Source organism: Salvelinus namaycush, chromosome 42 (genome assembly GCF_016432855.1).
Source record: "Salvelinus namaycush isolate Seneca chromosome 42, SaNama_1.0, whole genome shotgun sequence".
Classification (NCBI taxonomy): domain Eukaryota; kingdom Metazoa; phylum Chordata; class Actinopteri; order Salmoniformes; family Salmonidae; genus Salvelinus; species Salvelinus namaycush.
Genome location: NC_052348.1, coordinates 19,618,550 through 19,688,868, shown reverse-complemented (window position 1 = coordinate 19,688,868; position 70,319 = coordinate 19,618,550). Strand labels below are relative to the sequence as shown.

Here is a 70,319-nt window from a genome sequence, read left to right as displayed (position 1 = left end):
CGGCGGCCTTTCTCAATAGCAAGGCTATGCTCACTGAGTCTGTACATAGTCAAAGCTTTCCTTAAGTTTGGGTCAGTCACAGTGGTCAGGTATTCTGCAACTGTGTACTCTCTGTTTAGGGCCAAATAGCATTCTAGTTTGCTCTGTTTTTTTGTTAATTCTTTCCAATGTGTCAAGTAATTATCTTTTTGTTTTCTCATGATTTGGTTGGGTCTAATTGTGCTGTTGTCCTGGGGCTCTGTGGGGTGTGTTTGTGTTTGTGAACAGAGCCCTAGGACCAGCTTGCTTAGGGGACTCTTCTCCAGGTTCATCTCTCTGTAGGTGATGGCTTTGTTATGGAAGGTTTGGGAATCGCTTCCTTTTAGGTGGTTGTAGAATTTAACGGCTCTTTTCTGGATTTTGATAATTAGTGGGTATCGGCCTAATTCTGCTCTGCATGCATTATTTGGTGTTCTACGTTGTACACGGAGGATATTTTTGCAGAATTCTGCATGCAGAGTCTCAATTTGGTGTTTGCCCCATTTTGTGAAATCTTGGTTGGTGAGCGGACCCCAGACCTCACAACCATAAAGGGCAATGGGCTCTATGACTGATTCAAGTATTTTTAGCCAGATCCTAATTGGTATGTTGAAATTTATGTTCCTTTTGATGGCATTAGAAGGCCCTTCTTGCCTTGTCTCTCAGATCGTTCACAGCTTTGTGGAAGTTACCTGTGGTGCTGATGTTTAGGCCGAGGTATGTATAGTTTTTTGTGTGCTCTAGGGCAACGGTGTCTAGATGGAATTTGTGGTCCTGGCGACTGGACCTTTTTTGGAACACCATTATTTTGGTCTTACTGAGATTTACTGTCAGGGCCCAGGTCTGACAGAATCTGTGCAGAGGATCTAGGTGCTGCTGTAGGCCCTCCTTGGTTGGTGACAGAAGCACCAGATCATCAGCAAACAGTAGACATTTGACTTCGGATTCTAGTAGGGTGAGACCGGGTGCTGCAGACTGTTCTAGTGCCCGCGCCAATTCGTTGATATATATGTTGAAGAGGGTGGGGCTTAAGCTGCATCCCTGTCTCACCCCACGACCCTGTGTGAAGAAATGTGTGTGTTTTTTGCCAATTTTAACCGCACACTTGTTGTTTGTGTACATGGATTTTATAATGTCGTATGTTTTACCCCCAACACCACTTTCCATCAATTTGTATAGCAGACCCTCATGCCAAATTGAGTCGAAGGCTTTTTTGAAATCAACAAAGCATGAGAAGACTTTGCCTTTGTTTTGGTTTGTTTGGTTGTCAATTAGGGTGTGTAGGGTGAATACATGGTCTGTTGTACGGTAATTTGGTAAAAAGCCAATTTGACATTTGCTCAGTACATTGTGTTCATTGAGGAAATGTACGAGTCTGCTGTTAATGATAATGCAGAGTATTTTACCAAGGTTACTGTTGACGCATATTCCACGGTAGTTATTGGGGTCAAATTTGTCTCCACTTTTGTGGATTGGGGTGATCAGTCCTTGGTTCCAAATATTGGGGAAGATGCCAGAGCTAAGGACGATGTTAAAGAGTTTTAGTATAGCCAATTGGAATTTGTTGTCTGTATATTTGATCATTTCATTAAGGATACCATCAACACCACAGGCCTTTTTGGGTTGGAGGGTTTTTATTTTGTCCTGTAACTCATTCAAGGTAATTGGAGAATCCAGTGGGTTCTGGTAGTCTTTAATAGTTGATTCTAGGATTTGTATTTGATCATGTATATGTTTTTGCTCTTTATTCTTTGTTATAGAGCCAAAAAGATTGGAGAAGTGGTTTACCCATACATCTCCATTTTGGATAGATAATTCTTCGTGTTGTTGTTTGTTTAGTGTTTTCCAATTTTCCCAGAATTGGTTAGAGTCTATGGATTCTTCAATTACATTGAGCTGATTTCTGACATGCTGTTCCTTCTTTTTCCGTAGTGTATTTCTGTATTGTTTTAGTGATTCACCATAGTGAAGGCGTAGACTCAGGTTTTCCGGGTCTCTATGTTTTTGGTTGGACAGGTTTCTCAATTTATTTCTTAGATTTTTGCATTCTTCATCAAACCATTTGTCATTGTTGTTCATTTTCTTCGGTTTTCTATTTGAGATTTTTAGATTTGATAGGGAAGCTGAGAGGTCAAATATACTGTTAAGATTTTCTACTGCCAAGTTTACACCTTCACTATTGCAGTGGAACGTTTTACCCAGGAAGTTGTCTAAAAGGGATTGGATTTGCTGTTGCCTAATTGTTTTTTGGTAGGTTTCCAAACTGCATTCCTTCCATCTATAGCATTTCTTAACTTCTTATGGCTGCAGCCCGACGTCGGTACACTTATGACAACAGCCAGCTCAAAGTGCAGGGCGCGAAATTCAAAAGATATTTTTTTTAAATATTTAACTTTCACACATTAACAAGTCCAATACAGCATATGAAAGGTACACATCTTGTGAATCCAGCCAACATGTCCGATTTTTAAAATGTTTTACAGGGAAGACACAATATGTAAATCTATTAGCTAACCACGTTAGCAAAAGACACCACTTTTTTTACTCCATCAGTTTTTTACTCCATCAGTAGCTATCACAAATTCGACCAAATAAAGATATAAATAGCCACTAACCAAGAAACAACTTCATCAGATGACAGTCTGATAACATATTTATTGTATAGCATATGTTTTGTTCGAAAAATGTGCATATTTCAGGTATAAATCATAGTTTACATTGCAGCTACAGTCAGAAATTGCACCGAAAGCAGCCATAATAATTACAGGCACCAACGTCAAATACCTAATTACTCATCATAAAACATTTCTGAAAAATACATAGTGTACAGCAAATGAAAGACAGGCATCTTGTGATTCCAGCCAATATTTCCGATTTATTAAGTGTTTTACAGCGGGAAAAAAATGTAGCGTTATATTAGCTTAGCACAATAGCCAGAAACACTTGGGCGCCAGCGACTACGACAGATATATGAAATAACATCATAAAATGGGTCTTACTTTTGCTGATCTTTCATCAGAATGTTGGACAAGGTGTCCTTTGTCCAGAACAGTCGTTGTTTGGATTCAGAACGGCAACTTTCCCTCTTCATTTAGCAAGCGCGCTAGCCGGGTGGCACGACACTCTCCATGTCAACAAACGGAAGAGAACGGAACACGGCAAAACTCCCGAAAAAATGTCAATAATCTGATGAAACTATATTGAAAAAACATACTTTACGATGATATGGTGACATGTATCAAATAAAATCAAAGCCGGAGATTGTAGTCACCTATTACGGCAGCTAAACAAAAGGCAACCCCACTGCCCAGCTCGCGCTCTTCAGAGTACCGAAAATGGTGGACACGTCATTCCAAGATGATGTGTTCCATCTCAGACCAAGATAATCACCTCATTTCTTCTCTCACAGCCTCTTGACACCCAGAGGAAGGTGTATGACGTGCATGTATACTAATAGGTCTTGTGCCCATTTATAGGCAGGAAGAAGAACAGAGCATCGATTTCAGACATTCCACTTCCTGGTCAGGAAATGTGCTGCAGAATGAGTTCTGTTTCACTCAGAGAAATAATTCAAATGGTTTTAGAAACTAGAGAGTGTTTTCTATCCAATAGTAATAATAATATGCATATTGTACGAGCAAGAATTGAGTATGAGGCCGTTTGAAATGGACACATTTTATCTGGCTACTCAATACTGCCCCTTGCAGCCCAAACAGGTTAATGTTACTCAGTTCCTTTGGCTTTGATGCCTCATGATTGAGTATTGCTCTGTTCAAGTAGACTGTGATTTTGCTGTGGTCTGATAGGGGTGTCAGTGGGCTGACTGTGAACGCTCTGAGAGACTCTGGGTTGAGGTCAGTGATAAAGTAGTCTACAGTGCTACTGCCAAGAGATGAGCTATAGGTGTACCTACCATAGGAGTCCCCTCGAAGCCTACCATTGACTATGTACATACCCAGCGTGCGACAGAGCTGCAGGAGTTGTGACCCGTTTTTGTTGGTTATGTTGTCATAGTTGTGCCTAGGGGGGCATATGGGGGAGGGAATGCTGTCACCTGCAGGCAGGTGTTTGTCCCCCTGTGTGCTGAGGGTGTCAGGTTCGTGTCCAGTTCTGGCATTTAGGTCGCCACAGACTAATACATGTCCCTGGGCCTGGAAATGATTGATTTCCCCCTCCAGGATGGAGAAGCTGTCTTCATTAAAGTATGGGGATTCTAGTGGGGGGATATAGGTAGCACACAGGAGGACATTTTTCTCTGTTAAGATAATTTCCTTTTGAATTTCTAGCCAAATGTAAAATGTTCCTGTTTTGATTAATTTAATGGAGTGAGTTAGGTCTGCTCTATACCAAATTAGCATTCCCCCTGAGTCCCTTCCCTGTTTCACACCTGGTAGTTTGGTGGATGGGACTACCAGCTCTCTGTAACCTAGAGGGCAACCAGTGGGTCTGTCTCCTCTATACCATGTTTCTTGCAGGATGACAATGTCTGCATTACCGATTTCTTTGGTGAAGTCCGGGTTCCTGCTCTTTAGGCCAAAGGCAGATGACCTCAGGCCTTGGATATTCCAGGATGATATAGTGAAGGCTTTTTGTTCCATAAAGTGTCCAATGTTGTTGGTCTTGGTTTGGCCTCAGGCCAGTAAGTGTGAGCAGAGCCTGCTGAGCATCTGGTACATGCCGTTGGCTTGGGCGAGTGTAAGAGTGGGGGTTGGGCCTGTTTGCCCGCTCACTACCTGGGCGTATGTGTGACTTCCATGTTGATGCCCTCTTTGCGGGGGTGGGGTGCATGGGGTGGGCAGGAGTGGCATAGGTCTGATCTGAGGGGGCCTAAATTGGGTGTGGGCATGGTTGATGTGGGGGGGTGTTGATTGGTTGGGGTGGGGGTGTGGATGTGTCTGGGGGTGCTGTGGTCTGGATGTAAGTCCTCTTGGCGTGGGTCCTCTATGTGTAGGTCCAGGGGTGGGTCCTGAAGGTCTTGGAGGGTGTCTCGCTGCTCTGGGTGGGGTGTCTATTGATCTGTTGCTCCTGTGTGAAGTGTTGGGGCTGCGTTTGAGAGCGATGTCCTTTAGAGTCCGGGCAAAGGTGGGCACTGCTGCCTTGTAGAGGTGGACCTGGTCATAGAGGCTGTTCAAGTCCAGGGTGGAGTGGTGGGCCAGAAAGACATTTGGTTTTGAGGCACAGTCACGGGAAATGCTTGCGTTTACCCGCTGTATTGTAGCAGGGTGGAAGTCTTTTCGTGGTAGCAGGGTGGAGATAACCACTTGTGCGTTGGGGAAAGTAGAAGAAGCTTTTTCAATCACTCCCTTCAGTGCTGTGGCCACCCTTTCCTGCTGTGCTCTCAGGTCGTTTGTGCCTGTGTGTATTATTATGTGGCTAGGTGAGCCTAGTTTGTCCTCAGACAGAAGGTCTAGGGCGCGCTGGGTGTTTGGACACCAGAGTTTAGACACACTGTGTTTGGGAAAAAGTTTTTTTTCTTCTATATATTTCCCATTTGAGTCCATAAGGAGAACAATCTGTGTCTTGTGTTTGTCCTCAGTGGGTGTGGGGGGGTTGTCAGGAGGGCTATCAGGGTGGCTGACAGGGGGGGGTGCTCAGAGGGGGTGAGAGCTGCTGGGCTTGGGGTTTTTCTTTTGTCTGTTCTGCTGTGATGTCGACTCTATGGTCAGGGTCTGGTGTGGACTGTTCTGCTGTGGTGTTGAGACTTTTGTCGGGTGCTGAGGTGGGCTGTTCTGCTGGCGTCTCTGTGGGGATGGCCACCTCCCTAGTGGGTTGTTCTCTGTCACATGCCATCCCCCTCCACCTCTCCTCCAGCTGTCTGATCCTCTCCTCCATCCCCCTCTCCCTCTCCTCCAGCAGTCTGATCCTCTCCTCTAGTGCTCTGTTCTGCTCCTGCTCCTGCTTCTGCTCTTTCTCCTGTTGAACTTGTCTCACCACTGTCCAGAGTGCAGATATGTCTCTCTCCACCTCCAGCACTCCGGGTCTGGTTAAAGGGGTGTTGTTGTGCTGGACTGTTGTCTGGGTCTCTGCTGACTGGAGTGTAATATATCTCTCTATCCTATCCTCTATGTACATATCCCAATCCTCCTATCCTCCTATTCTCTATTTATCTATTTATCTATCCTATCCTCCAATTCTCTATGTATATATCCCTCTATCATATTCTCTATGTATATATCCCTCTATCATATTCTCTATGTATATATCCCTCTATCATATTCTCTATGTATATATCCCTCTATCATATTCTCTATGTATGTATCCCTCTATCCTATCTTCTATTCTATATATTAATACATCCCTCTATCCTATCTTCTATGTATGTATCCCTCTATCCTATCATTTATGTATCTATCCCTCTAACCTATCATTTATGTATCTATCCCTCTAACCTATCATTTATGTATCTATCCCTCTATCCTGTCATCCTATCCTGTATGTATATATCCTCTATCCTATCCTCTAATTATCTATCCCTCTATCCTATCCGCTATATATCTAACCCTCTATCATATCCTCCTATCCTCTGTGTATCTATCTCTCTATCCTATCCTCTGTGTGCATATCCCTCTTTCGTATCCTCTATGTATCTTTCCCTCTATCCTATCATCTATGTATCCATCCCTCTATCCTATCCTCTATGTATCTGTGCCTCGATCCTATCCTCCTATCATCTATGTACGTATCACTCTATCCTACCCTCCTATTCTCTATGTATCTAATCCTCTATCCTATCATCTATTTATCTATCCCTCTATCCTATCCTCCTATTCTCTATGTATATACACCTCTATCCTATCCTCTATGTATCTATCCCTCTATCATATCCTCCTATCATCTATGTATCTATCCCTCTATCCTATTCTCTATGTATCTATCCCTCTATCCTATCATCTATGTGTATATCACTCTATCCTATCCTCTATGTATCTATCCCTCTATCCTCTCCTCTATGTATCTATCCCTCTATCCTATTATATATGTATCTATCCCTCTATCATATCCTCCTATCCTCTATTTATCCATCCCTCTATCCTATCCTCCTATCCTCTATGTATTTATCATATCATCCTATCCTTTATCTATGTATGTATCCCTCTATCCTATCATCTATGTATCTATCCCTCTATCCTTTCCTCCTATACTCTATGTATCTATCCTTCTATCCTGTCATCTATCTCTATACTATATGTATCTATCCCTCTGTCCTATCCTCCTCGTTTCTTCTTTTCTCAGACATCCAACCATTTCCAATCCTATGACTTGCTGGTCTAAAACCTCTGGCAAACCTTCACCCAATCAGCATATCAGACACACTGTCCTGTCCTTGAGAATCTCCCTGTGGATCATGTTCCTAGGGTGCTTCTCAAATGGCACAATATCCCCTATATAGTGCACTAATTTTGATCATAGCCCTATGGGTGTAATGCACCATATAGGGGATAGGGTGCCCTTTGGGACGCAGGCCTATATCCTTCTCTATCTGATGGATCCAGTCCACTGGTTATGAGTCCAGATGTTCTGCTTTCTCTGGTTTTAATTGATCATTTAATCTGTCTGTAAAGGAACAGATGTTTCCCGGGCCGGTGCAGACTGTCACTGGGTACACACACATACACTACCGGTCAAAGTATTAGAACACCAACTCATTCAATGGTTTTTCTTTATTCTTACAATTTTATACATTGTAGAATAATAGTGAAGACATCACAACTATGAAATAACACATAAGGAATCATGTAGTAACCAAAAAAGTGTGAAGGCCTGATTCACACAGTCTCCTCTGAACATAACTGATTGGGTCAAAAGCATTAAGAAGGAAAGAAATTCCACAAATTAACTTTTAAGAAGGCACACCTGTTAATTGAAATGCATTCCAGGTGACTACCTCATGAAGCTGGTTGAGAGAATGCAAATAGTGTGCAAAGCTGTCATCAAGGCAAAGGGTGGCTATTTGATGAATCTCAAATATAAAAAATATTTCGATTTGTTTAACACTTTTTTTGGTTACTACATGATTCCATATATGTTATTTCGTCATTTTGATGTCTTCACTATTATTCTACAATGTAGAAAATAGTCCAAATAAAGAAAAACCCTTGAATGAGTAGGTGTTCTAAAACTTTTGACCGGTAGTGAAGGACACACACACACATAGGACACACAAACAAAATGAGTGCATGCACACACACACACACACACACACACACACACACACACACACACACACACACACACACACACACACACACACACACACACACACACACACACACACACACACACACACACACACACACACACACAACAACCCGGCGCACACACAAAAAACCAACACAAATGTTTGCACATGCATCAAAACCAACACACCAACACACAGGGGATGCATGCTGTCATGCAGACAAGGTCAGAGAGCGTGTGACGTATGAGGGGTTATATCGCCTGGGGAAAGGAACAAGAGTCTCCCTGTGGGCTGCATTGGTGCCAACAATAAAATCCCTAAATATAATAGCAGAGAGATCTCACACACAAACACACTAACACATGCACACAAACACACACACACAGGGAGAGGGGCCCAGAAACTAGACTTTGGGCACAGAGAGGGTCTGTTAAGTTAGAGCTAATGTTCCAAACAGAGAACATTGTTACCTAATGACAGAAAAAACAACAACAGATTGTTGCTGTGGATTGGAAATAAATGTCCTCAGTGAAAGAAGAAGGCTAAGAGAGAGAGAGAGAGAGAGAGAGAGAGAGAGAGAGAGAGAGAGAGAGAGAGAGAGAGAGAGAGAGAGAGAGAGAGAGGAGAGAGAGAGAGAGAGAGAGAGAGAGAGAGAGAGAGAGAGAGAGGAGAGAGAGAGAGAGAGAGAGAGAGAGACAGAGAGAGAGAGAGACAGAGAGAGAGACAGAGAAAGAGACAGAGAAAGAGACAGAGACAGAGACAGAGACAGAGACAGAGACAGAGACAGAGACAGAGAGGGAGATGCATGTATTATTTTTTACTTTCCAAACTCTGATGATGTTCTGAGCACACTTATCATGTGAACTTATATGTGTCGACACCCCCCCCCCCCCCCCCCCCCCCTGTCATCACACACAAACAAACAAACACACACATACACACACACACGCATGCATGTAAGCATGCACACACACACACAGCCTCAATGTACCGTTTATTCTGTCTAGCTTTAGGCAAGTCTTTGGCTTCGCAACTATAATGTCCATCCACCTGAATAGTCATATTGCCCCCTAGTGGTAAAATTGGCCACTACATCTCTTCACTGTTCATTCCTTTCATTTACACTGAAAAAAATATCAACGTAACATGTAAAGTGTTGGTCCCATGTTTCATAAACTGAAATAAAATATCCCAGAAATGTTCCATATGCACAAAAAATATTATTTATTTCAAATGTTGTGCACAAATTTGTTTATATCCCTGTTAGTGAGCATTTATCATTTTCCAAGATAATCCATCCACCTGACAGGTGTGGCATATCAAGAAGCTGATTAAAGCATGATCATTACATACGTGCAAGGCCACTCTAAAATGTGCAATTTTGTCACACAACAAAATGTCACAGATGTCTCAAGTTTTGAGGGATTGGCACACTGACAATTGGCACGCTGACTACAGGAATGTTCAACAGACCTGTTGCCAGAGAATTTAATATTAATTCCTCTACCATAAGCCTTCCCAGTTCTGTCTGTAATAAAGCCCTTTTGTGGGCCCTTTCAGGCCTACCCATAGCTACACCCCTGCCCAGTCATGAAATCCATAGATTAGGGCCTAATGAATTTATTTCAATTGACTGATTTCATTCTATGAAATGTAACTCAGTAAAATCTTTGAAATTGTTGCATGTTGTGTTTATGTTTTTGTTCAGTATAATGAAAATGTAATTTTACCACACTTTGACAGGAACTTCAGATAAAATGTAGTTTTAAACAATCTTAAAACTGTTTTCATTCTCTGTAAAGTCTAAAAGTTTTTGTGGTGGGCATTCCTCGTGCTCACATATCAAAGGATGACACAGGGAGATTTGGTCACATGTCCAAAAGCAGTGTTTTGGGGACAACGAGTATTTTCTGAAGGAGAAAGATTCTGAACTGCAGCTCTGACTTTGAAGGCAGTCAGGTTATTTTGGCTGTTTACATTTAGAACATGAGAGCTTTGCTTTCCTTCTCTCTGTACATCAGATGTGGATCTGATTCATCCACACTGCCAGGAACAATAGGAACTGGAGGGAGATTAATGTCTTCAAATGTTTTACTTGTATTGTGACACCTTGGTATATGGAGTTGATTTCTCCATTATTTTATAGAAATGTTCAGTGATATACTTTTTTAGCCCAATTTTAGGAATCGATTAAAACATTACGGCCTGGGCTGCCCCCCCACCCCCATCTACCCATACACACACACTCATAGTCGTGCACACACTCACACGCAAGTACACACCCTGGAAAACATCCCTTCCCGCTTAGACCCTCCCAGAGGAGTATAGCATGGTTTCGTGCTGGTTGATCTCTCTCTCTATCTTTCTCTCTCTGTCTCTTTCTCTCTGTCTCTTTTTCACACACACACACACACACACACACACACACACACACACACACACACACACACACACACACACACACACACACACACACACACACACACACCTCACCCCCAGCCATCTCCATCTAAGCCATCATTTCTCCCAGAGTCCTCCTCTTCCAGCGTGAGCTGGTAATTGAGGTGGCTCCCTTGGGTGCAGTGCATTCTGGGTCGTAAGTGCTGTCTCTTGTTTTCTTCCTCTCTTATGGCTATTTTTCCTATTATTTTATTCTTTATTTATTTCCTACTAACAGAGAGAAAGAGAGAGAGAATGCACCGAGATAACCCATGCTAAGAGGACCTACACCCAGACCACAGCATCACCAGCCACACCCCAACCAGCTAACACCACCCCGAGAAAACCCTGGCCACAATCTATATAGGCTCAGCCATATCAGACCTATGCCCCTCCTGCCCACCACATGCCCCCCGTCCCTGCGGCAAGTACATTAACATGACAGCAGGACATATGCCCAGGACGTGAGCAGAGCAACAGGCCCAAACCCCACTATTACACCTGCCCAAGCCCCATCCTGTGACCTAAGAGGTATGTATCAGTTGCTCAACATGCTCTGCTCACACCTACGGTTATGGTCCGAGCCTAAACCACACGAAAACAACACTAGACACTATGGAACACAAGGCTTTTACTATATCATCCTGGAATATACAAGGTCTGAGGTAATCTACCTTTGGCCTAAAGAGCAGGAACCCGGACTTCATCAAATAAATTGGAAATACAGACATTGTCATCCTACAAGAAACATAGTATAAAGGAGACGGACCCACTGGTTGCCCTCTAGGTTGCAGAGAGCTGGTAGTCCCATCCACCAAGCTACCATGTGTGAAACAGGGAAGAGACTCAGGGGGTATGCTAATTTGGTATAGAGCAGACCTAACCCTACATTTGTCAAAACAGGAACATTTTACATCTGGCTAGAAATTAATGAGGAAATTATCTCAACAGAGAAAAATGTCCTCATGTGTGCTAACTATATCCCCCCAATAGAATCCCCCCAATAGAATCCCCATACTTTATAGATGAAAGCTTCTCCACCCTAGAGGGGAGATCAACAATTTCCACGCTCAGGGACATGAACTAGTCTGTGGCGACCTAAATGCCAGAACTGGTCAAGAACCTGACACTCTCAGCACACAGGGGGACAAAGACCTACCTGGAGGTGACAGCATTCCCTCCCCCATATGCTCCCCTAGACACAACTACGACAACATAACCAACAAAAACGGGTCACAACTCTTGCAGCTCTGTCGGACGCTGGGTATGTGCATAGTCAATGGTAGGCTTCGAGGGGACTCCTATGGTAGGTACACCTATAGCTCATCTCTTGGCAGTAGTTCTGTAGACGACTTTATCAATGACCTCAACCCAGAGTCTCTCAGAGCGTTCACAGTCAGTCCACTGACACCCCTATCAGATCACAGCAAAATCACAGTCTACTTGAACAGAGCAATACTCAATGGTCCGACGCGTCAAAGCCAAAGGAAACTGAAAAATATTAAGAAATGCTATAGATGGAAGGAAAATAGTGTGGAAATCTACCAAAAAACATTTAGGCAAAATTAACTAAAATGAACAACAATAACAAATGGTTTGATGAAGAATGCAAAAACCTAAGAAAGAAATTGAGAAACCAACCCAAACAAAAAACATAGAGACCCAGAATATCTGAGCCTAAACCACTAAAACAATACAGAAATGCACTACGGAAAAAGAAGGAACAGCACGTCAGAAATCAGCTCAATGTAATTGAAGAATCCATAGAATCTAACCACTTCAGAATCTAACCACAAACAACAGGAAGAGTTATCTATCCAAAACGGAGATGTATGTATAAACCACTTCTCCAATCTTTTTGGCTGTTTAACATAGAACAAACAGCAAAAACATATACATGATCAAATACAAATCTTAGAATGAACTATTCAAGACTGCCAGAACCCACTGGATTCTCCAATTACATTGAATGAACAACAAGAAAAAATACAAACCCTCCAACCCAAAAAGGCCTGTGGTGTTGATGGTGTCCTAAATGAAATTATAAAATATACAGACAACAAATTCCAGTTGGCTATACTGAAGCTCTTTAACATCATCCTTAGCGCTGTCATATTCCCCAATATTTGGAACCAAGGACTGATCACCCCAATCCACAAAAGTGGGGACAAATTTTACCCCAATAACTACCGTGGGATATGTGTCAACAGCAACCTTGGGAAAATTATCTGCATTATCATTAACAGCAGACTAACATTTCCTCAGCGAAAACAATGTACTGAGCAAAATGTAATTTGGCTTTTTACCAAATTACCGTAGGACAGACCACGTATTCACCTTGCACACCCTAATTGACAACCAAACAAACCAAAACAAAGGCAAAGTCTTCTAATGCTTTGTTGATTTCAAAAAGCGTTCGACTTAATTTGGCATGAGGGTCTGCTATACAAATTGATGGAAAGTGGTGTTGGGGGAAAACATACTACATTATAAAATCCATGTACACAAAAAAACAAGTGTGCGGTTAAAATTGGCAAAAACCACACACATTTCTTGCTACAGGGCAGGGGGGGGGGACAGGGATGCAGCATAAGCCCCACCCTCTTCAACATATATATCAACGAATTGGGGAGGGCACTAGAACAGTCTACAGCACCCGGCCTCACCTTACTAGAAAACGAAGTCAATTGTCTTCTGTTTGCTATTGATCTGGTGCTTCTGTCACCAACCAAGGAGGGCCTACAGCAGCACCTAGATCTTCTGCACAGATTCTGTCAGACCTGGGCCCTGACAGTAAATCTCAGTAAGACAAAATAATGGTGTTCCAAAAAAGGTCCAGTTACCAGGACCACAAATACAAATTCCATCTAGACACTGTTGCCCTAGAGCACACAAAAAACTATACATACCTCGGTCTAAACATCAGCGCCACAGGTAACTTCCACAGAGCAGTGAAGATCTGAGAGACAAGGCAAGAAGGGCCTTCTATATCCTCAAAAGGAACATAAAATGTGACATACCAATTAGGATCTGGCTAAAAAATACTTGAATCAGTTATAGAACCCATTGCCCTTTATGGTTGTGAGGTCTGGGGTCCGCTCACCAACCAAGAATTCACAAAATGGGACAAACACCAAATTGAGAGTCTGCATGCAGAATTCAGCAAAAATGTCCTCTGTGTACAACGTAAAACACCAAATAATGCATGCAGAGCATAATTAGGATGATACCCGCTCATTATCAAAATCCAGTAAAGAGCCATTAAATTCTACAACCACCCAAAAATAAGCGATTCCCAAACCTTCCTTAACAAAGCCATTACCTATAGAGAAATTAACCTGGAGAAAGTTGGTCCTGGGGCTCTGTTCACAAACACAAACAGACCCCACAGAACCCCAGGACAACAACACAAGTAGACACATCCAAATCATGAGAAAACAAAAAGATAATTACTTGACACATTGGAAATAAGTAACAAAAAAACAGAGCAAACTAGAATGCTATTTGGCCCTAAACAGAGAGTACACAGTGGCAGAATACCTGACCACTGGGACTGACCCAAACTTAAGGAAAGCTTTGACTATGTACAGACTCAGTGAGCATAGCCTTGCTATTGAGAAAGGCTGCCGAAGGAAGACCTGGCTCTCAAGAGAAAACAGGATATATGCACACTGCCCACAAAATGAGGTGGAAACTGGGCTGCACTTCCTAACCTCCTGCCAAATGTATGACCATATTAGAGACACATATTTCCCTGAGATTACACAGACCCACAAAGAATTACAAAATAAATCACATTTTGAAAAACTCCCATTACTTTTGGGTGAAATTCCACAGTGTGCCATCACAGCAGCAAGATTTGTGACCTGTTGCCACAAGATAAGGGCAACCAGTGAAGAATAAACACCATTGTAAATATAACCTATATTTATGTTTATACATTTTCCCTTTTGTACTTTAATTATTTGCACATCATTACAACACTGTATATAGACATAATATGACATTTGAAATGTATTTTTCTTCTGGAACTTTTGTTAGTGTAATGTTTACTGTTAATTTTTTATTGTTTATTTCACAATTGTTTATTGTCTATTTCACTTGCTTTGGCAATGTAAACACGTTTCACATGCCAATAATGCCCTTTAAATTGAAATTGAATTGAACAGAGAACAGAGAACACACAGAGAGAGAGAGGAGGGATGTGGGGTTAAGAGATGGTTCTGCTTTCCCAGTGGGAGGATTTCATGAAACACTGAGATGCCTACTGTTGCATTTTAACTCAGACAAACTTGACAGAGCAGTGCTCCATCACACACACATGTGCACACTCAATCACACGGTCAAGGCTAGGGTTCGAGTTGAACTGAGGTGTGTGTGAGCTAGGGTTAGGGTTGATCTGGGATGTTGACATGAAGCTAGGGTTAGAGTTGATCTGGGATGTGGTCATGAAGCTAGGGTTAGGGTTGATCTGGGATGTGGTCATGAAGCTAGGGTTAGGGTTGATCTGGGATGTTGACATGAAGCTAGGGTTAGGGTTGATCTGGGATGTGGTCATGAAGCTAGAGTTAGAGTTGATCTGGGATGTGGACAAGAAGCTAGAGTTAGGGTTGTGTTTGAGGCCAGGGTTAGGGTATAACCGGAATGTGGTCATGAAGCTAGGGTTATGGTTATGGTTGTGTTTGAGGCCAGGGTTAGGGTTTAACCGGGATGTGGAACGGAGCTAGGGGTAGGGTACGAAACAAAATAAAATATTTTTAGTCGTATACACATATTTAGCAGATGTTATTGTGGGTGTAGCGAAATGCTTGTGTGACAAGAAGCTAGGGTTAGGGTTGTCTTTTATTCTGGGTTAGGGTTGTATTTTATTCTGAAGTCAAATTCAATGAACAAAGAAGTCAAGAGAAAACATTTTCTATAATATAGATTCTATATAGGAATCGATGTCTTAAAACAAATCCCTCTTGGTTGGTAATGTAATTATCTGATTTAGCACCACTTAGCCTTTTGAATGCATGACTAATTCATTTCATAAAACACATTCCAAAAGTGACACTTTTTTTTTTACATATCCTATGTTGGTCTACGCATGTTTTCTTTCTCGTGACGTTACAAGGACGTATCCGTAGTAACCTGTCCTGTCCAATGCGTGCGCCCCCTCAGAGGTGAAGAGTGTTCCAGTTCAGACTGTAAACTGTCTTTGGTTCAAGGTTTGGTTTCGGTGACAGTGCTCCGCTCTATCGGGTTTTGAGAGCCTGGAATACGGGTTACTGAGGCGGAAAGCCGCGTTGTAGAGAGCCAAGATGATGAATATGTGGAAAGTCCGGGAATTGGTTGATAAAGCGTAAGTATTTTCACTCTATCCGAGTTCAACACTCGAGTTTACCTGTTTGAGAGAGACACGTACCCAACACTTTGACGTCACGTAGCAGCAGGAAGCTAGTTAGCTTCAGTAGCAAGTTGTGGCAGTCAAAACACGGGACAAAATCTACTTTTTCGCCATTCGACATTTTAACCATTTTAATCTCATCTGGAACTATCCGACGAGCGATTGATAACGTAACTTTCTAGCCGCGTTATCTGTTTTTAGAAAGCTGAGATGGCTGTTATCCAGCTAGCTAATTATCTAGCGTAACGACGTTAGATTGAAATAGTTTTTTGCGCAGTTTCAGTCAGTTTGTTGTTTGCTTAGCTAGCAAGCAAATTTACTGAGCTAGGTAATTGGCCAGCTCAAAACCAAACGTATGCACTTACGTAAGGGGAAATCTTTCTGTAACATAGGTACTATTAGTTGTGGCAAAGGCCTTGAATGCAAATTGGATGTATTCTGACAAGCCAACTTCCGGGTGTGAAAGTAACAAGCATACCAACCAGAACTTTTTGCTTTTCTCATGTCTCAGGTCTATCAAAACGGCCACATCTCAGTTGACATAACTATAATAAATTACTGTATTTATATATTTTTTTTTTTACAAAGTATAGGATGATCCATGTAAGCCTAGAACACCTGGATATCTCACTCAAACTTCTGCCTAGCTACCTGTATACTTCTTAGTATGCTAGCTATAGGCTAAATTATAAAAACAATTACAATACATTTGACTGGAGTGTATGTTTGTTATGGGCCTCTTGCATTTGCAAAATGGAGGAGCTTTTCATGCAGAAGCAGAAAGGTGGAGCCTAGATCACTATCAGTCACAGTGTCTGTTGATACAGTACAAGAGAGCACTGTAATGTGTAACTCTGTAATAAACAATTACTTGCTGAATGCAACTATAGATTGATTGGACAATCAATAGGCAATGTCACACTTAATACAGTTGCATTGTGAAGACATTGCTGTCGCTACATTATTAGAGTAACTCGCCAGAGTTGGATTAAAAATAAAGTTCTCTGCGAATGTGTCCCAAATGGCACCCTTTTCCCTAAATAGTGCACTGCTTTTGACCAGGGCCCATAGGGAATAGGATGCCATTTGGGACAGAAACTAAGAGTGGGTTGCATAGCACAGTTGCATTGCATGGCATTCATGGGAATAAACAAGATTATCCCAGACCTTGTACAGTCGCTGTCAGCAGAGATTGAAACTAAAGGCTTGAACGAATGGCTGAATGGTTCCACCTCTGAGCAAGAGCCACACCTGGTTTAGCCGGCTTATTGTTTTCTTTTGTCCTCCTCGTATAGTTTACTGTCCCTCACTGCTGAGTAATGACCTGAGATAGACAGTACAGCACACACAGGCCTACCATAGAGCTCTGGGAAGTAGTGGGAGAACGTAATCTCCACATAAAAGCTTTAACAGCTGGTTTGGTGAGCTTTGGCAACAGCAGAAGCGCACAGTTCCTGTCCAAGAATACATTCCTGCAAAAAAGTAGAGGGAGAGAATAATGTTTAATGAGACAACTTTTTAAGTGTTTCCCAAACAAGCACATATATTATTCCTCAATAATGACGGATCAGCTCCTCGAGGGATATTACCACCTATGGCTGCAAAAACACTGTTGAGGTGACTTGTTATGCTTAACCAATACTAATGCACTAAATCACAGATTGGGTACATCATTGCGCACATGTTGTCACACATCATGAAACGCATTAAGTCAAAAATGACAGACCGTAGCCTGTCATTTTTGAGTTATTTAGGTCCATGTAGCCTATGTATATTTTATTGCAGTCATCTGTTTTCATTTGAATCATCATTTTTATCCTTCTCTTGTTTGTAAACATTGCAAATACTTTAGCAACTTTGTATTTCCAGTCAACTTCCTTCTGATCTTGATTCTACCATGCCTTCAGAAAGTAGTCCCACCTCTTGACTTTGTGTACCTTTTTTTCCCTCACAGCCTGATTTTAAAATAGATACAATTTAGAAGTTGTGTCACTGGCCTACACAAAATACCCTGCCCATAATGTCAAAGTGGAACTATTTTTTTATGTTCACAAATTAATTGAACATAAAAAGCTGAAATGTCTTGAGTCAAAAAGTATTCAACCCCTTTTGTTATAGCAAGCCTCAATAAGTTCAGGGGTAGAAATGTACTTAACAAGTCACACAATAAGTTGCATGGACATCTCTGTGTGCAATAATGGAGTTTAACATGGTTTTTGAATGACTACATCATCTCTGTACCCCACACATACAATTATCTGTAAGGTCCCTCAGTCAAGCAGTGAATTTCAAACACCGGTTCAACCACAAAGACCAGTGAGGTTTTCCAATGCCTCCAAAGAAGGTCACCTATTGGAAGATGGAGGGGGACACAAAAAAAGCAGATATTCAATATCCCTTTGAGCATGATGAAGTTATTAATTACACTTTGGATGGTCTATCAATACACCCAGTAACTAAAAAAAATACAGGCGTCGTTGCTAATTTAGTTGTGATAGAGGAAGGAAACTGCTCAGGGATTTCACCATGAGGCTAATGGTGGCTTTAAAACAGTTAGAGTTTGATGGCTATGATAGGAGAACACTGAGGATGGATCAACAACATTGTAGTTACTCCACAATACTAACCTAATTGACAGAGTGAAAAGAAGGAAGAATATTCCAGAACATGCATCCTGTTTGCAACAAGGCACTAAAGTAATACTGCAAAAAAATGTGGCAAAGCAATTATCTTTTTGTCCTGAATACAAAGTGTTATGTTTGGGGCAAATTCAATACCACTCTCCATATTGTCTAGCATAGGGGTGGCTGCATCATGTTATGGGTATGCTTGTAATAGTTAAGGACTTGGGAGTTTTTCAGGATAAAAAATAAACGTAATGGAGCTAAGCACAGGCAAAATCATAGAGGAATACCTGGTTCAGTCTGCTTTCCACCAGACGCCGGGAGATGAATACACCTTTCAGCAGGACAATAACCTAAAACACAAGGCCAAATATACACTGGAGTTTAAATTTTTTAATTTAACCTTTTTTTTAACTAGGCAGATCAGTTAAGAGCAAATTCTTATTTACAATGACGCCTACCCTGGCCAAACCCGGACAACGCTGGGCCAATTGTACGCCACCCTATGGGACTCCCAATCACGGCCGGATGTGATACAGCCTGGAATTGAACCAGGGACTGTAGTGACGCCTCTTGCACTGAGATGTAGTGCCTTAGACCACTGCGCCACTCGGGAGTTGCTTACCAGGAAGACGATGTATGTTCCTCAGTGGCCTAGTTACAATTTGGACTTATACTGAACAAAAATCTAATCGCAACAATTTCAACGATTTTAGTGAGTTCCAGTTCATAGAAGGAAATCAGTCAATTGAAATCAATTAATTAGGCCCAAATCTATGGACTTCACATGATTGGGCAGAGGTGCAGCCATGGGTGGACCTGTGAAGGCATAGGGCCACCCACTGGGGAGCCAGGCCCAGCCAGTCAGAATTAGTTTTTCTCCACAGAAGGGCTTTATTACAGACTGAACTACTCCTCAGTTTCATCAGCTGTCTAGGTGGCTGGTCTCAGACGAACCCGCAGGTGAAGAAGCCGGTTCTGGAGGTCCTGGGTTGGTGTGGTTACACGTGTTCTGCGGTTGTGAGGTCGGTTGGACGTACTGCCAAATGATCTAAAACAACATTGGAGGCGAGGCGGTGTATAGTAGAGAAATGTACATTCAATTCTCTGCCAACAGCTCTGGTGGACATTTCTGCAGTCAGCATGCCAATTGCACGCTCCCTCAAAACTTGAGATATCTGTGGCATTATGTTGTGACAAAACATTTGTGGCCTTTTATTGTCCCCAGCACAAGTTGCACCTTTGTAATGATAAGCTTCTTGATATGCCACATCTGTCAGGTGGCTGGATTATCTTGACAAAGGAGAAATGCTCACTAACAGGATGTAAACACATTTGTGCACATTTTTTGAGAAATAAGCTTTCTGTGCATATGGAACATTTCTGGGATCTTTCATTTCAGCTCATAAAACATAGGACCAACACCTTACATGTTGCATTTATATTTTTGTTCAGTATAAATCTGCTTGAAAATCTATGTAAAGACTTGAAAATTGATTTCTAGCAATGAGCAACATCCAATTTGACAGAATTTTAAGAATTAAAAGAATAATGGGCAAATATTGTACAATTAGGTGTGCAAAGCTCTTAGAGACTTACCCAGAGACGCTCAGCTGTAATTGCTGCCAAAGGGCATTCTAACAAGTATTGACTCAGTGGTTTGAATTCTGGGTAAATCTCTAAGAGCTTTGTACACCTGGATTGTACAATATTTGACATTTCTTCAATATTTCTGTATTTAATTTTCATTACATTTGCGAAACATTTCTAAAGATATTTTCACTGTCATTATGGGGTATTGTGTGTAGATGAGTGATATTTTTGCTGTTGAATTCGGGCTGTGTAACAACAACGTGGAATAAGTCAAGGGGTGTGAATACTTTCTGAAGACTATGTTTATAGCGGAGATCTTCTGTGAATAAAATACCTAACGGTGCACTTTGGCTGCTCTACGAGTGGTCTGGATTTTAAGAGCCACGTTACTAACGGAGGCTCTGGGAAACAACACCTACTGAAGGTTCAAACGATGATCTAAATACTACGGAGGCTCTGGGAAACGAGGGCCTTGAGTTGAGATGTTGTGAGTGGGGAAACACCCATCAGAGTACAGCCATGTTCCACAAAGGCGACTGAATGCTGGCTCACTGTGAAGGATATCTACAGACCTAGACTTGAATCAAGGGACTGGCAATCTTGTGTCGAAGTCTTCCCGGCAGTCACATGGAAAAATTGTTACAATACTAAATAAATAGGTCTAAAGACTTTATTTGGACTAGTCACAGGATGAAGGAAATTAGTGTGTGTATTGCAGATGAAACTGAAGCCTTTGCCATATTGTGTGTCACAGATTACACACAGAGATATAAACACAGATATATACACACACACGATCAGAGGCTTCCTTTTGATCAGGTTGATATGTGGGACAGAGGAAGTCTACTGAGAAGAGACAAGATAACTGGTCTAAATGTAAGGCTATATCACGTTATAAGGTTTTTCACTACGTTTCAAAGCGCCATTTCCTGGTTGCTATAATTCTAATTGTCAGCCTAATTTTTGTTTGTGACAAAACAAGCAAGTGTAGAGAATCATTGTACCATTTAAACCACTGTGAAATATATTTTCCATAACCAAAAATATTGTACATCCAGCTGTTTTTGAAGCTGGTGTACAAAACCAAAAGTAAAATACGCAAAAACAAAACTTGAAGACGGGAAGCATAGAAATAGCGCACATAGAACAGATCTACCGCTTCTTAGACTCTCACATCTATAACATACATTTCTATGTGAATTTGGTCGGGTCGCTCCAGAAGTTACGTATCGCAGCTATTTGAATTGCTCTTTGCACCAACTAGCTCTTTACCAGTTATTAAGAGGATATTTTATAACTTTGACATTACAACAGTCACTCTCTGTCTACTACAGTACTTTACACTACAGGCCTTGACTTCAGAAGCACAGAGAGGGTCCTCTCTCATCTCCTCTCAGCTGTCTGTCTGACAGGGCCCAGTAAGAGGGGCCTCATGGCCCAAAACATTGGCCTGCTTTATGTCTTCAATTCCACTGCACTGCTAAATCTATGCTCTGGGTAGAAGTTGTAGGCACAGATTTAAGATCAGTTTATCCTCTAAATCCAAACTTTAGCCATAAGGGATTGAAAAACTGACGGACCTCACTGCCTTCTGAGTCCTACTGCATGGGGTTATAGCTGAGCAGAGAGCTGAGTCCTACTGCATGGGGTTATATCTGAACAGAGAGCTGAGTCCTACTGCATGGGGTTATATCTGAACAGAGAGCTGAGTACTACTGCATGGGGTTATCTGAACAGAGAGCTGAGTACTACTGCATGGGGTTATGTCTGAGCAGAGAGCTGAGTACTACTGCATGGGGTTATATCTGAGCAGAGAGCTGAGTACTACTGCATGGGGTTATGTCTGAACAGAGTTGAAGACAGTAGATAGATCATCCTTGGTCTGGGTAACTAGCTTATGCTCAGCCTATGTGTTGAATATCAGTGCTCAATCTATTCCTATATTTGTGGTTTTCTTTCAGCTAGGCTAGATTCCTAGTGCGCATGCTTTGTTTTTTCAGATCACCAAACCTGATTGATCTTAAGTTTGTTGCACAATATTTGTTTCTGTAAGCTATATTTGAACTATAAATAAAGTTTGACTAGCTAAATAGCCCTGTTTTGTTACCAAGGTCTGGGAATAAGCAGACACATTTCCCTGTTTAGCTTCCACATTTTATGCTAGCTCCTAGCCTTGACCTTAATAACTGTGATTATGCCTGCTGTTGTTTTTCTTACTTTGCAGCTTGTCTGTTTGTTTACATCTTTGAAACTGTATGAAACTACTCTTAAAGCAAGTCAATTACAGACTCTATTTAGTCTCACTGGGCCATGTGTAGCTCTGGGCCATGTGTAGTTCTGTAACTCAGACATTGATACTAGGTTGCTTGGGGGCACCCCACCCTTCATTTACCATGAAACAGCATAGCTTCTATCACACTCTAACTCAAATCAAACTTTATTTGTCACATGCGCCGAATACAACAAGTGTAGACCTTATCGTGAAATGCTTACTTACAAGCCCTTAACCAACAGTCCAGTTCAAGAAAGAGTTACGGAAATATTTAGCTAATTAACTAAAGTAAAACATAATACAAAATAACACAATAAAATAACGAGGCTATATGCAGGGGGTACCGGTACCGCGTCAATGTGCGGGGGTACAGGTTAGTCAAGGTAATTTGTACATGTAGGTGGGGGTGAAGTGACTATGAATAGATAATAAACAGCGAGTAGCAGCAGTGTACAAAACAAATGGGGGGGTCAATGTTATAGTCCGGTGGCCCTTTGATTAATTGTTCAGCAGTCTTAGGGCTGTTAAGGAGCCTTTTGGTCCTAGACATGGTGCTCCGGTACCGCTTGACGTGCGGTAGCAGAGAGAACAGTCTATGACTTGGGTGGCTGGAGTCTTTGACAATTCTTTGGGCTTTCCTTTGAAACCATCTAGTATATAGGTCCTGGATGGCAGGAAGCTTGGCCCCAGTGATGTACTGGGCCGTAGGGACTAACCTATGTAGCGCCTTACGGTCAGATGCCGAGCAGTTGCCATACCAGGCAGTGATGCAACCGGTCAGGATGCACTCAATGGTGCAGCTGTAGAACTTTTTGAGGATCTGAGGACCCATGCCAAATCTTTTCAGTCTCCTGAGGGGGAATAGGCTTTGTCGTGCCCTCTTCACGACTGTCTCCGTGTGTTTGGAACATGATAGTTCGTTGGTGATGTGGACAACAAGAAGCTCTCAACCTGCTCCACTGCAGCCCCGTCGATGTTAATGGGGCCTGTTCGGCCCGCCTTCTCCTGTAGTTCACGATCAGCTCCTTTGTCTTGCTCACATTGAGGGAGAGGTTGTTGTCCTGGCATCAGAGTGGCAGGTCTCTGACCTCCCTATAGTCTGTCTTATCATTGTCGGTGATCAGGCCTACCTCTATTGTGTCGTCAGCAAACTTAATGATGGTATTGGAGTCGTGTTTGGCCATGCAGTCGTGAGTGAACAAGGAGTACAGGAGGGGACTAAGTACACACCCCTGAAGGGCCCCCGTGTTGAGGATCAGTGTGGCAGACGTGTTATTGCCTACCCTTACCACCTGGGGACGGCCCGTCAGGAAGTCCAGGATCCAGTTGCAGAGGGAGGTGTTTAGTCCCAGGGTCCTTAGCTTAGTGAGCTTTGAGGGCACTATGGTGTTGAATGCTGAGCTGTAGTTAATGAACAGCATTCTCACATAGGTGTTCCTTTTGTCCAGGTGGGAAAGGGCGGTGTGGAGTGTAATTGAGATTTCGTCATCTGTGGATCTGTTTGGGCGGTATGCGAATTGGAGTGGGCCTTGGGTATCTGGGAGGATGCTGTTGATGTGAGCCATGATCAGCCTTTCAAAGCACTTCATGGCTACCGACGTGAGTGCTACGGGGCAGTAATAATTTAGGCAGGTTATCTTCGCTTCCTTGGGAACAGATACTATGGTGGTCTGCTTGAAACATGTAGGTATTACAGACTCGGTCAGGGAGAGGTTGAAAATGTCAGTGAAGACACTTGCCAGTTGGTCTGCGCATGCTTTGAGTACACGTCCTGGTAATCCGTCTGGCCCAGCGGCTTTGTGAATGTTGACCTGTTTAAAGGTCTTGGTCACATCGGCTACCGAGAGCGTTGTCACACAGTAGTCCAGAACAGCTGGTGCTCTCATTCACGCTTCAGTGTTGCTTGCCTCGAAGCGAGCATAAAAGGCATTTAGCTCGTCTGGTAGGCCCACGTCACTGGGCAGCTTGTGGCTGGGTTTCCCTTTGTAGTAGGTAATAGTTTTCAAGCCCTGCCACATCCGACGAGAGTCAGAGCCGGTGTAGTAGGATTCAATTTTAATCCTGTATTGACGCTTTTCTTATTTGATGGTTCGTCTGAGGGCATAGCTGGATTTCTTATAAGCGTCCGGATTAGTGTCCCACTCCTTGAAAGCGGCAGCTCTAGCCTTTAGCTCGATGAGGATGTTGCCTGTAATTAATGGCTTCTGGTTGGGATATGTACGTCATCGATGCACTTGATGAAGCCAATGACTGAGGTGGTATACTCCTCAATGCCATTGGATGAATCCCAGAACATATTCCAGTCTGTGCTAGCAAAACAGTCCTGTAGCATAGCATCCGCGTCATCTGAACACTTTGTTATTGAGCGAGTCGCTGGTGCTCTTGCTTTAGTTTTTGCTTGTAAGCAGGAATCAGGAGGATAGAATTATGATCAAATTTGCCAAATGGAGGGTGAGGGAGAGCTTTGTACGCGTCTCTGTGTGTGGAGTAAAGGTGGTCAGAGTTTTGTTTTCTTCTGGTTGCACATGTGACATGCTGGTAGAAATGAGGTAAAACGGATTTAAGTTTGCCTGCTTTAAAGTCCCCGTCCACGAGGAGCGCCGCTTCTGGATGAGCATTTTCATGTTTGCTTATGGCCTTATACAGCTCGTTGAGTGTGGTCTTAGTGCCAGCATCTGTTTGTGGTGGTAAATAGACGGCTATGAATAATATAGATGAGAACTCTCTTGGTAGATAGTGTGATTTACAGCTTATCATAAGGTACTCTACCTCAGGTGAGCAATACCTCGATACTTCTTTAATATTAGACATGGTGCACCAGCTGTTATTGCCACTCCACCCAGACTATCCCTGTCTCTCTCTCTGCTCTAATGCCCTGAAGTGCCAGTCTGGTTTTCCTGACTTCCATAGTGTACACTTTAATATGTTGGCCTTTATGCAAATGCTGTTATCCAGAGCAACTTAGTCAGTGTGTTCAACATGTATGCAGACACACACCACGTCCTCAGATTGTGAAGTCATGAGGGTTATTTCACTCTGTTCCTGGAGATACAGGAGGAAAGAATAGTTTCATGTAAATAGAGGCTGTGTGTGTTGACTATGACCATGAATAGTCTGGGCCTCGGTCTGGGCCTCGGTCTGGGCCTCGGTCTGGGCCTCGGTTTGTCTTTTCAATAAAGACTGATAAGACAGTTTGAGTGCAGACCTTCTTTTTTGTCCCTGGTTTGACCTCTTATTCTCTTCATAAAATATCTCTTACCTTTACCTCCCCCTGTAGAACCAATGTGGTGATGAACTACTCGGAGGTGGAGACGAAGGTGAGGGAGGCCACCAACGACGACCCCTGGGGACCTTCAGGACAGCAGATGGCAGATATTTCCAGGTAGGGGCGCTGTTCACACACACCCACACTACTTTACAGGAAAAATTGTTAAATTAAATCCCATTCCCATGTAGTTAAACTCTACACCTCTGTCTCTCTCTCCTCCCTCTGTTTCTGTCTTTCTTTGTGTCTCTCTTTGTGTCTTTCTCTCTGTCTGTCTCTGTCTCTCTCTCTCCTCTTTCTCGCTCCCTCTCCTCCCTCCCTCCCTCCCTCTCTCTCTCCTCCCTCCCTCTCTCCTCCATCCCTCTCTCTCTTCCCTTCCTCTCTCTCCTCCCTCCCTCTCTCTCTCTCTCCTCCCTCCCTCTCTCTCTCTCTCCCCTCCCTCCTTCTCTCTCCTCTCTCCCTCCTTCTCTCTCCTCTCTCCCTCTCCTTCTCTCTCTCTTTCTCCCTCTCTCTCTGGCTCTCTGTTTGTGTCCTCTCTCTCTCTCTCTCCCCTCCCTCCCTCTCCTCTCTCTCTCTCTCTCTCCTCCCTCCCTCTCTCTCTCTCCTCCCTCCCTCTCTCTCTCCTCCCTCCCTCCCTCCTTCTCTCTCTCCTCCCTCCCTCCTTCTCTCTCCTCCCTCCCCTTTCTCTCCTTCTCTCTCCTCCCTCCCTCTCTCTCTCTCCTCCCTCTCTCTCACTCTCCTCCCTCTCTCTATCCCTCTCCTCCCTCCCTCTCTCTCACTCTCCTCCCTCTCTCTCTCTCTCTCTCTTTCCTCCCTCTCTCTCTGGCTCTCTGTGTCCTGTCTCTCTCTGTCTATCCCCCCCCGCCTCCTCAGATGTACGTTTATGTATGAGCAGTTTCCAGAGGCGATGAACATGCTGTGGATCAGGATGCTCCGGGAGAACAAGAAGAACTGGAGAAGGGTCTACAAGGTCAGAGAGAAGCTATAACCTGTCATAAGCAAGAAAGTTGCACACTATATACACGGAGTGTACTAAACATTAGGAACACCTTCCTAATATTGAGCTGCACCACCCCTTTGCCATCAGAACAGGCTCAATTTGTCGGGACATGGACTCTACAAGGTGTTGAAAGCGTTCCACAGGGATGCTGGTCCATGTTGACTTCAATGCTTCCTACAGTTGTGTCAAGTTGGCTGGATGTTCATTGGGTGGTGGACCATTGTTGATACACACGGGAAACTGTTGAGCGTGAAAAACCCAGCAGAGTTGCAGTTGTTGACACAAACCGGTGCGTCTGGCAGCTATTACCATAATCTGTTCAAAGGAGCTTAAATCTTTTGTCATTCAGCCTACAATCCATGTCTCAATTGTCTCCAGGCTTAAAAATCCTTCTTTAACCTGTCTCCTCCCCTTCATCTACACTGATTTGAAGTGGATTTAACAAGTGACATCAATAAGGGATCATAGCTTTCACCTGGATTCACCTGGTCAGTCTATGTCATGGAAAGAACAGGTGTTCCTAATGTTTTGTACACTCTGTGTGCTTCCAACAATGTAATGGGTAGACCTTGGTTAGGTTGGGAGCATATAGACTGACTTTGTTTCTCGAACCAAGACATAAGCCATATTCAACTCTCTAAACATGATATAGAGGGGTCATCATGAGAAGCTATAACAACAGTTATCCATCTCTTCTCCCCAGTCTCTGCTGCTGTTGTCCCACCTCATTAGGAACGGTTCAGAGAGAGTTGTCACCAGCTCCAGAGAACACATCTACGACCTACGATCTCTGGAGAGCTACCACTTTGTAGGCAAGTACTCTGCTCTGTCTGCTGTCTCTCGCGCTCTCGCCGTCTGCTGTCGCGCTCTCGCCGTCTGCTGTCGCGCTCTCTCTCTCGCCGTCTGCTGTCGCGCTCTCTCTCTCGCCGTCTGCTGTCGCGCTCTCTCTCTCGCCGTCTGCTGTCGCGCTCTCTCTCTCGCCGTCTGCTGTCGCTCTCTCTCTCTCTCGCCGTCTGCTGTCGCTCTCTCTCTCTCGCCGTCTGCTGTCGCTCTCTCTCTCTCGCCGTCTGCTGTCGCTCTCTCTCTCTCGCCGTCTGCTGTCGCTCTCTCTCTCTCGCCGTCTGCTGTCGCTCTCTCTCTCTCGCCGTCTGCTGTCGCTCTCTCTCTCTCGCCGTCTGCTGTCGCTCTCTCTCGCCGTCGCTCTCTCGCTGTCGCTCTCTCTCTCGCCGTCTGCTGTCGCTCTCTCGCTGTCGCTCTCTCGCTGTCGCTCTCTCTCTCTCTCGCCGTCTGCTGTCGCTCTCTCTCTCTCTCGCCGTCTGCTGTCGCTCTCTCTCTCTCTCGCCGTCTGCTGTCGCTCTCTCTCTCTCTCGCCGTCTGCTGTCGCTCTCTCTCTCTCTCGCCGTCTGCTGTCGCTCTCTCTCTCTCTCTCGCCGTCTGCTGTCGCTCTCTCGCCGTCTGCTGTCGCTCTCTCGCCGTCTGCTGTCGCTCTCTCTCGCCGTCTGCTGTCGCTCTCTCTCGCCGTCTGCTGTCGCTCTCTCTCGCCGTCTGCTGTCGCTCTCTCTCGCCGTCTGCTGTCGCTCTCTCTCGCCGTCTGCTGTCGCTCTCTCTCGCCGTCTGCTGTCGCTCTCTCTCGCCGTCTGCTGTCGCTCTCTCTCGCCGTCTGCTGTCGCTCTCTCTCGCCGTCTGCTGTCGCTCTCTCTCGCCGTCTGCTGTCGCTCTCTCTCGCCGTCTGCTGTCGCTCTCTCTCGCCGTCTGCTGTCGCTCTCTCTCGCCGTCTGCTGTCGCTCTCTCTCGCCGTCTGCTGTCGCTCTCTCTCGCCGTCTGCTGTCGCTCTCTCTCGCCGTCTGCTGTCGCTCTCTCTCTCGCCGTCTGCTGTCGCTCTCTCTCTCGCCGTCTGCTGTCGCTCTCTCTCTCGCCGTCTGCTGTCGCTCTCTCTCTCGCCGTCTGCTGTCGCTCTCTCTCTCGCCGTCTGCTGTCGCTCTCTCTCGCCGTCTGCTGTCGCTCTCTCTCGCCGTCTGCTGTCGCTCTCTCTCTCTCTCGCCGTCTGCTGTCGCTCTCTCTCTCTCTCGCCGTCTGCTGTCGCTCTCTCTCTCTCTCGACTGTCGCTCTCTCTCTCTCGCCGTCTGCTGTCGCTCTCGCTGTCGCTCTCGCTGTCGCGCTCTCTCTCTCGCTCTCTCTCTCGCTGTCGCTCTCGCTGTCGCTCTCTCTCTCTCGCCGTCTGCTGTCGCTCTCTCTCTCTCTCTCGCCGTCTGCTGTCGCTCTCTCTCTCGCCGTCTGCTGTCGCTCTCTCTCTCGCCGTCTGCTGTCGCTCTCTCTCTCGCCGTCTGCTGTCGCTCTCTCTCTCTCGCCGTCTGCTGTCGCTCTCTCTCTCGCCGTCTGCTGTCGCTCTCTCTCTCGCCGTCTGCTCTCGCTCTCTCTCTCGCCGTCTGCTCTCGCTCTCTCTCTCGCCGTCTGCTCTCTCTCTCTCTCTCTCGCCGTCTGCTCTCTCTCTCTCTCTCTCGCCGTCTGCTCTCTCTCTCTCTCTCTCGCCGTCTGCTCTCTCTCTCTCGCCGTCTGCTCTCTCTCTCTCGCCGTCTGCTCTCTCTCTCTCGCCGTCTGCTCTCGCTGTCGCTCTCTCTCTCTCGCTGTCGCTCTCGCTGTCGCTCTCTCTCGCTGTCGCTCTCTCTCGCCGTCTGCTGTCACTCTCTCAATTCAATTCAATTCAATTCAAGGGGCTTTATTGGCATGGGAAACATGTGTTAACATTGCCAAAGCAAGTGAGGTAGATATTATACAAAAGTGAAATAAACAATACAAATTAACAGTAAACATTACACATACAGAAGTTTCAAAACAATAAAGACATTACAAATGTTATATTATATATATATACAGTGTTGTAACAATGTACAAATGGTTAAAGCACACAAGTTAAAATAAATAAGCATAAATATGGGTTGTATTTACAATGGTGTTTGTTCTTCACTGGTTGCCCTTTTCTTGTGGCAACAGGTCACAAATCTTGCTGCTGTGATGGCACACTGTGGAATTTCTCCCAGTAGATATGGGAGTTTATCAAAATTGGATTTGTTTTCAAATTCTTTGTGGATCTGTGTAATCTGAGGGAAATATGTCTCTCTATGGTCATACATTGGGCAGGAGGTTAGGAAGTGCAGCTCAGTTTCCACCTCATTTTGTGGGCAGTGTGCACATAGCCTGTCTTCTCTTGAGAGCCATGTCTGCCTACGGCGGCCTTTCTCAATAGCAAGGCTATGCTCACTGAGTCTGTACATAGTCAAAGCTTTCCTTAAGTTTGGGTCAGTCACAGTGGTCAGGTATTCTGCCACTGTGTACTCTCTGTTTAGGGCCAAATAGCATTCTAGTTTGCTCTGTTTTTTTGTTAATTCTTTCCAATGTGTCAAGTAATTATCTTTTTGTTTTCTCATGATTTGGTTGGGTCTAATTGTGCTGTTGTCCTGGGGCTCTGTGGGGTGTGTTTGTGTTTGTGAACAGAGCCCTAGGACCAGCTTGCTTAGGGGACTCTTCTCCAGGTTCATCTCTCTGTAGGTGATGGCTTTGTTATGGAAGGTTTGGGAATCGCTTCCTTTTAGGTGGTTGTAGAATTTAACGGCTCTTTTCTGGATTTTGATAATTAGTGGGTATCGGCCTAATTCTGCTCTGCATGCATTATTTGGTGTTCTACGTTGTACACGGAGGATATTTTTGCAGAATTCTGCATGCAGAGTCTCAATTTGGTGTTTGTCCCATTTTGTGAAATCTTGGTTGGTGAGCGGACCTCTCTCTCTCTCTCGCCGTCTGCTGTCGCTCTCTCTCTCTCGCCGTCTGCTGTCGCTCTCTCTCTCTCCGTCTGCTGTCGCTCTCTCTCTCTCCGTCTGCTGTCGCTCTCTCTCTTTATCGCCGTCTGCTGTCGCTCTCTCTCGCTGTCGCTCTCTCTCTCGCTGTCGCTCTCTCTCGCTGTCGCTCTCTCTCTCGCTGTCGCTCTCTCGCTGTCGCTCTCGCTGTTGCGCTCTCTCTCTCGCTGTTGCGCTCTCTCTCTCTCGCTGTTGCGCTCTCTCTCTCTCGCTGTTGCTCTCTCTCTCTCTCTCTCGCTGTTGCTCTCTCTCTCTCTCGCTGTTGCTCTCTCTCTCTCTCGCTGTTGCTCTCTCTCTCTCTCTCTCGCTGTTGCTCTCTCTCTCTCGCTGTTGCTCTCTCTCTCTCGCTGTTGCTCTCTCTCTCTCTCGCTGTTGCTCTCTCTCTCTCTCGCCGTCTGCTGTCGCTCTCTCTCGCCGTCTGCTGTCGCTCTCTCTCTCTCCGTCTGCTGTCGCTCTCTCTCTTTATCGCCGTCTGCTGTCGCTCTCTCTCGCTGTCGCTCTCTCTCTCGCTGTCGCTCTCTCTCTCGCTGTCTCTCTCTCGCTGTCGCTCTCGCTCTCTCGCTGTTGCGCTCTCTCTCTCGCTGTTGCGCTATCTCTCTCTCGCTGTTGCGCTCTCTCTCTCTCGCTGTTGCGCTCTCTCTCTCTCGCTGTTGCGCTCTCTCTCTCTCGCTGTTGCTCTCTCTCTCTCTCGCTGTTGCTCTCTCTCTCTCGCTGTTGCTCTCTCTCTCTCGCCGTCTGCTCTCTCTCTCGCCGTCTGCTGTCGCTCTCTCTCTCTCGCCGTCTGCTGTCGCTCTCTCGCCGTCTGCTGTCGCTCTCTCGCCGTCTGCTGTCGCTCTCTCTCTCCGTCTGCTGTCGCTCTCTCTCTTTATCGCCGTCTGCTGTCGCTCTCTCTCGCTGTCGCTCTCTCTCTCGCTGTCGCTCTCTCTCGCTGTCGCTCTCTCTCGCTGTCGCTCTCTCTCTCGCTCTCTCTCTCTCTCTCTCGCTCTCTCTCTCTCGCTGTCGCTCTCTCTCTCTCGCTGTCGCTCTCTCTCTCTCGCTGTCGCTCTCTCTCTCGCTGTCGCTGTCTCTCTCTCTCGCTGTCGCTGTCTCTCTCTCTCGCTGTCGCTCTCTCTCTCTCTCGCTGTCGCTCTCTCTCTCTCGCTGTTGCTCTCTCTCTCTCTCTCTCTCGCCGTCTGCTGTCGCTCTCTCTCTCTCGCCGTCTCCTGTCGCTCTCTCTCTCTCGCCGTCTGCTGTCGCTCTCTCTCTCTCGCCGTCTGCTGTCGCTCTCGCCGTCTGCTGTCGCTCTCTCTCTCTCTCTCGCCGTCTGCTGTCGCTCTCTCTCTCGCCGTCTGCTGTCGCTCTCTCTCTCTCTCGCGCCGTCTGCTGTCGCTCTCTCTCGCCGTCTGCTGTCGCTCTCTCTCTCTCTCTCGCCGTCTGCTGTCGCTCTCTCTCGCGCCGTCTGCTGTCGCTCTCTCTCTCTCTCTCTCTCTCGCCGTCTGATGTCGCTCTCTCTCTTTCTCTCTCTCGCCGTCTGCTGTCGCTCTCTCTCTCTCTCGCCGTCTGCTGTCGCTCGCTCTCTCTCTCTCGCCGTCTGCTGTCGCTCTCTCTCTCTCGCCGTCTGCTGTCGCTCTCGCTGTCGCTCTCGCTGTCGCTCTCTCTCTCGCTGTCGCTCTCTCTCTCTCTCGCCGTCTGCTGTCGCTCTTTCTCTCTCTCTCGCTGTCGTTCTCTCTCGCTGTCGTTGTCGCTCTCTCTCGCTGTCGCTCTCGCTGTCGCTCTCTCTCTCGCTGTCGCTCTCTCTCTCGCTGTCGCTCTCTCTCTCGCCGTCGCTCTCTCTCTCGCCGTCGCTCTCTCTCTCGCCGTCGCTCTCTCTCTCGCCGTCGCTCTCTCTCGCCGTCTGCTGTCGCTTTCTCTCTCTCGCTGTCGCTTTCTCTCTCTCGCTGTCGCTCTCTCGCTGTCGCTTTCTCTCTCTCGCTGTCGCTCTCTCGCTGTCGCTTTCTCTCTCTCGCTGTCGCTCTCTCTCGCTGTCGCTCTCTCTCTCTCGCTGTCGCTCTCTCTCTCTCGCTGTCGCTCTCTCTCTCTCGCTGTCTCTCTCTCTCGCTGTCGCTCTCTCTCTCTCGCCGTCTGCTGTCGCTCTCTCTCTCTCGCCGTCTGCTGTCGCTCTCTCTCTCTCGCCGTCTGCTGTCGCTCTCTCTCTCTCGCCGTCTGCTGTCGCTCTCTCTCTCGCTGTCGCTCTCTCTCTCGCTGTCGCGCTCTCTCTCTCTCGCTGTCGCGCTCTCTCTCTCTCGCTGTCGCGCTCTCTCTCTCTCGCTGTCGCGCTCTCTCTCTCGCTGTCGCGCTCTCTCTCTCTCGCTGTCGCGCTCTCTCTCTCTCGCTGTCGCGCTCTCTCTCTCTCGCTGTCGCGCTCTCTCTCTCTCGCTGTCGCGCTCTCTCTCGCTGTCGCTCTCGCTCTCGCCGTCTGCTGTCGCTCTCTCTCTCTCTCTCGCCGTCTGCTGTCGCTCTCTCGCTGTCGCTCTCTCTCTCTCGCTGTCGCTCTCTCTCTCTCGCTGTCGCTCTCTCGCTGTCGCTCTCTCTCTCTCTCTCTCGCCGTCTGCTGTCGCTCTCTCTCTCTCGCCGTCTGCTGTCGCTCTCTCTCTCTCGCCGTCTGCTGTCGCTCTCTCGCTGTCGCTCTCTCTCTCGCTGTTGCTCTCTCTCTCTCTCGCTGTTGCTCTCTCTCTCTCTCGCTGTTGCTCTCTCTCTCGCTCTCTCTCTCGCCGTCTGCTGTCGCTCTCTCTCTCTCGCCGTCTGCTGTCGCTCTCTCTCTCTCGCCGTCTGCTGTCGCTCTCTCTCTCTCTCTCGCCGTCTGCTGTCGCTCTCTCTCTCTCTCGCCGTCTGCTGTCGCTCTCTCTCTCTCTCGCCGTCTGCTGTCGCTCTCTCTCTCTCTCGCCGTCTGCTGTCGCTCTCTCTCTCGCCGTCTGCTGTCGCGCTCTCTCTCTCGCCGTCTGCTGTCGCGCTCTCTCTCTCGCCGTCTGCTGTCGCGCTCTCTCTCTCGCCGTCTGCTGTCGCTCTCTCTCTCTCGCCGTCTGCTGTCGCGCTCTCTCTCTCTCGCTGTCGCGCTCTCTCTCTCTCGCTGTCGCGCTCTCTCTCTCTCGCTGTCGCGCTCTCTCTCTCTCGCTGTCGCGCTCTCTCTCTCTCGCTGTCGCGCTCTCTCTCTCTCGCTGTCGCGCTCTCTCTCTCTCGCTGTCGCGCTCTCTCGCTCTCGCCGTCTGCTGTCGCTCTCGCCGTCTGCTGTCGCTCTCTCTCGCTGTCGCTCTCTCTCGCCGTCTGCTGTCGCTCTCTCTCTCTCGCCGTCTGCTGTCGCTCTCTCTCTCTCGCCGTCTGCTGTCGCTCTCTCTCTCTCGCCGTCTGCTGTCGCTCTCTCTCTCTCGCCGTCTGCTGTCGCTCTCTCTCTCGCCGTCTGCTGTCGCTCTCTCTCTCGCCGTCTGCTGTCGCTCTCTCTCTCGCCGTCTGCTGTCGCTCTCTCTCTCGCCGTCTGCTGTCGCTCTCTCTCTCGCCGTCTGCTGTCGCTCTCTCTCTCGCCGTCTGCTGTCGCTCTCTCTCTCGCCGTCTGCTGTCGCTCTCTCGCCGTCTGCTGTCGCTCTCTCTCTCGCCGTCTGCTGTCGCTCTCTCTCTCGCCGTCTGCTGTCGCTCTTGCTGTCTGCTCTCGCTGTCTGCTCTCGCTGTCTGCTCTCGCTCTCTCTCGCTGTCTCTCTCTCTCGCTGTCTGCTCTCGCTGTCTGCTCTCGCTCTCTCTCGCTGTCTCTCTCTCTCTCGCTGTCTCTCTCTCTCTCGCTGTCTCTCTCTCTCTCTCGCTGTGTCGCTCTCTCTCGCTGTCTGCTGTCTCTCTCTCGCTGTCTGCTGTCTCTCTCTCGCTGTCTGCTGTCGCTCTCTCTCGCTGTCTGCTGTCGCTCTCTCTCACTGTCTGCTGTCGCTCTCTCTTGCTGTCGCTCTGTCTCTCTCTCCCATCTTTCTCTTGACTGTGGAGTAGAATCCGTGTTAACTGTCCTCAGTAAATCTCTGTATGAGTGTTTTGTAATGAAGTGTTAGTTTAGAACCAGACAAAGGGGCCAGTGTTCAGTCAGTGTTGTAGCATTCATGAAGAGATGGAGCCCTAAGCACTGCTTAAACCACAAGCAGCTCTACCACACACTGCTCTGCTCCAAAGCAGAGGTAAATCACTCCCCTCACCACCACGTAGTGTGAACCCAGACTGACAGACTGTTTAACAAGGCTACTCACCACAACTACTGTACACGTTTATTATTCACACACTGCTGTGGACTTGTTCTGCATTTTGTCTTCTGAAAACATCCCACCTGACATTCTGAATACACTGATCCGTCTGTGTAGATGAGAACGGTAAGGACCAGGGAGTGAACGTGCGTCAGAAGGTGAAGGACATGGTGGATCTGATCCAGGATGATGATAGACTGAGAGAGGAGAGGAAGAAGGCAAAGAAGAACAAAGACAAATACATCGGCGTGTCCTCTGACAGTACGGGGGGAGGATTCAGCAGATACAGTAAGTCCTCTGACAGTATGGGGGGAGGATTCAGCAGATACAGTAAGTCCTCTGACAGTATGGGGGGAGGCTTCAGCAGATACAGTAAGTCCTCTGACAGTATGGGGGGAGGCTTCAGCAGATACAGTAAGTCCTCTGACAGTATGGGGGGAGGCTTCAGCAGATACAGTAAGTCCTCTGACAGTATGGGGGGAGGGTTCAGCAGATACAGTAAGTCCTCTGACAGTATGGGGGGAGGGTTCAGCAGATACAGTAAGTCCTCTGACAGTATGGGGGGAGGATTCAGCAGATACAGTAAGTCCTCTGACAGTATGGGGGGAGGATTCAGCAGATACAGTAAGTCCTCTGACAGTATGGGGGGAGGATTCAGCAGATACAGTAAGTCCTCTGACAGTATGGGGGGAGGATTCAGCAGATACAGTAAGTCCTCTGACAGTATGGGGGGAGGGTTCAGCAGATACAGTAAGTCCTCTGACAGTATGGGGGGAGGATTCAGCAGATACAGTAAGTCCTCTGACAGTATGGGGGGAGGGTTCAGCAGATACAGTAAGTCCTCTGACAGTATGGGGGGAGGGTTCAGCAGATACAGTAAGTCCTCTGACAGTATGGGGGGAGGGTTCAGCAGATACAGTAAGTCCTCTGACAGTATGGGGGGAGGGTTCAGCAGATACAGTAAGTCCTCTGACAGTATGGGGGGAGGGTTCAGCAGATACAGTAAGTCCTCTGACAGTATGGGGGGAGGGTTCAGCAGATACAGTAAGTCCTCTGACAGTATGGGGGGAGGATTCAGCAGATACAGTAAGTCCTCTGACAGTATGGGGGGAGGGTTCAGCAGATACAGTAAGTCCTCTGACAGTATGGGGGGAGGCTTCAGCAGATACAGTAAGTCCTCTGACAGTATGGGGGGAGGGATTCAGCAGATACAGTAAGTCCTCTGACAGTATGGGGGGAGGTTCAGCAGATACAGTAAGTCCTCTGACAGTATGGGGGGAGGGTTCAGCAGATACAGTAAGTCCTCTGACAGTATGGGGGGAGGGTTCAGCAGATACAGTAAGTCCTCTGACAGTATGGGGGGAGGGTTCAGCAGATACAGTAAGTCCTCTGACAGTATGGGGGGAGGGTTCAGCAGATACAGTAAGTCCTCTGACAGTATGGGGGGAGGGTTCAGCAGATACAGTAAGTCCTCTGACAGTATGGGGGGAGGGTTCAGCAGATACAGTAAGTCCTCTGACAGTATGGGGGGAGGGTTCAGCAGATACAGTAAGTCCTCTGACAGTATGGGGGGAGGGTTCAGCAGATACAGTAAGTCCTCTGACAGTATGGGGGGAGGGTTCAGCAGATACAGTAAGTCCTCTGACAGTATGGGGGGAGGGTTCAGCAGATACAGTAAGTCCTCTGACAGTATGGGGGGAGGGTTCAGCAGATACAGTAAGTCCTCTGACAGTATGGGGGGGAGGGTTCAGCAGATACAGTAAGTCCTCTGACAGTATGGGGGGAGGGTTCAGCAGATACAGTAAGTCCTCTGACAGTATGGGGGGAGGGTTCAGCAGATACAGTAAGTCCTCTGACAGTATGGGGGGAGGGTTCAGCAGATACAGTAAGTCCTCTGACAGTATGGGGGGAGGGTTCAGCAGATACAGTAAGTCCTCTGACAGTATGGGGGGAGGGTTCAGCAGATACAGTAAGTCCTCTGACAGTATGGGGGGAGGGTTCAGCAGATACAGTAAGTCCTCTGACAGTATGGGGGGAGGGTTCAGCAGATACAGTAAGTCCTCTGACAGTATGGGGGGAGGGTTCAGCAGATACAGTAAGTCCTCTGACAGTATGGGGGGAGGGTTCAGCAGATACAGTAAGTCCTCTGACAGTATGGGGGGAGGGTTCAGCAGATACAGTAAGTCCTCTGACAGTATGGGGGGAGGGTTCAGCAGATACAGTAAGTCCTCTGACAGTATGGGGGGAGGGTTCAGCAGATACAGTAAGTCCTCTGACAGTATGGGGGGAGGGTTCAGCAGATACAGTAAGTCCTCTGACAGTATGGGGGGAGGGTTCAGCAGATACAGTAAGTCCTCTGACAGTATGGGGGGAGGGTTCAGCAGATACAGTAAGTCCTCTGACAGTATGGGGGGAGGGTTCAGCAGATACAGTAAGTCCTCTGACAGTATGGGGGGAGGGTTCAGCAGATACAGTAAGTCCTCTGACAGTATGGGGGGAGGGTTCAGCAGATACAGTAAGTCCTCTGACAGTATGGGGGGAGGGTTCAGCAGATACAGTAAGTCCTCTGACAGTATGGGGGGAGGGTTCAGCAGATACAGTAAGTCCTCTGACAGTATGGGGGGAGGGTTCAGCAGATACAGTAAGTCCTCTGACAGTATGGGGGGAGGGTTCAGCAGATACAGTAAGTCCTCTGACAGTATGGGGGGAGGGTTCAGCAGATACAGTAAGTCCTCTGACAGTATGGGGGGAGGGTTCAGCAGATACAGTAAGTCCTCTGACAGTATGGGGGGAGGGTTCAGCAGATACAGTAAGTCCTCTGACAGTATGGGGGGAGGGTTCAGCAGATACAGTAAGTCCTCTGACAGTATGGGGGGAGGGTTCAGCAGATACAGTAAGTCCTCTGACAGTATGGGGGGAGGGTTCAGCAGATACAGTAAGTCCTCTGACAGTATGGGGGGAGGGTTCAGCAGATACAGTAAGTCCTCTGACAGTATGGGGGGAGGGTTCAGCAGATACAGTAAGTCCTCTGACAGTATGGGGGGAGGGTTCAGCAGATACAGTAAGTCCTCTGACAGTATGGGGGGAGGGTTCAGCAGATACAGTAAGTCCTCTGACAGTATGGGGGGAGGGTTCAGCAGATACAGTAAGTCCTCTGACAGTATGGGGGGAGGGTTCAGCAGATACAGTAAGTCCTCTGACAGTATGGGGGGAGGGTTCAGCAGATACAGTAAGTCCTCTGACAGTATGGGGGGAGGGTTCAGCAGATACAGTAAGTCCTCTGACAGTATGGGGGGAGGGTTCAGCAGATACAGTAAGTCCTCTGACAGTATGGGGGGAGGGTTCAGCAGATACAGTAAGTCCTCTGACAGTATGGGGGGAGGGTTCAGCAGATACAGTAAGTCCTCTGACAGTATGGGGGGAGGGTTCAGCAGATACAGTAAGTCCTCTGACAGTATGGGGGGAGGGTTCAGCAGATACAGTAAGTCCTCTGACAGTATGGGGGGAGGGTTCAGCAGATACAGTAAGTCCTCTGACAGTATGGGGGGAGGGTTCAGCAGATACAGTAAGTCCTCTGACAGTATGGGGGGAGGGTTCAGCAGATACAGTAAGTCCTCTGACAGTATGGGGGGAGGGTTCAGCAGATACAGTAAGTCCTCTGACAGTATGGGGGGAGGGTTCAGCAGATACAGTAAGTCCTCTGACAGTATGGGGGAGGTTCAGCAGATACAGTAAGTCCTCTGACAGTATGGGGGGAGGGTTCAGCAGATACAGTAAGTCCTCTGACAGTATGGGGGGAGGGTTCAGCAGATACAGTAAGTCCTCTGACAGTATGGGGGGAGGGTTCAGCAGATACAGTAAGTCCTCTGACAGTATGGGGGGAGGGTTCAGCAGATACAGTAAGTCCTCTGACAGTATGGGGGGAGGGTTCAGCAGATACAGTAAGTCCTCTGACAGTATGGGGGGAGGGTTCAGCAGATACAGTAAGTCCTCTGACAGTATGGGGGGAGGGTTCAGCAGATACAGTAAGTCCTCTGACAGTATGGGGGGAGGGTTCAGCAGATACAGTAAGTCCTCTGACAGTATGGGGGGAGGGTTCAGCAGATACAGTAAGTCCTCTGACAGTATGGGGGGAGGGTTCAGCAGATACAGTAAGTCCTCTGACAGTATGGGGGGAGGGTTCAGCAGATACAGTAAGTCCTCTGACAGTATGGGGGGAGGGTTCAGCAGATACAGTAAGTCCTCTGACAGTATGGGGGGAGGGTTCAGCAGATACAGTAAGTCCTCTGACAGTATGGGGGAGGGTTCAGCAGATACAGTAAGTCCTCTGACAGTATGGGGGGAGGGTTCAGCAGATACAGTAAGTCCTCTGACAGTATGGGGGGAGGGTTCAGCAGATACAGTAAGTCCTCTGACAGTATGGGGGGAGGGTTCAGCAGATACAGTAAGTCCTCTGACAGTATGGGGGGAGGGTTCAGCAGATACAGTAAGTCCTCTGACAGTATGGGGGGAGGGTTCAGCAGATACAGTAAGTCCTCTGACAGTATGGGGGGAGGGTTCAGCAGATACAGTAAGTCCTCTGACAGTATGGGGGGAGGGTTCAGCAGATACAGTAAGTCCTCTGACAGTATGGGGGGAGGGTTCAGCAGATACAGTAAGTCCTCTGACAGTATGGGGGAGGGTTCAGCAGATACAGTAAGTCCTCTGACAGTATGGGGGGAGGGTTCAGCAGATACAGTAAGTCCTCTGACAGTATGGGGGGAGGGTTCAGCAGATACAGTAAGTCCTCTGACAGTATGGGGGGAGGGTTCAGCAGATACAGTAAGTCCTCTGACAGTATGGGGGGAGGGTTCAGCAGATACAGTAAGTCCTCTGACAGTATGGGGGGAGGGTTCAGCAGATACAGTAAGTCCTCTGACAGTATGGGGGGAGGGTTCAGCAGATACAGTAAGTCCTCTGACAGTATGGGGGGAGGGTTCAGCAGATACAGTAAGTCCTCTGACAGTATGGGGGGAGGGTTCAGCAGATACAGTAAGTCCTCTGACAGTATGGGGGGAGGGTTCAGCAGATACAGTAAGTCCTCTGACAGTATGGGGGGAGGGTTCAGCAGATACAGTAAGTCCTCTGACAGTATGGGGGGAGGGTTCAGCAGATACAGTAAGTCCTCTGACAGTATGGGGGGAGGGTTCAGCAGATACAGTAAGTCCTCTGACAGTATGGGGGGAGGGTTCAGCAGATACAGTAAGTCCTCTGACAGTATGGGGGGAGGGTTCAGCAGATACAGTAAGTCCTCTGACAGTATGGGGGGAGGGTTCAGCAGATACAGTAAGTCCTCTGACAGTATGGGGGGAGGGTTCAGCAGATACAGTAAGTCCTCTGACAGTATGGGGGGAGGGTTCAGCAGATACAGTAAGTCCTCTGACAGTATGGGGGGAGGGTTCAGCAGATACAGTAAGTCCTCTGACAGTATGGGGGGAGGGTTCAGCAGATACAGTAAGTCCTCTGACAGTATGGGGGGAGGGTTCAGCAGATACAGTAAGTCCTCTGACAGTATGGGGGGAGGGTTCAGCAGATACAGTAAGTCCTCTGACAGTATGGGGGGAGGGTTCAGCAGATACAGTAAGTCCTCTGACAGTATGGGGGGAGGGTTCAGCAGATACAGTAAGTCCTCTGACAGTATGGGGGAGGGTTCAGCAGATACAGTAAGTCCTCTGACAGTATGGGGGGAGGGTTCAGCAGATACAGTAAGTCCTCTGACAGTATGGGGGGAGGGTTCAGCAGATACAGTAAGTCCTCTGACAGTATGGGGGGAGGGTTCAGCAGATACAGTAAGTCCTCTGACAGTATGGGGGGAGGGTTCAGCAGATACAGTAAGTCCTCTGACAGTATGGGGGGAGGGTTCAGCAGATACAGTAAGTCCTCTGACAGTATGGGGGGAGGGTTCAGCAGATACAGTAAGTCCTCTGACAGTATGGGGGGAGGGTTCAGCAGATACAGTAAGTCCTCTGACAGTATGGGGGGAGGGTTCAGCAGATACAGTAAGTCCTCTGACAGTATGGGGGGAGGGTTCAGCAGATACAGTAAGTCCTCTGACAGTATGGGGGGAGGGTTCAGCAGATACAGTAAGTCCTCTGACAGTATGGGGGGAGGGTTCAGCAGATACAGTAAGTCCTCTGACAGTATGGGGGGAGGGTTCAGCAGATACAGTAAGTCCTCTGACAGTATGGGGGGAGGGTTCAGCAGATACAGTAAGTCCTCTGACAGTATGGGGGGAGGCTTCAGCAGATACAGTAAGTCCTCTGACAGTATGGGGGGAGGCTTCAGCAGATACAGTAAGTCCTCTGACAGTATGGGGGGAGGCTTCAGCAGATACAGTAAGTCCTCTGACAGTATGGGGGGAGGCTTCAGCAGATACAGTAAGTCCTCTGACAGTATGGGGGGAGGCTTCAGCAGATACAGTAAGTCCTCTGACAGTATGGGGGGAGGCTTCAGCAGATACAGTAAGTCCTCTGACAGTATGGGGGGAGGCTTCAGCAGATACAGTAAGTCCTCTGACAGTATGGGGGGAGGCTTCAGCAGATACAGTAAGTCCTCTGACAGTATGGGGGGAGGCTTCAGCAGATACAGTAAGTCCTCTGACAGTATGGGGGGAGGCTTCAGCCGATACAGTAAGTCCTCTGACAGTATGGGGGGAGGGTTCAGCCGATACAGGAAGTCCTCTGACAGTATGGGGGGAGGGTTCAGCCGATACAGGAAGTCCTCTGACAGTATGGGGGGAGGGTTCAGCAGATACAGGAAGTCCTCTGACAGTATGGGGGGAGGGTTCAGCAGATACAGGAAGTCCTCTGACAGTATGGGGGGAGGCTTCAGCAGATACAGTAAGTCCTCTGACAGTATGGGGGGAGGCTTCAGCAGATACAGTAAGTCCTCTGACAGTATGGGGGGAGGCTTCAGCAGATACAGTAAGTCCTCTGACAGTATGGGGGGAGGCTTCAGCAGATACAGTAAGTCCTCTGACAGTATGGGGGGAGGCTTCAGCAGATACAGTAAGTCCTCTGACAGTATGGGGGGAGGCTTCAGCAGATACAGTAAGTCCTCTGACAGTATGGGGGGAGGCTTCAGCAGATACAGTAAGTCCTCTGACAGTATGGGGGGAGGCTTCAGCAGATACAGTAAGTCCTCTGACAGTATGGGGGGAGGGTTCAGCAGATACAGTAAGTCCTCTGACAGTATGGGGGGAGGGTTCAGCAGATACAGTAAGTCCTCTGACAGTATGGGGGGAGGGTTCAGCCGATACAGGAAGTCCTCTGACAGTATGGGGGGAGGGTTCAGCCGATACAGTAAGTCCTCTGACAGTATGGGGGGAGGCTTCAGGATGTCAATCTGGAACACAAACAGACATACATTGGAGTGTCCTCTGATCTTATAAAGGGCATACTCACAATCCTTCTCTCCCCTCTCTTTCTCGCTCTCCACCCTCACTCTCAATTCAATTTAAGGGCTTTGTTGGCATGGGAAACATGTTTACATTGCCAAAGCAAGTGAAGTAGATAATAAAAAATTAACTGTAAACATTAGACTTCCAAAAGAATAAGAACATTTTAAATGTCTTGTAATGTGTTGTAATGATATGCAAATAGTTAAAGTACAAAAGGGAAAATAATTAAACATAAATATGGGTTGTATTTACAATGGTGTTTGTTCACTGGTTGCCCTTTTCTTGTGGCATCAGGTCACAAATCTTGCTGCTGTGATGGAACACTGTGGTATTTCACCCAATAGATATGGGAGTTTATCAAAATTGGATTTGTGTTTGAATTCTTTGTGGATCTGTGTAATCTGAGGGAAATATGTGTCTCTAATATGGTCATACATTTGACAGGAGGTTAGGAAGTGCAGCTCAGTTTCCACCTCATTTTGTGGGCAGTGTGCACATAGCCTGTCTTCTCTTGAGAGCCAGGTCTGCCTACGGCGGCCTTTCTCAATAGCAAGGCTATGCTCAGAGTCTGTACATAGTCAAAGCTTTCCTTAAGTTTGGGTCAGTCACAGTGGTCAGATATTCTGCCACTGTGTACTCTCTGTTTAGGGCCAAATAGCATTCTAGTTTGCTGTGTTTTTTTGTAATTTCTTTCCAATGTGTCAAGTAATTATCTTTTTGTTTTCTCATGATTTGGTTGGGTCTAATTGTGTTGCTGTCCTGGGGCTCTGTGGGGTCTGTTTGTGTTTGTGAACAGAGCCCTAGGACCTGTTTGCTTAGGGGACTTTCTCCAGGTTTATTTCTCTGTAGGTTATGGCTTTGTTATGGAAGGTTTGGGAATCACTTCATTTTAGGTGGTTGTAGAATTTATCGTCTCTTTTCTGTATTTTGATAATTGGCGTGTAACGGCCTAATTCTGCTCTGCATGCATTATTTGGTGTTCTACGTTGTACACGGAGGATATTTTTGCAGAATTCTGCATGCAGACTCTCAATTTGGCGTTTGTCCCATTTTGTGAATTCTTGGTTGGTGAGCGGACCCCAGACCTCACAACCATAAAGGGCAATGGGTTCTATAATTGATTCAAGTATTTTTTTTGCCAGATTCTAATTGGTATGTCGAATTTTATGTTCCTTTTGATGGCATAGAAGGCCCTTCTTGCCTTGTCTCTCAGATCGTTCACAGCTTTGTGGAAGTTACCTGTGGCGCTGATGTTTCGGCCGAGGTATGTATATATTTTTTTCTGTGCTCTAGGGCAACAGTGTCTAGAGGGAATTTGTATTTGTAGTCCTGGCGACTGGACCTTTTTTGGAACACCATTATTTTGTCTTACTGAGATTTACTGTCAGGGCCCACGTTTGACAGAATCTGTGCAGAAGATCTAGGTGCTGCTGTAGGGCCTCCTTGGTTGGTGACAGAAGCACCAGATCAACAGTAGACATTTGACTTCAGATTCTAGTCGTGTGAGTCCGGGTGCTGCAGACTGTTCTAGTGCCCTCGCCAATTTGTTGATATACATCTCTCTCCCCCCCCCCCCCCCTTTCACCTTCCCCCTCTCTCTCTCCTCCCCTCTCTCTCTCTCTGCCTCTCTAGCGAGTGACCGGTATGATTCTGGTGGTAATGAGGGAAGCAGCAGAGGGAAGTGGGATGAGGACTGGAAGAGAGACCAAGGCCAGTTTCCCTTCAGTGAGAAACTGGGAGAGATCAGTGATAAGATTGGCAGCACCATCGACGACACCATCAACAAGTTCAAGAAGCAGAGCAGAGATGACTCACCAGACAGATTCAGGTAAGGAGAGAGTTGATTCACCAGACAGATTCAGGTAAGGAGAGAGGTTATAATGTTTATGGATGTGACTGACGAAGTAACGGGAGGTATAGCCATCTATATTAAAAATAGATGTGTGGTTACTGAACTAAGACATTTTTTTTACTTTTTAAAACTGCAGTTATCGAAACCTGTGAACTTTAGATGTAATAGGATGTTATAGACCTGCAACAGTAGAATCCCTGGATTCTCTGTCTGGACTGATGCGTGGTTGGGGGGGAAATGAAATGGTCCTTATGGGCGATTTTCAACTGGGACTGGTTTCAACTGGGACTGGTTTCAACTGGGACTGGTTTCAACTGGGACTGGTTTCAACTGGGACTGGTTTCAACTGGGACTGGTTATCTCCAAACTCTGAGGCCATAAGAGGACTGTGCATTTGAAACTTGTGCTTAATGCAAGGAAAACAAAATGTATGGTTTTTCGCTTCTCTGAAAGTTAACACCTACAGGTTTTAACTCTAAAAGGCCAGGGTCATGACAGGGTCATCTCCTATAAGTATCTTGGGATTTGGTTCGATGAAAAGCTGAATTTTAAGTTGAAATTGAGTTTCTATTTTAGGAACAAATCTTGCTTTTCAATGTTAGTCAGAACGGATCTTGTTCAAAGCACTTTTATCGGTGCTGGATTATGGTGATATTGTTTATATGCAGGCCTCAGCAAGTACCTTCAACTCTGGACACGGTGTACGTATCATGATGCTTTAAGATGTATTACAAATGCTAGATCTCTCACCCATCACTGTGATGTGTATGCTGTGGTGCAGTGGACCTCTCTCTCCACCAGGAGGCTAAAGCACTGATGGAACACCTCCCTTTGTATCTCTGTTCCTCACTGACCAGATCAGTCACTCAATACAGTCTTCGTTCAGTCACTGCTGTCCTTGTCTGTTCCTAAGGCTAGAACTGACATGGGGAAACAATCTTTTTTCCAATAATGCCCCTTCATCCTGGAACATGCTTCAAAAGATATTAAAGTTAGGGGAGTTAGTGTCCTTACCTGTCAAGACTCTGACAACACTGTTTGATTAGCTGCAGTTGTTTCTAATCTTCAAATGTATCTGGAACTTGTGACACTTTGTCTTTTGTGTATTTTGTATTTTTCTGTAATATTTTACGTACACACTGCTATTTCCCTGTTTTGCCTTCTTGCCAGGTCGTCCTAGCAAAATAGGTTTTTAACCTCAGTGGCTCTAAAGGTTAAATAAACAAATATTACAGTATATCAAAAAACCTGATGTTCTGTCGTACTTTAGACCCACACTTTTTCTATTGAATTATCCCAAAAACAAAGCGTCCTCTTTGGTCTCCTTAGTGACAACGAGGAGGAGCGAAGTCGCCCGTCGCAGAATGGCCAGTCTGGGAGGTCAGTGTTCAAAGACGAGGAGGAAACCGTGACGACCAAGAGCGTCCAGATCGCCCAGGCAACAGAAACCACAGCAACCAAGAAGAGAGGCGGGGTTCCATCCAAAACTGTGTCCCTGGGAGCCGCGGCCCACTACACAGGAGACAAGAGCCCTGATACCTCTGCAAAACAGGTGTGTGCACATGCGTCCATGTGCATTCAGTCCATGCTGGTTCACTCTAGCTTATTGCTGCCATCTGGTGTTAACAGTGGACAGTGCAGTCTCGCTCCCTCTGTCTCTACTCACATCTCTCCTCTCCTCTCTGTTCCAGACTCTGTCCGCAGCAGCACCCCAGTCCTCCAGTAGTGGTCTGGCTGACCTATTGATGGTAGATACAGGACCCAGCCAGCCTGCAGCAGCCACCGGTAACTACACACACTGAGAGGACATCACGGAGGGTGAGGTAGTGTAGTTACAGGACATCACGGAGGGTTAGGGGGAAGTAGTGTAGTTACAGGACATCACGGAGGGTTAGGGGGAAGTAGTGTAGTTACAGGACATCACGGAGGGTTAGGGGGAAGTAGTGTAGTTACAGGACATCACGGAGGGTTAGGGGAAGTAGTGTAGTTACAGGACATCACGGAGGGTTAGGGGGAAGTAGTGTAGTTACAGGACATCACGGAGGGTTAGGGGGAAGTAGTGTAGTTACAGGACATCACGGAGGGTTAGGGGGAACTAGTGTAGTTACAGGACATCACGGAGGGTTAGGGGGAAGTAGTGTAGTTACAGGACATCACGGAGGGTTAGGGGAGGTAGTGTAGTTACAGGACATCACGGAGGGTTAGGGGGAGGTAGTGTAGTTACAGGACATCACGGAGGGTGAGGTAGTGTAGTTACAGGACATCACGGAGGGTTAGGGGAGGTAGTGTAGTTACAGGACATCACGGAGGGTTAGGGGGAGGTAGTGTAGTTACAGGACATCACGGAGGGTGAGGTAGTGTAGTTACAGGACATCACGGAGGGTTAGGGGGAAGTAGTGTAGTTACAGGACATCACGGAGGGTTAGGGGGAACTAGTGTAGTTACAGGACATCACGGAGGGTTAGGGGGAAGTAGTGTAGTTACAGGACATCACGGAGGGTTAGGGGGAAGTAGTGTAGTTACAGGACATCGCGGAGGGTTAGGGGGAACTAGTGTAGTTACAGGACATCGCGGAGGGTTAGGGGGAACTAGTGTAGTTACAGGACATCACGGAGGGTTAGGGGGAACTAGTGTAGTTACAGGACATCACGGAGGGTGAGGTAGTGTAGTTACAGGACATCACGGAGGGTTAGGGGGAAGTAGTGTAGTTACAGGACATCACGGAGGGTTAGGGGGAAGTAGTGTAGTTACAGGACATCACGGAGGGTTAGGGGGAGGTAGTGTAGTTACAGGACATCACGGAGGGTTAGGGGGAACTAGTGTAGTTACAGGACATCACGGAGGGTTAGGGGGAGGTAGTGTAGTTACAGGACATCACGGAGGGTTAGGGGGAAGTAGTGTAGTTACAGGACATCACGGAGGGTTAGGGGGAGGTAGTGTAGTTACAGGACATCACAGAGGGTTAGGGGGAACTAGTGTAGTTACAGGACATCACGGAGGGTTAGGGGGAGGTAGTGTAGTTACAGGTGTCGTGTCTTTGGCATCATTAAAGTGAAGACTGTTATTTTATCAAATCAATTCTCTGTAATTATTATTACGTGATTAAACTAATCATGTAAATGTAATTAACTAGGAAGTTGGGGCACCAAGGAAAATCTTGAGATTACAAAGTTATAATTTTCCTAATAACTTTTCATATCTGATCAATTAGTCTTTTAATTAATGAATTATTCTTTACCTCACGTTAGTCTCATTCCAAACGTCGTAGTTGTTGGTTATCTGCACGAACCCAGTTTTCACTATGAATCATCCATACATCAATTGTCTTAATCATTTATTTACAAACTAACTAAATAATCACAGAAATGCATAACAAACAAACAGTAGATATGGTTACAAGGAAATGATAGGGGATGTGCCCTAGTGGGCTAAACCGGTATGGCGGCTTGGTAGACAAAGGGACTGAAAAGGGCGCGAAAGACAAAAGTCACTACACAGTTGATAATTATATTGATTGAAATGCTAATCATTTGCACATGAACGCTCACTCATTCGGGAATAATTGCAATCAATATATATTTACGCTCAGTGATCTCTGTTGGAATCGTCCGTCTTTTTGTTGGAAAGTTCATCCGCTTGTCTCCATCTGCTTCCAAGGAGTCTTTCGTGGTTAGAATGGATACTTCAGAGTCCAATTCAGAAATGTTCTTATTGTATAGATGTTTCGGCGGTTGTCAGTCTTCGCATTCAATGGTACATAATTCCTAGCTGCAGACTAGTAATTAGTATCGAAGAGTTGCTCTTATTCTGTCTGATCGATAGTCTGTTTAACCACATGGTATGGTTAAGAATTCAGCTACCATTACAACCTTAGCTTATCCTGAGGTAAGCATGGTCTGAAGGGAATTTCTTCAGGTGGGGATTATATTCGTAACAGTAGAAAAGGGCTGTCCTATGACGCCAGATCGATGTCTGTGCTCATGGCGGCGGGCCAATGACTTAGTTAAACTTTAAACAGAAATACAATTCTCTCACATTAACGGTTCAACATCACCTTACATAATTTCACAAATAGTTTCATCTTTACTCATTCGTTTTATACAATAATTAGATGCAAACCTCAGAACGGAGGCTCCTGTATAAACAGAGTTATGGTAATGTGGCTGTATTGTCTTTCCTGAGGTCACAATCATACAACAAAATGGACCGGGTCGTAGCTGGCTTCTCCACCGACCGTTTACACATTCTCCAAAACATGGATATTGTTCAGTTCTCAAGTTCTGTGATGTAGAAGAAGTTCCTTTGTTCTCTCTGTCTCTCTTTCTGCTTGGCCATGAGGGAGAGTCTCCTCCAGGAATGTACGACCTGAGATAACAGAACCTGGGTGTAAGAGGGAGAGAGGGGGAAGGCACTCGCTATGCCCAAAGAGGGCCACGTCATGACACAGGACATCATGGAGGGTTAGGGGGAGGTAGTGTAGTTACAGGACATCATGGAGGGTCTCTGGTCCGGTGTCTGGAAGCTGTCACAATTCACTCATTAAAGTGTTGTATACATGTCTCTTTCCAGACCTGATAGGAGGATTTGCTGACTTCTCGTCTCCTGCTGCCTCTGTCGGCCTCTCCACAGTACCTGGTGAGTTTAGAAAGCATTAGAATATTCAGAGATTTTTATAGTTTATAGTCTAGTTTATCCACTATAAAAAAAAATCCTCTCTTTTCTCCTTCTCTCCAGCCTCCAGTGGGAACGGTGACTTTGGGGACTGGAATGCTTTCCCTGGCGGCCAGGCCCCCGTCCCCACCCCCTTCGCCCAGCCTCTGCCCCCCAGCAACACTGACCTGTTTGGGGCTCTGTCGGCCAGCTCTGCACCAGCTCCAGCTTCCGCTGACCTGTTTGACCTGATGGGCCCGGGCCAGACCCAGTCGCTCTCTGCCTCTCAGAGCCTCACCTTTAATATGACCAACACACAGACCATCAGCAGCACCATGCCACAGTCCAGATCACTGGTAAGAATACAGGACAGACGGGACAGTAATTTACATCGTAAATTGTATTTATTGTGTCTGATCCACTGTTAATGAGAGGAGTGGCAGTAACTGCCTGTGCTTTAGAGGAACACACACGAGAGAGAAACGGCAGAGAGCCACGGTTTGCAGATGCTCCACCTTCCCTAGGGACAAACACACACACACAATGAGAAGGAACCAGTTTGAGTCAGAAAACCATTCAATCTAATACAAGGTTGTTTGCATAGATAATATGTGCATGTTAAAAACCTGACCTACTTAAAGACCAGCTTAGTTTAGCAGAATAATAAAACCTGACCTACTTAAAGACCAGCTTAGTTTAGCAGAATAATAAAACTTGACCTACTTAAAGACCAGCTTAGTTTAGCAGAATAATAAAACCTGACCTACTTAAAAAAGACCAGCTTAGTTTAGCAGAATAATAAAACCTGACCTACTTAAAAAAAGACCAGCTTAGTTTAGCAGAATAATAAAACTTGACCTACTTAAAGACCAGCTTAGTTTAGCAGAATAATAAAACCTGACCTACTTAAAAAAGACCAGCTTAGTTTAGCAGAATAATAAAACCTGACCTACTTAAAAAAGACCAGCTTAGTTTAGCAGAATAATAAAACCTGACCTACTTAAAGACCAGATTAGTTTAGCAGAATAATAAAACCTGACCTACTTAAAAAAGACCAGCTTAGTTTAGCAGAATAATAAAACCTGACCTACTTAAAAAAGACCAGCTTAGTTTAGCAGAATAATAAAACCTGACCTACTTAAAGACCAACTTAGTTAAGCAGAATAATAAAACCTGACCTACTTAAAAAAGACCAGCTTAGTTTAGCAGAATAATAAAACCTGACCCACAATCCTGTTCATTCTGGTGAGATGTGTTTCCATGTAGATGCCTTCAGAGCCAGCAGTTCAACCTTCATATGTCACCATTATATAGGTACCTTTAACATTACTATCTATTGGAACTGTCGCCCCCCTTCCAGTTGATGGGTGGGCCGTTGCAGCCCCAGCAGCAGCAAGTCATGCTGGGTACCCAGGGTTCCATGGGGTCAGCAATCCCCTCCACCTGGTCTGACTCTTCGGTCAACATCAGCCTGGACTTCCTGGCACCTGGCGTGCAGCCCCCCAAACCTGTCCAGCCCACCCTCAACACACTCCAAGGTGAGCCTAGTGTGTTGTAGTATAGACTGGGATAGAAAGAGTACTGTGTTTCTGGAGGGGGTTCAAAACGCTGCTCAATGTCTGTTGAACAAAACGTTGATGATCCATTCAGTTGTGGAGCATCTAAGATCCTCAGGGTGTGGAACGTTCTTCCTGTTGGAGGGATGGGCACAAGACCATTCAAAAGGCTTTAGGTTCAGTCAGAATGGAAGAATTTTATTTTTTTAATTCATTTTTATTTAACCTTAAGAGTACTATTCTTGGGACTCCTTGTTCAGTATGGAATAGAAGGATGCTTGGTACAACTTGTGAAGTGTATGAGGAGAGTGTGAACCTGTGTGTGAGGTCATGCTGTCTTCTGACTCCACTTCCTGTTTCTGTCTTCTAGGAGGCCAGCCCCTCCCACCCGTCAACATGCTCTCCCAGGGATTCGCCGGCATGGGCCTCGCACCCGCCCCCATCAGACCGGCAACAACTCCCATGATGCACCCTGGTGCTGGGATGGGCATGGGCCACAGCCAGGGCATGATGGGAATGGGCATGAACATGGGTGCCATGCCCCAGGCTAACATGACCATGGGCATGCCTGGTGCTATGGGCATCAGGATGCCAGCCATGTCTATGGGCTCTGGCACGGTACAGCAGCAGCCCAAGCAAGGATCGGGCGCATTCGCAGATTTCTGCAACTTCAGGAAGTGAGGGAAGAGAAGTGAAAGAGAGGAGGAGGGCTGTTGTTTCTATTTTTCTCTCCATCAATCGACCGTCTGTGAAGGATTGTAAAGAGCTGCAAACAAAGAGTACTTGAATGTTGTCAAATATCAAATACTGACTGCCACCCCTCCATTTCCTCTTTCTATCTTTTTTAAGTGATGTATAAAGACATTCATGTATATTCATATATGTATGTTTTAATCAGTTCCAAGAGGGTGTCCAGTAATGGTTGTGTGCTGTTCGGGTTTGAATCGGAGAGAGAGAGAGAACAACTAGGAGGGAGAGAGAGAGAAACCGTAACAGAATGAGACTCAGATTTTTTACTTTAAAATGTAAGCCAAACAAAAAGCAGTGATTTCAAAGTTAAACAACCCATACAATTATATGCACAAGGATGACTTTTAAACTTGTATGGCTTAACTTTGCAATAATGTTGTTTTGTTTTGAATTGCATTTTTTTTAAATAATTCTGTTACCATGGAATTGCCCATATGAATCTTCCTTGAAGAGAATGTCAGTAGGGTTTTTGCTTTACTTAACCATTTAAATGTCCAGAGTAGTAAAACTATAGTTTCATATCATAATCCCACCCCAATAACTCCCCATCTCTTTTAGAATGTTAAGTTACCTCCACCTGTCCCTTACCTACAACTGTAAATATTACTGGTGCGACGGACAAATAAGTTATTGAGTTCTTGATTATATGATGATGCCGTGAAGTGTGTGTCGATTGGACGGAATCAGATGTCAATCAAGACGTTGCTATGGCGTCAGTCTTTTAATACTTACTTTATATATCAGCGTTCCACACTCCCAATGTGGCATTTCTGTTCAATATTAGATTTAACAGATCAATCAATCCTTTATTGATGGATTTAATAACTGAATGAATGAGAAATAATTAAAAGCTGTTAAATGAGGAAGCTGTGGTAATGATAAAACAGATCTCCTTTGTGGCCTTTCTTATGGGTATATATTTTTTTAAGAAATATAATCTTTTTCCTTGCATCCAAGTAAGATAATCAGTAGATGTAGGAACAGCCTCCTGGTGGGCTGTGTTCTTTAAGTACAGCACATGGTGCCTGAGACGGAGGCCTTTTTCCTTCATTCTAACTTACAGGAGACAGACGGAGAGACGATACAGTGGTTAAGACTGTTACTGTTAGGAGTCTACAGCACAGTATGTTTGTGTGGTTCTTACTGTGCCCTCTGGCCCCTGGGAGCCTCTGGGAGTTGGGGGAAGTTGCCCCTAGATGCTGCTCTTGGGTCAGTTTTGCATCCCCCCCACAAATGGTTGGGATTGTGGGAGGGGAAGCTGATCCTAGATCTGTACTTGGGGGAAACGTCACCCCAGAGCGTACAGTATCTCTGAAGGAGGTTTCTCACAGTCCAGGTTTAGGAGAGGATTTTTCTTTTTTGGAATTCATCCCATATAGCACCCTATTCACTTTGTAGTGCACTACTTCCAACCAGGGCCCATAGGACTCGGCTCAAAAGTAGTGCACTATATAGGAAATGGGTGCAATTTGGGATGCACTCTGTACATGTTGAAGCCAGGCCCATCTCTACCAGGCCAGTACCTCCCATGTAGACTCATCCGGCTCAGAGATGTCTTCTTCCATGACTTGGGGTCAATTCTGGAGGTACACTGAAATTCCAATTTTCTTCAATGCTTTTCAATGAGAATTTTTTACAATTTGGTTTACTTTCTGAATTGACTGGAGCCCAACCCTGGACAGTAGTCTGTCTGAGAGGAGGCCAACATCCATCCACTCTTTGTTTTAAGAGATGATGTCTTTAAGGGGTTGTGTTTATTCTTTTGTTGTTTTGTTACATTTTTTCTACTTATTATAATTGTTCTGAGATCTTTGGTAATGTGGGATTGTTACTGAAAAGAAAACACTAGTTTATGCAAATGTGTAAAAAGAAAAAGCAAAACATCACCAACGAAAGAAGCCTTGAAGATGTTGTTTTTCTTTGATTTGATTGGCCCATCATGAATCTGACATTAAAACAGTTGATTACAGTTTGGTAATTAAGTGTTTATTTCACCTAAGACCAACTTGGTTACTACTGCATTGGAGTAGAGCAGTGGCCTTGGAACCTGCTGAGACACACACAGTGTAGCCCTACACACACACACACACACACACACACAGTGTAGCCCTACACACACACACACACACATACACAGTGCAGCCCAACACACACACACACACAGTGTAGCCCTACACACACACACACATACACAGTGCAGCCCTACACACACACACACACACACATACACAGTGCAGCCCTACACACACACACACACACACACACATACACAGTGCAGCCCTACACACACACACACACACACATACACAGTGCAGCCCTACACACACACACACACACATACACAGTGCAGCCCTACACACACATACACAGTGCAGCCCAACACACACACACACAGTGTAGCCCTACACACACACACACACACACACATACACAGTGCAGCCCAACACACACACACAGTACAGCCATCTGGCCAGTGCATCGGTATGCAACCATGTGGAGGACCTTGGCTTGGGAATGAATAGATCAGATTGAGGTATAAGAAAGTAATTACAGACAGGTGCTGCAGGATAATGTCTTATCTCAGACACAGTTTTAACAATTAACAGATACTGCACAACACAGCTCCAAGATATTATGGAAAATGTGCAATACTGAAGGTTCAGGTTTATTGTCCTTGGGTAACCTCTGTAGTTTATAGACAAAGCAGCAGCTACACAAAACCAATGACCTGCAATACATCAAGCTGATGTGGCCATGAAAGAATAAAGCACAATCTGAAATGTCTAGACAAAATAAGAGTTGCTGCTTAGTGCCATCTGCAATCTGAAGCTTCTCCATTATTCATAACACACATGAGGTCCTCTGAGACCAGACCACACTGCCATTTCTGCTCTGACAGAGAAAAGCAAGATAATGGGACTAACAGTAGGCGTTCCTCTTTTCAGTGGCAATATGCCTCCATATGTTATCTGGAGTTGGCAGGCTGGGCATAGCATGGATGACATTTATGGGTTTCTGCATTGATGCAGTTGTGTTTGAGATTATAATCTGCATATTTACGACATTTATTAGGTTAGGCTACTTTTAGATCACATTTTAATCCTCACTATATCCAGAAAAAGTGAAATCAAAGTAGAGAAATTCCCATTTCTCTTTACAGTTCCATCTTTATATGAACACTTTTCTACAATGATTTAAATATTTATGTTTTTCTTTTCCAACGACTCAGTGAGATGTCTTAGAATGAGACTATAGTGCCCTCTGGCGGTTATTTACAGTTGTGCACACCATGCCTGCATTCGAATGAGTCTATACTGCCCTCTGGTGGTTATTTACAGTGGTGCACACCATGCCTGCATTTCAATACTGTGTTTCATATTTCATATGACCCAGAGGCAAAGACCAGATGAGAAACGACAAGAGAAGACAGCTTGGTAATTCATGTTTTATTTCTAGTTAATGTCTGTCTGCGTAAAGCAGAGAATATCAATATGATATGCAGTAGCAGTGAGACTTCCAGGTTGGTCTAAACCAGTGTAGATACTGTAGGTCTTGCTGGATGGATCTTGGTAAAGCTTCAACGCGTTGGACCTTCAGGTCAAGTAACTTTCCTGGAGGGTTGCCACTAGCCCGGGCGGCAGTGTCGGTTTCTGTTCACGTTTGGCATGAAAACTCCAAAAGAAGTTGGCAAGAGAGCAGGAACAGACTGTTTTCCAGTTCCAGACTAGGTTGCCACCCCTGCTGGCTAGAACACACAATAGATTCAGAGTGGTTGTAGGTTGACTAGAAGCACGTTCTCTCCCCGTATGAAGAGCTGGTTGACGTGGCGCGTGTGAACCCTCCCGTAGGGCTGGGACACTTCTTTCTTCTGGGACCCTGTTCTCTTGGGCCCCTCAGTCCCTGACTCCTGACCTTTAACATTTGACCCCTGGGTCTTACCTGTGGCCCCTAGGGCTCCGGGGTCATCGCCCACTGGGGGCCCAACTGTGGCCCTTGCAAGTCGGGGGTCCACTGCCCTAGGGTCTCCTCTCCTTCTGGGGTCCCCTCTATTGGGGTCCCGTCGTCTGCTGTCTCTGGTTTGGGTCTCAGGCGGGGGATGGAGGGGTTCAGCTTTCCTCTTGTCTATCTGCTTCTTCTCCTCACATTCTCTCAGCGCCGCACTCTCCTGGAGTTTCAGCTTGTCAAAGAGCTAGGGAAGGAGAGGGATAGCTAATCAGTTTCTTTTCTGATTGCAGAGAATGATAATGGCTGTACCTTTTTTAGTGAGTGACACATGATCTGGAAATGTCATCATCTGCATCCAAGACAACACCCTATTCTCTAGAACGCACCACTAGACTAGAGGATCCGAGCCCTTCGGTGGCACCAGACCTACCCGTGTGACAGTGAGGGCCTTCTCATGGTAGAGAGCTTCACCCAGCAGAGGTTCCCTGTAGGTCTCATCTACATCTACCATCGCCTAACAGGGAGAGACAGGAAAGGGAATAGAGGGTGAGGGGAGAGATTGAGAGCGAGGACAGCGATGTGTAAGGTTATTTGAGCACTGTCTTACACAAGACTATAGTCTAGTCTGCAAGCCTCCTGTCGAGAGGCGGTGGAGGGCATGGGTAGGGTAAGGGTCGGGTAAGAGCGAGAGAAGGGGGTGAGCTCTCACCATGTTCCAGAACTTGTCGAAGGCCACTATGAAGCCAGAACACACTCCACGGAGCCCCTTGAAGGTTCTGATGTGAACTTTCACCCTGATCCTCTCCTGCACGCAGCGGTGCAGCTCCCCCAGAGGACTTCCTGTATGGACTGTATAAACAGGAAGTAGACATTAAATAGAATTCACCTGGCTGTCAACCACAAGTTTGACTCATCAATAATGCCCCACATATCAATGAAGAGTTTTAATTTGCCTAAATATGTGGCAATATGAGACAATGATCATAAGTAAGAATGAAAGAGGTCATGTTTTGATCTGAAACCAAACCACCAAAAACTAAAGGATTCAAAGCAGGCCTACAATAGGTAGAAATAATTCACGACATACGAGGCATCCTGGTCAGGACATTCTTGGGAGCCTTCTGTATTCTACAACGGCGGGCAGTGCCGCTGGTCCCCTCCTCTCCATCTTCTCCCTCTATCGGGTTGTTCACCATCAACCTCTTCAGTTTCTCTATCCTCTCCGGATCCGCTACACCTTTCCTGGCTTTCCTCTGTTTTTTCTCCACGTTCTCCGGCTTGGCGCGGCCCCGTCCCCCCTTTAGAAAGCTCTCATACTCGGCTATGTTGTTGAAGCATTTCACGTTTGGGTATGGAAGAGGCACAGTAGCCGAGTATAGCGCCAGGAGTGGATCAAATTTATCGGAGGTGACGTCCAACTTTGCCGCGATATCATCATCTTCTTCTGCCGTATGTTCGGTTGCATCTGAAGCACATGCACTTGTTGATTCTCTCTCTTTCTTTTCTGATTCTGGACATTTTTGTTGTTTATCTCCTCTTCTTTCCCTCTCCTCCATGTTTAAAACAAATGCAGACATGCACGACGCTGAGAATCATGGGAAAGTTAGTCTTCTTCCGCTTCCTTTCTCTATTTTCACCAGGCGAGGGCGCTGAAGGACCATGCAGCAGATTTGAGGCAGCTGCAGCTGCAACTAAATTACATATTAGTCGTCTGTAAGCTTTGTTTTTTATAAAAAAATTTAAAGGGAATTACGTACAGGAACCGAACCAAAAGAAAATCAACAAAAACTATTTATATTCGTTTGTTTTTGTTTCTTGCTTTTTTGTATTGAGATCGTAGATGAGATACTGTCCCGGAACAGAAATTCGCAGTATATGTTCGTGTAGGACCTATTTGATGGATGGACTGTATACCATCACTGGTGAAAATAACTTGTGTTCTGTCCTTTGTCAGCTACATTCTCACAAAAACATTCATACTAATAACTTACAGCACTGCCTCGACAATAGCATCACTTACATTGATTCACCTAAAGTAAACTAAGTTATAACATTGTTTTAAGGAATAATTAAAATCATGGACCGAAGAGGATGAAAACCATTTGTAAGTACACTATATACAAAAGTATGTGGACATCCCTTCACATTATTGGATTCGGCTATTTCAGCCAAACCAGTTGCTGACAGGTCTAGAAAATCGAGCACACAGCCATGCAATCTCCATAGACAAACATCTGCAGTAGAATGGCCTTGTTGAAGAGCTCAGTGACTTTCAACGTCGTACTTTCCAACAAGTCAGTCAGTTCATCAAATTTCTGCCCTGCTTGAGGTGCCCCAGTCAACTGTAAGTGCTGTTATTGTGAAGTGGAAACGTCTAGGAGAAACAACTTCTCAGCCGCGAATTGGTAGGCCACACAAGCTCAGTAAACTGGACCGCCGTAGCGCATAAACATCGTCTGTCCTCGGTTGCAACACTCACTACCAAGTTTAAACTGTCTCTGGAAGCAACGTCAACACAAGAACTGTTCGTCAGGAGCTTCGTGACATGGGTTTCTATGGCCGAGCAGCCTCACACAAGCCAAAGATCACCATGTGCAATGCCAAGCGTCGGCTGCTGTGGTGTAAAGCTTGCTGCCATTGGACTCTGGAGCAGTGGAAACGCGTTCTCTGGAGTGATGAATCACACTTCACCATCTGGCAGTCAGATGAATGAAAGTTTGGTGGTGGAGGAGAAATAATGGTCTCTGGCTGTTTTTCATGGTTCGGACTAGGCCCCTTAGTTCCAGTGAAGGAAATCTTAATGCTACAGCATACAATGACATTCTAGACGATTCTGTTCTTCCAACTTTGTGGAAACAGTTTAGGGAAGGCCCTTTTCTGTTTCAGCATGACAATGCACAAAGAGGTCCATGCAGAAATGGTTTGTTGAGATCGGTGTGGAAGAACTTGACTGGCCTGCACAGAGCCCTGACCTCAACCCCATCAAACACCTTTGTGATGTTCGATGGGGCCGACTGCGAGCCAGGCCTAATCGCCCAACATCAGTGCCCAACCTCACTAATGCTCGTGACTGAATGGAAGCAAGTCCCCACAGCAATGTTACAACATCTAGTGGAAAGCCTTCCCAGAAGAGTGGAGGCTGTTATAGCAGCAAAAGGGGGACCAACTCCATATTAATGCCCATGATTTTGGAATGAGATGTCCGACGAGCAGGTGTTCCCATATTTTTGGTAATGTAGCTAGCTAGCCTGTCAGCCTGATCTCAGACTAAATGCGACATAGTTTGATATTACCTTTTGGTATGGTTACATAAGACGGAAGGTTACTTAAGGCAAAAATGAAAGGAGGTTGGTTTGTCAGGGTGGATGGATGGGCGTATAACGCGAATGTCTAGCAACCGAAAGATTCCGTCTTCGAATCTCATGACGGACAACTTTAGCATTTTAGCTAATTAGCAACTTTGCAACTACTTAGCATGTTAGCTAACCCTTTCACTAACCTTAACCCGTTTAGCTAACCTTAACCCTTTAACCTTGTTAGCCAGCTAGCTAACGTTAGCCACAACAAATTGGAATTTGTAACATATCGTATCTTTTGCTAATTCGTAACAAATTTAACATTTTTGCAAATTCGTAACATATCATACGAATTGTAATTTGTAATATCACAGGAACTGGATAATGGACATCCACAGATTAATACATACCATACGAAACGTAACATCATACTAAATGGAGTGTTTCAGATTTACGTACAGAATAATAAGAAATGCTCTGAGACCAGGTTGAGCCTGTGGGTGGGAGTGTTTCTGGTCTTACCTGCAATATTTGCTTCACTAAAATATTGCATATAAGTCGAATATTAAGAAAGCAGAATTTGACATGAAGACCACAGCCAACCTTGTGCTGCTTGTTCTTCTCCCACAGAATCTACATTGATTTAATCTGCTCTGTCCTTTCACACAGAACCCTCATGTTTGGTCCAGTGCCGTGTAGATTACCAGGAGGCATCAAGACGTGCATCCTTCGACCAGTAGCCAGGGTTTTCACCAGCAGCGACAGAATGGCCAAGAGCAAGTTTCAGTACGTCTGTAACTTCGAGACAGACGGCACCTGTCTGAAAAACTGTTACATCGTGGTGCGGTTGGATGGGAGGAACTTCCACAAGTAAGTAGCTGGGGAGTGTATCTGTAGCTCCGGAGAGGAGCTGGGGAGTGTATCTGTAGCTCCGGAGAGGAGCTGGGGGTGTATCTGTAGCTCCGGAGAGGCGCTGGGGGGTGTATCTGTAGCTCCGGAGAGGAGCTGGGGGGTGTATCTGCAGCTCCGGAGAGGAGCTGGGGGGTGTATCTGCAGCTCCGGAGAGGAGCTGGGGGGTGTATCTGCAGCTCCGGAGAGGAGCTGGGGGGTGTATCTGCAGCTCCGGAGAGGAGCTGGGGGTGTATCTGTAGCTCCGGAGAGGAGCTGGGGGGTGTATCTGTAGCTCCGGAGAGGAGCTGGGGGGTGTATCTGTAGCTCCGGAGAGGAGCTGGGGGGTGTATCTGCAGCTCCGGAGAGGAGCTGGGGGGTGTATCTGCAGCTCCGAAGAGGAGCTGGGGGGTGTATCTGCAGCTCCGGAGAGGAGCTGGGGGGTGTATCTGCAGCTCTGGAGAGGAGCTGGGGGGTGTATCTGTAGCTCCGGAGAGGAGCTGGGGGGTGTATCTGCAGCTCCGGAGAGGAGCTGGGGGGTGTATCTGCAGCTCCGGAGAGGAGCTGGGGGGTGTATCTGCAGCTCCGGAGAGGAGCTGGGGGGTGTATCTGCAGCTCCGGAGAGGCGCTGGGGGGTGTATCTGTAGCTCCGGAGAGGCGCTGGGGGGTGTATCTGTAGCTCCGGAGAGGCGCTGGGGGGTGTATCTGTAGCTCCGGAGAGGCGCTGGGGGGTGTATCTGTAGCTCCGGAGAGGAGCTGGGGGGTGTATCTGTAGCTCCGGAGAGGCGCTGGGGGGTGTATCTGTAGCTCCGGAGAGGCGCTGGGGGGTGTATCTGCAGCTCCGGAGAGGAGCTGGGGGGTGTATCTGCAGCTCCGAAGAGGAGCTGGGGGGTGTATCTGCAGCTCCGAAGAGGAGCTGGGGGGTGTATCTGCAGCTCCGGAGAGGAGCTGGGGGGTGTATCTGCAGCTCCGGAGAGGAGCTGGGGGGTGTATCTGCAGCTCCGGAGAGGCGCTGGGGGGTGTATCTGTAGCTCCGGAGAGGCGCTGGGGGGTGTATCTGTAGCTCCGGAGAGGCGCTGGGGGGTGTATCTGTAGCTCCGGAGAGGCGCTGGGGGGTGTATCTGTAGCTCCGGAGAGGAGCTGGGGGGTGTATCTGCAGCTCAGGAGAGGAGCTGGGGTGTGTATCTGCAGCTCAGGAGAGGAGCTGGGGTGTGTATCTGTAGCTCCGGAGAGGAGCTGGGGGGTGTATCTGCAGCTCCGGAGAGGAGCTGGGGGGTGTATCTGTAGCTCCGGAGAGGAGCTGGGGGGTGTATCTGTAGCTCCGGAGAGGAGCTGGGGGGTGTATCTGTAGCTCCGGAGAGGAGCTGGGGAGTGTATCTGTAGCTCCGGAGAGGAGCTGGGGGGTGTATCTGTAGCTCCGGAGAGGAGCTGGGGGGTGTATCTGTAGCTCCGGAGAGGCGCTGGGGGGTGTATCTGTAGCTCCGGAGAGGCGCTGGGGGGTGTATCTGCAGCTCCGGAGAGGAGCTGGGGGGTGTATCTGCAGCTCCGAAGAGGAGCTGGGGGGTGTATCTGCAGCTCCGAAGAGGAGCTGGGGGGTGTATCTGCAGCTCCGGAGAGGAGCTGGGGGGTGTATCTGCAGCTCCGGAGAGGAGCTGGGGGGTGTATCTGCAGCTCCGGAGAGGCGCTGGGGGGTGTATCTGTAGCTCCGGAGAGGCGCTGGGGGGTGTATCTGTAGCTCCGGAGAGGCGCTGGGGGGTGTATCTGTAGCTCCGGAGAGGCGCTGGGGGGTGTATCTGTAGCTCCGGAGAGGAGCTGGGGGGTGTATCTGCAGCTCAGGAGAGGAGCTGGGGTGTGTATCTGTAGCTCCGGAGAGGAGCTGGGGGGTGTATCTGCAGCTCCGGAGAGGAGCTGGGGGGTGTATCTGTAGCTCCGGAGAGGAGCTGGGGGGTGTATCTGTAGCTCCGGAGAGGAGCTGGGGGGTGTATCTGTAGCTCCGGAGAGGAGCTGGGGAGTGTATCTGTAGCTCCGGAGAGGAGCTGGGGGGTGTATCTGTAGCTCCGGAGAGGAGCTGGGGGGTGTATCTGTAGCTCCGGAGAGGAGCTGGGGGGTGTATCTGTAGCTCCGGAGAGGAGCTGGGGGGTGTATCTGTAGCTCCGGAGAGGCGCTGGGGGGTGTATCTGCAGCTCCGGAGAGGAGCTGGGGGGTGTATCTGTAGCTCCGGAGAGGATGCGCACCCTTGAAGTGGACTGGGGTAACTGAACGAGAAGCCATGTGACCAATTACCACTAGTGTGTTAGTATCTGTAGCTTGACTGACCCACTGACTGACTGACTGACTGACCCACCCACTGACTGACCCTCTGACTGACTGACTGACTGACCCTCTGACTGACTGACCCACTGACTGGCTGACCCACTGTCTGACTGACTGACTGACCCACCCACTGACTGACTGACTGACCCACTGACTGACTGACCCACTGACTGATTGACCCACTGACCGACTGACTGACCCTCTGACTGACTGACTGACCAACTGACTGACTGACCAACTGACTGACAGACCAACTGACTGACTGACCAACTGACTGACTGACCAACTGACTGACAGACCAACTGACCGACTGACTGACCGACCCGCTGACCGACTGACTGACCGACCGACTGACCGACCCGCTGACCGACTGACTGACCCGCTGACTGACCCGCTGACCGACTGACTGACTGACCCACTGACTGACCCACTGACCGACCCGCTGACCGACTGACCGACTGACTGACACCCGCTGACCGACTGACTGACCCACTGACTGACTGACCCACTGACTGACTGACCCGCTGACTGACTGACCCGCTGGCCGACTGACTGACCCGCTGGCCGACTGACTGACCCGCTGGCCGACTGACTGACCCGCTGGCCGACTGACTGACCCGCTGGCCGACTGACTGACCCGCTGACCGACTGACTGACCCGCTGACCGACTGGCTGACCGACCCGCTGGCCGACTGACTGACCTGACCCACTGACTGACCGACTGACCCACTGACCGACTGACCCACTGACCGACTGACTGACCCGCTGGCCGACTGACTGACCCGCTGGCCGACTGACTGACCCGCTGGCCGACTGACTGACCCGCTGACCGACTGACTGACCCGCTGACCGACTGGCTGACCGACTGACCGACCCGCTGGCCGACTGACTGACCTGACCCACTGACTGACCGACTGACCCACTGACCGACTGACCCACTGACCGACTGACTGACTGACACACAGACTGACCCACCCACTGACTGACCCACTGACTGACTGACCTGCTGACTGACTGATTGACCCGCTGACTGACTGATTGACCCGCTGACTGACTGACTGACTGACTAATTGACCCGCTGACTGACTGACTGATAGACCCACTGACTGACCCACTCACTCATCCACTGACTGACTGACTGACCCACTCACTCATCCACTGACTGACTGACCCACTCGTTGACTGACTGACTGACCCACTCACTCATCCACTGACTGACTGACTGACCCACTCACTCATCCACTGACTGACTGACCCACTCGTTGACTGACTGACTGACTGACCCACTCGTTGACTGACTGACCCACTCGTTGACTGACTGACTGACTGACCCACTCGTTGACTGACTGACTGACTGACCCACTCGTTGACTGACTGACTGTCCCACTTGTTGACTGACTGACTGACTGACTCGTTGACTGACTGTCCCTGTGTTGCTGTAGGTTTGCAGAGCAGCACAACTTCCTGAAGCCCAACGACGACAGAGCTCTGGGTCTGATGACGTGCAGCGCCAGGTCTGTCATGGAGGACCTGGATGACATCATCATCTCGTACGGACAGAGTGACGAGTTCAGCTTCGTCCTCAAGAGGACCTCTGGTTCAAAAGGAGAGCCAGGTAATAACATACATGTACAGAGACACACACCACCACACACACTCACCAACCACAGCCACGCACAAATGTTTATTGCATTTGAGTGACCCCTCACTTTTCTCCTCTACCTTCCCCCACTCCTCCACCCTCCTCTACCTTCCACCCTCCTCTACCTTCCCCCACTCCTCCACCCTCCTCTACCTTCCCCCACTCCTCCACCCTCCTCTACCTTCCCCCACTCCACCACCATCCTTTACCTTCCACCCTCTACCTTCGCCCCTCCTCTACCTTCCACCCTCCTCTACCTTCGCCCCTCCTCTACCTTCACCCCCACTCTACCTTCCTTCCTCCACCCTCCTCTACCTTCCACCCTTCTCTACCTTCCTCCTCTATCTTCCCCACCCTCTACCCTCCACTCTTCCACCCTCCTCTACCTTCCCCCCTCCTCTACCCTCCACTCTTCTACCCTCCTCTACCTTCCTCCACCCTTCTCTACCTTCCTCTACCTTCGCCCCTCTGCCTTCCCCCCTCTACCCTCCACTCCTCCACCCTCCTCTACCTTCCACCCTCCTCTACCCTCCATTCCTCCACCCTCCTCTACCTTCGCCCCCACTCTACCTTCGCCCCCACTCTACCTTCCTTCCTCCACTCCTCCACCCTCCTCTACCCTTCCACCCTCCTCTATCCTTCCACCCTGCTCTATCCTTCCACCCTCCTCTACCTTTCTCCACCCTCCTCTACCTTCGCCCCTCCTCTACCTTCCTTCCTCCACTCCTCCACCCTCCTCTACCTTCATCCACCCTCCTCTACCTTCATCCACCCTCCTCTACCTTCATCCACCCTCCTCTACCTTCATCCACCCTCCTCTACCCTTCCACCCTCCTCTACCTTCCATCCTCCACTCTTCCCCCCTCCTCTACCTTCCATCCTCCACTCTTCCCCCCTCCTCTACCTTCCATCCTCCACTCTTCCCCCCTCCTCTACCTTCGCCCCTCTACCTTCCCCCCTCCTCTACCTTCCATCCTCCACTCTTCCCCCCTCCTCTACCTTCCCCCCTCCACTCTTCCCCCCTCCTCTACCTTCCATCCTCCACTCTTCCACCCTCCTCTACCCTTCCACCCTCCTCTACCTTCCATCCTCTACCCTTCCCCCCTCATCTACCTCCATCCTCCACTCTTCCCCCCTCCTCTACCTTCCATCCTCTACCCTTCCCCCCTCATCTACCTTCCATCCTCCACTCTTCCCCCCTCATCTACCTTCCATCCTCCACTCTTCCCCCCTCCTCTACCTCCATCCTCCACTCTTCCCCCCTCCTCTACCTTCCATCCTCCACTCTTCCACCCTCCTACCTTCCCCTCTCCACTCTTCCACCCTCCTCTACCTTCCATCCTCCACTCTTCCCCCCTCCTCTACCTTCCATCCTCCACTCTTCCCCCCTCCTCTACCTTCCATCCTCCACTCTTCCCCCCTCCTCTACCTTCCATCCTCCACTCATCCCCCCTCCTCTACCTTCCCCCCTCCACTCTTCCCCCCTCCTCTACCTTCGCCCCTCCTCTACCTTCCCCCTCCTCTACCTTCCCCCCTCCACTCTTCCACCCTCCTCTACCTTCGCCCCTCCTCTACCTTCGCCCCTCCTCTACCTTCGCCCCTCCTCTACCTTCCCCCTCCTCTACCTTCCACCCTCCTCTACCTTCCTCCACCCTCCTCCCCCTCCAGTAAGATGATGACCCATGTAGCGTCCCAGTTCTCCTCTTCCTGTGTGTAGCGTCCCAGTTCTCCTCTTCCTGTGTGTAGCGTCCCAGTTCTCCTCTTCCTGTGTGTAGCGTCCCAGTTCTCCTCTTCCTGTGTGTAGCGTCCCAGTTCTCCTCTTCCTGTGTGTAGCGTCCCAGTTCTCCTCTTCCTGTGTGTAGCGTCACAGTTCTCCTCTTCCTGTGTGTAGCGTCCCAGTTCTCCTCTTCCTGTGTGTAGCGTCCCAGTTCTCCTCTTCCTGTGTGTAGCGTCCCAGTTCTCCTCTTCCTGTGTGTAGCGTCCCAGTTCTCCTCTTCCTGTGTGTAGCGTCCCAGTTCTCCTCTTCCTGTGTGTAGCGTCACAGTTCTCCTCTTCCTGTGTGTAGCGTCCCAGTTCTCCTCTTCCTGTGTGTAGCGTCCCAGTTCTCCTCTTCCTGTGTGTAGCGTCCCAGTTCTCCTCTTCCTGTGTGTAGCGTCCCAGTTCTCCTCTTCCTGTGTGTAGCGTCCCAGTTCTCCTCTTCCTGTGTGTAGCGTCCCAGTTCTCCTCTTCCTGTGTGTAGCGTCACAGTTCTCCTCTTCCTGTGTGTAGCGTCCCAGTTCTCCTCTTCCTGTGTGTTCTACTGAATGGACTACTTCAGAGACCAGCCCCTCCTCTACCCCCCAGGGTTTGACGGGCGGGTGGTTCTGTATCCTAGCAACCGCAACCTCCGGGACTACCTCAGCTGGAGGCAGGCTGACTGTATACACTCGCACTTAAATACTCACATTCTCCTATCCCCCAATACATTATTCTGTGTGTGTGTGTGTGTGTGTGTGTGTGTGTGTGTGTGTGTGTGTGTGTGTGTGTGTGTGTGTGTGTGTGTGTGTGTGTGTGTGTGTGTGTGTGTGTGTGTGTGTGTGTGTGTGTGTGTGTGCTTTGAATACAGTAGATTGTCTTCCACATTTCTGCTCATCTTTCATAATGGTGTGTGTGTTCGCCAGGTCAGTCAACAACCTGTATAACACAGTGTTTTGGACGTTGGTGCAGAAAGGCGGACTCACCACTACACAGGCAGAGGACCGACTAAAGGTGAGAGTTACTCCAGTGAGATTAGCATAATTACAGCTGTGGGGGTGTGTCACAGTTTTAATATATCTGCTCTTTTTGAGGTGTGTAATTTTCTAAAGGGCATCTGCTTGTTAGTCATATCTTTATAATTATTCTGATAATAGCTTTAAATAATAACTACATCATATTTACTTTCACTGGAAACTACCTCAGTTGACCTTTCCATATTTAATTTACCAAGACCTTTAGATACATAATCAAATCTCTATGATCTCTGTCTCTCTGTCTCTCTCTGTCTCTCTCTGTCTCTCTCTCTCTGTCTCTCTCTCTCTCTCTGTCTCTCTCTGTCTGTCTCTGTCTCTCTCTCTCTCTCTCTCTGTCTCTCTCTCTCTCTCTCTCTCTCTCTGTCTCTCTCTCTCTCTCTCTCTCTCTGTCTGTCTGTCTGTCTGTCTGTCTGTCTGTCTGTCTGTCTGTCTGTCTGTCTGTCTGTCTGTCTGTCTGTCTGTCTGTCTGTCTGTCTCTCTCTCTCTGTCTCTCTGTCTCTCTCTCTCTCTCTCTCTCTCTCTGTCTCTCTGTCTGTCTCTCTCTCTCTCTGTCTCTCTGTCTCTCTGTCTCTCTGTCTCTCTCTCTCTCTCTCTCTCTGTCTCTCTGTCTGTCTCTCTCTCCCTCTCTCAATTCAATTCAATTCAAGGGGCTTTATTGGCATGGGAAACATGTGTTAACATTGCCAAAGCAAGTGAGGTAGATATTATACAAAAGTGAAATAAACAATACAAATTAACAGTAAACATTACACATACAGAAGTTTCAAAACAATAAAGACATTACAAATGTTATATTATATATATACAGTGTTGTAACAATGTACAAATGGTTAAAGCACACAAGTTAAAATAAATAAGCATAAATATGGGTTGTATTTACAATGGTGTTTGTTCTTCACTGGTTGCCCTTTTCTTGTGGCAACAGGTCACAAATCTTGCTGCTGTGATGGCACACTGTGGAATTTCTCCCAGTAGATATGGGAGTTTATCAAAATTGGATTTGTTTTCAAATTCTTTGTGGATCTGTGTAATCTGAGGGAAATATGTCTCTCTAATATGGTCATACATTGGGCAGGAGGTTAGGAAGTGCAGCTCAGTTTCCACCTCATTTTGTGGGCAGTGTGCACATAGCCTGTCTTCTCTTGAGAGCCATGTCTGCCTACGGCGGCCTTTCTCAATAGCAAGGCTATGCTCACTGAGTCTGTACATAGTCAAAGCTTTCCTTAAGTTTGGGTCAGTCACAGTGGTCAGGTATTCTGCCACTGTGTACTCTCTGTTTAGGGCCAAATAGCATTCTAGTTTGCTCTGTTTTTTTGTTAATTCTTTCCAATGTGTCAAGTAATTATCTTTTTGTTTTCTCATGATTTGGTTGGGTCTAATTGTGCTGTTGTCCTGGGGCTCTGTGGGGTGTGTTTGTGTTTGTGAACAGAGCCCTAGGACCAGCTTGCTTAGGGGACTCTTCTCCAGGTTCATCTCTCTGTAGGTGATGGCTTTGTTATGGAAGGTTTGGGAATCGCTTCCTTTTAGGTGGTTGTAGAATTTAACGGCTCTTTTCTGGATTTTGATAATTAGTGGGTATCGGCCTAATTCTGCTCTGCATGCATTATTTGGTGTTCTACGTTGTACACGGAGGATATTTTTGCAGAATTCTGCATGCAGAGTCTCAATTTGGTGTTTGTCCCATTTTGTGAAATCTTGGTTGGTGACTCTCTCTCTCTCTGTCTCTCTCTCTGTCTCTATCTCTGTCTCTCTCTCTCTCTCTGTCTGTCTCTCTCTCTGTCTCTCTCTCTCTCTCTCTCTCTCTCTCTCTCTCTCTCTCTCTCTGTGTGTCTGTCTGTCTCTGTCTCTCTCTCTCCCAGAGAACATTGGCTGCAGATAAGAATGAAATACTGTTTTCTGAGTTTGATATCAATTACAACAAGGAGCCTCTGGTCCACAGGAAAGGAACAGCCCTAATCTGAGAAGGTGAGATCTCAGGCTGTGTCCTTAATGCACCCTATTCCCTACATAGAGCCTCTTGTCAGAAGTAGTGGACTATATAGAGAATAGGATGCCACTTCAGATACATTCATAGAAACACGTCCAGGCTTGTGTGTGAGGGTGGTAGGTAGCCTAGTGGTTAAGAGCGTTTGGCCAGTAAGTGAAATGCCACTGGTGCGAATCCCAGAGATGACTAGGTGAACAATCTGCCGATGTGCGCTTGAGCAAAGCACTTAACCCTAATTGCTCCAGGGTCGCCGGCAATAATGGCTGATCCCTGGTCGTGAGCCCATTCCAAGGGTGTCTGGGAGAGTGGGATATGCAAAAAAACTAATTTCCAATTTACACGTGTATAATACATGTGTAAAGTAGGACAAATGGAAGCACCCAACTAATAATTATTATTATGATGGTTAACCCCATCCTTTGCTTCTCTCAAACTCTCTACCCCCCCTCCCTCTCTCCCTCTCTCCCTCCCTCTGTCCCAGCTGGAAGAAACAGTGACCACGAGTGTGAAGCTCCCCAACAAGGAGGAGGAGGAGCCAGTGCCACGAACCAGGAGGCGTGTCAGTGCCCACCGCTGTGACGTCATAGGGGACGAGTTCTGGGAGGAACACCCCAACATTCTAGAAGACGACTGCTGAAAACGTTTCCTAGAGGAGCAGAAACCTGCACAGTGGTTAACGTTGAACATGGACAGAGTCTAGGGCGAGTTTGTTGTACTTCTATGCTCCTGCTGTGGGATGGAGAGGGTTGGAAGCTGTCAGGGACTGTATGGATACTCTTAATCACTAACTCTTGATTGGAACAAACTGTCAGCGGTGGCATAACTCAAACACCATCATGCTCTTTGCTCATGTACTGTATACAAATATTTTAAATACGGCCTGTCTTATGTCTGGAACCATTAAACCAAGAGAATGTGTATTGTTGATGATGTTTTGCCGGTGGTGATGCTGGCATATTATATCATCATAATAAACTAGTAGGCTTACTGTTGGGTGTGTGGGCATGTGCCAGTTAACCAGAGAGAGATCTGCTTGTCTCACTGAGAAGCATGTCTGATCATATGTCTCACTGAGAAGCATGTCTGATCATATGTCTCACTGAGAAGCATGTCTGATCACATGTCTCATGTCTCACTGAGAAGCATGTCTGATCACATGTCTCATGTCTCACCGAGAAGCATGTCTGATCTCATGTCTCACAGAAGCATGTCTGATCACATGTCTCATGTCTCACTGAGAAGCATGTCTGATCATATGTCTCACTGAGAAGCATGTCTGATCATATGTCTCACTGAGAAGCATGTCTGATCATATGTCTCACTGAGAAGCATGTCTGATCACATGTCTCACTGAGAAGCATGTCTGATCATATGTTTCACTGAGAAACATGTCTGATCATATGTCTCACTGAGAAGCATGTCTGATCATATGTCTCACTGAGAAGCATGTCTGATCATATGTCTCACTGAGAAGCATGTCTGATCATATGTCTCACTGAGAAGCATGTCTGATCATATGTCTCACTGAGAAGCATGTCTGATCATATGTCTCACTGAGAAGCATGTCTGATCATATGTCTCACTGAGAAACATGTCTGATCATATGTCTCACTGAGAAGCATGTCTGATCATATGTCTCACTGAGAAGCATGTCTAATCATATGTCTCACTGAGAAGCATGTCTGATCATATGTCTCACTGAGAAGCATGTCTGATCATATGTCTCACTGAGAAGCATCTCTGATCATATGTCTCACTGAGAAGCATCTCTGATCACCTCTGGCTCCTCTATTTGCAGCTGCTTTTGGTCACTTAATCTTCCTTGTGGGTGTGAACTGAATTTCAAATCTCACCATTTCAATTCACAAAGGACAATTCTGTAGTCTTTGAATATTAATGTTTCACCCTGTGTTTCCATGATGTCCCAGCAGGTTTCAGTGTGTGGGCCTGCGTGCGGTGGCTTTTAACGGAAGCACATAGAAATCAATAGCTGACCAATAAATGACTGGTGTTTCGGTGCCAGAGTTCCTTTTAGAAGAGCGAAGCACACTCTGGGCTGTGTGCCACTGCACACTAGACACTTCTAATGTTATCACACACTAGACACTTCTAATGTTATCACACACTAGACACTTCTAATGTTATCACACACTAGACACTTCTAATGTTATCACACACTAGACACTTCTAATGTTATCACACACTAGACACTTCTAATGTTATCACACACTAGACACTTCTAATGTTATCACACACGAGACACTTCTAATATTATCAGACACGAGACACTTCTAATGTTATCACACACTAGACACTTCTAATGTTATCACACACTAGACACTTCTAATATTATCAGACACGAGACACTTCTAATA

The 70,319-nt window shown here is 47.3% G+C and overlaps 3 protein-coding genes across 5 annotated transcripts; 2 read left to right on the top strand and 1 right to left on the bottom strand.

Moving 5' to 3' along the window:
• Positions 1–15,786: 15,786 nt before the first annotated feature.
• On the top strand, positions 15,787–53,071 carry LOC120034682 (clathrin interactor 1-like). The gene is made up of 12 exons (XM_038981286.1): positions 15,787–15,980; positions 25,792–25,896; positions 26,653–26,749; positions 27,483–27,591; positions 34,974–35,144; positions 43,927–44,122; positions 45,476–45,698; positions 45,838–45,931; positions 48,716–48,781; positions 48,881–49,152; positions 50,157–50,334; positions 50,723–53,071. Exons 1-12 carry the CDS (start codon positions 15,940–15,942, stop codon positions 51,031–51,033), a joined length of 1,863 nt encoding a protein of 620 aa, XP_038837214.1. The 5' UTR covers positions 15,787–15,939; the 3' UTR covers positions 51,034–53,071.
• A 1,470-nt stretch (positions 53,072–54,541) lies between these two features.
• Positions 54,542–56,636, bottom strand: LOC120035020 (U7 snRNA-associated Sm-like protein LSm11). Of its 2 annotated transcripts, XM_038981769.1 has the most exons (5): positions 56,135–56,636; positions 55,757–55,896; positions 55,478–55,561; positions 55,042–55,291; positions 54,542–54,847 (listed from the first exon to the last, which is right to left on the bottom strand). In XM_038981769.1, the coding sequence occupies exons 1-5, from the start codon at positions 56,622–56,624 to the stop codon at positions 54,696–54,698; spliced, it is 1,116 nt and encodes a 371-aa protein (XP_038837697.1). In that variant the 5' UTR covers positions 56,625–56,636; the 3' UTR covers positions 54,542–54,695. The 2 variants fall into 2 exon arrangements, with proteins under 2 accessions (XP_038837697.1, XP_038837696.1); XM_038981768.1 differs by having other exon boundaries at positions 54,729–55,291.
• Positions 56,637–56,978: 342 nt separating this feature from the next.
• LOC120035096 (probable tRNA(His) guanylyltransferase) lies at positions 56,979–68,940 on the top strand. Of its 2 annotated transcripts, none has more exons than XM_038981871.1 (5): positions 56,979–57,151; positions 59,013–59,213; positions 62,987–63,159; positions 65,847–65,934; positions 68,426–68,940. In XM_038981871.1, the coding sequence occupies exons 2-4, from the start codon at positions 59,020–59,022 to the stop codon at positions 65,930–65,932; spliced, it is 453 nt and encodes a 150-aa protein (XP_038837799.1). In that variant the 5' UTR covers positions 56,979–57,151; positions 59,013–59,019; the 3' UTR covers positions 65,933–65,934; positions 68,426–68,940. The 2 variants fall into 2 exon arrangements, 1 of the variants encoding a protein (XP_038837799.1); XR_005474110.1 differs by lacking the exon at positions 56,979–57,151 and adding an exon at positions 67,817–67,922 and having other exon boundaries at positions 58,710–59,213.
• The last annotated feature ends 1,379 nt before the right edge of the window (positions 68,941–70,319 follow it).

Bases quoted from the DNA above. Each gene is read 5' to 3' on its own strand.
- LOC120035096 (XM_038981871.1), top strand. From the start codon at position 59,020: ATGTTTGGTCCAGTGCCGTGTAGATTACCAGGAGGCATCAAGACGTGC. The intron at 59,214-62,986 runs GTAAGTAGCTGG...GTGTTGCTGTAG, and splicing joins GATGGGAGGAACTTCCACAA to GTTTGCAGAGCAGCACAACT. The intron at 63,160-65,846 runs GTAATAACATAC...TGTGTTCGCCAG, and splicing joins TGGTTCAAAAGGAGAGCCAG to GTCAGTCAACAACCTGTATA.
- LOC120035020 (XM_038981768.1), bottom strand. From the start codon at position 56,624: ATGTCTGCATTTGTTTTAAACATGGAGGAGAGGGAAAGAAGAGGAGAT. The intron at 55,562-55,756 runs GTGAGAGCTCAC...TCTCCCTGTTAG, and splicing joins TCGACAAGTTCTGGAACATG to GCGATGGTAGATGTAGATGA. The intron at 55,292-55,477 runs GTAGGTCTGGTG...CTCCTTCCCTAG, and splicing joins AGGCCCTCACTGTCACACGG to CTCTTTGACAAGCTGAAACT.
- LOC120034682 (XM_038981286.1), top strand. From the start codon at position 15,940: ATGATGAATATGTGGAAAGTCCGGGAATTGGTTGATAAAGC. The intron at 15,981-25,791 runs GTAAGTATTTTC...CTCCCCCTGTAG, and splicing joins CGGGAATTGGTTGATAAAGC to AACCAATGTGGTGATGAACT. The intron at 45,932-48,715 runs GTAACTACACAC...GTCTCTTTCCAG, and splicing joins CCAGCCTGCAGCAGCCACCG to ACCTGATAGGAGGATTTGCT.